At 44.5% G+C, this 60,948-nt stretch overlaps 1 protein-coding gene and 1 long non-coding RNA gene across 9 annotated transcripts; one reads left to right on the forward strand and one right to left on the reverse strand.

The window, feature by feature from the left end:
- The first annotated feature begins 20,349 nt into the window (after positions 1–20,349).
- On the forward strand, positions 20,350–55,030 carry LOC128932397 (uncharacterized). 8 transcript variants are annotated; one of them, XM_054257732.2, is made up of 17 exons: positions 20,350–20,538; positions 24,460–24,566; positions 26,330–26,450; positions 31,946–32,154; positions 40,673–40,747; positions 42,153–42,217; positions 42,941–42,968; positions 43,482–43,546; positions 44,287–44,314; positions 44,820–44,887; positions 45,646–45,673; positions 46,184–46,251; positions 46,694–46,721; positions 47,306–47,410; positions 48,940–48,977; positions 49,817–49,851; positions 51,338–51,475. In XM_054257732.2, the coding sequence occupies exons 4-14, from the start codon at positions 32,091–32,093 to the stop codon at positions 47,329–47,331; spliced, it is 543 nt and encodes a 180-aa protein (XP_054113707.1). In that variant the 5' UTR covers positions 20,350–20,538; positions 24,460–24,566; positions 26,330–26,450; positions 31,946–32,090; the 3' UTR covers positions 47,332–47,410; positions 48,940–48,977; positions 49,817–49,851; positions 51,338–51,475. The 8 variants fall into 8 exon arrangements, with proteins under 8 accessions (XP_054113707.1, XP_054113706.1, XP_078184157.1 ...); XM_054257731.2 differs by lacking the exon at positions 48,940–48,977; XM_078328031.1 differs by having other exon boundaries at positions 47,306–49,851; positions 51,338–55,030.
- Positions 39,238–59,266, reverse strand: LOC118154627 (uncharacterized). Its single transcript, XR_008482200.2, has 4 exons — positions 59,035–59,266; positions 55,378–55,526; positions 54,858–54,906; positions 39,238–39,630 (listed from the first exon to the last, which is right to left on the reverse strand). It is a non-coding gene; the product is annotated as an uncharacterized LOC118154627 (long non-coding RNA).
- Positions 59,267–60,948: the final 1,682 nt, after the last annotated feature.

Below are 60,948 nucleotides of genomic sequence, written 5' to 3' on the forward strand. Positions count from 1 at the left end.
TCCATGTGTTCTCATTTTTCATCACCCGCCTATGAGTGAGAATATGCGGTGTTTCATTTTCTGTTCTTGTGTCAGTTTGCTGAGAATGATGTTCTCCAGATTCATCCATGTCCCTATAAATGACACGAACTCATCATTTCTGATTGCTGCATAATATTCCATGGTGTATATGTGCCATATTTTCCCAATCCAGTCTATCATCAATGGGTATTTGGGTTGATTCCAGGTCTTTGCTATTGCAAACAGTGCTGCAATGAACATTCATGTGCATGTGTCCTTGTAGTAGAATGATTTATAGTCCTTTGGATATATACCCAGTAATGGGATTGCTGGGTCAAATGGGATTTCTATTTCTAAGGCCTTGAGGAATCGCCACACCGTCTTCCACAATGGTTGGACTAATTTACACTCCCACCAACAGTGTAAAAGTGTTCCTTTTTCTCCACATCCTCTCCAGCATCTGTTGTCTCCAGATTTTTTAATGATCGCCATTCTAACTGGCATGAGATGGTATCTCAATGTGGTTTTGATTTGCATCTCTCTGATGACCAGTGACGATGAGCATTTTTTCATATGATTGTTGGCCTCATATATGTCTTCTTTTGTAAAGTGTCTGTTCATATCCTTTGCCCACTTTTGAATGGGCTTGTTTGTTTTTTTCCTGTAAATCTGTTTGAGTTCTTTGTAAATTCTGGATAGCAGCCCTTTGTCAGATGGGTAGACTGTGAAAATTTTTTCCCATTCTGTTGGTTGCCGATTCACACTAGAGACTGTTTCTTTTGCCGTGCAGAAGCTGTGGAGTTTGATTAGGTCCCATTTGTCTATTTTGGCTTTTGTTGCCAATGCTTTTGGTGTTTTGTTCATGAAGTCCTTGCCTACTCCTATGTCCCGGATGGTTTTGCCTAGATTTCCTTCTAGGGTTTTTATGGTGCCGGGTCTTATGTTTAAGTCTTTAATCCATCTGGAGTTAATTTTGGTGTAAGGTGTCACGAAGGGGTCCAGTTTCTGCTTTCTACACATGGCTAGCCAGTTTTCCCAACACCATTTGTTGAACAGGGAGTCCTTTCCCCATTGCTTGTTTTTGTCAGGTTTATCAAAGATTGTATGGTTGTATCTATGTTGTGTTGTCTCCGATGCCTCTGTTCTGTTCCATTGATCTATATCTCTGTTTTGGTACCAGTACCATGCTGTTTTGATTACTGTAGCCTTATAGTATAGTTTGAAATCCGGTAGTGTGATGCCCCCCGCTGTGTTCTTTTTGCTTAGAATTGACTTGGCTATGCGGGCTCTCTTTTGGTTCCATATGAAGTTCAAGGTGGTTTTTTCCAGTTCTGTGAAGAAAGTCAATGGTAGCTTCATGGGTATAGCGTTGATTCTGTAAATTACTTTGGGCAGTATAGCCATTTTCACGATATTAATTCTTCCTAACCATGAACATGGAATGTTTCTCCATCTGTTTGTGTCCTCTCTGATTTCGTTGAGCAGTGGTCTGTAGTTTTCCCTGAAGAGGTCCCTTACGTTCCTTGTGAGTTGTATTCCAAGGTATTTTATTCTTTTTGTAGCAATTGTGAATGGCAGTTCTTTCTTGATTTGGCTCTCTTTAAGTCTGTTACTGGTGTAGAGGAAGGCTTGTGATTTTTGCACATTGATTTTATATCCTGAGACTTTGCTGAAGTTGCTTATCAGTTTCAGGAGTTTTTGGGCTGAGGCGATGGGGTCTTCTAGGTATATTATCATGTCGTCTGCAAATAGAGACAATTTGGCTTCCACCTTTCCTATTTGAATACCCTTTATTTCTTTTTCTTGCCTGATTGCTGTGGCTAGAACTTCCAGTACTATATTGAATAGGAGTGGTGACAGAGGGCATCCTTGTCTAGTGCCGGATTTCAAAGGGAATGCTTCCAGTTTTTGCCCATTCAGTATGATATTGGCTGTTGGTTTGTCATAAATAGCTTTTATTACTTTGAGATACGTTCCATTGATACCGAGTTTATTGAGGGTTTAGCATAAAGGGCTGTTGAATTTTGTCAAATGCCTTCTCTGCATCAATTGAGATAATCATGTGGTTTTTGTTTTTGGTTCTGTTTATGTGGTGAATTACGTTGATAGACTTGCGTATGTTGAACCAGCCTTGCGTCCCCGGGATGAATCCTACTTGATCATGATGAATAAGTTTTTTGATTTGCTGTTGCAATCGGCTTGCCAATATTTTATTGAAGATTTTTGCATCTATGTTCATCATGGATATTGGCCTGAAGTTTTCTTTTCTTGTTGGGTCTCTGCCGGGTTTTGGTATCAGGATGATATTGGTCTCGTAGAATGATTTGGGTAGGATTCCTTCTTTTTGGATTATTTGGAATAGTTTCAGAAGAAATGGTACCAGCTCCTCTTTGTGTGTCTGGTAGAATTCGGCTGTGAACCCATCTGGACCTGGGCTTTTTTTGTGTGGTAGGCTCTTAATTGCTGCCTCGACTTCTGACCTTGTTATTGGTCTATTCATAGTTTCAGCTTCCTCCTCGTTTAGGCTTGGGAGGACACAGGAGTCCAGGAATTTATCCATTTCTTCCAGGTTTACTAGTTTATGTGCATAGGGTTGTTTGTAATGTTCTCTGATGATGGTTTGAATATCTGTGGAGTCTGTGGTGATTTCCCCTTTATCATTTTTTATTGCATCTATTTGGTTGTTCTCTCTTTTTTTTTTAATCAATCTGGCTAGCGGTCTGTCTATTTTGTTGATCTTTTCAAAAAACCAGCTCTTGGATTTATTGATTTTTTTGGAGGGTTTTTCGCGTCTCAATCTCCTTCAGTTCAGCTCTGATGTTAGTTATTTCTTGTCTTCTGCTGGGTTTTGAGTTTTTTTGATCTTGCTCCTCTAGCTCTTTCAATTTTGATGATAGGGTGTCAATTTTGGATCTCTCCATTCTTCTCATATGGGCACTTATTGCTATATACTTTCCTCTAGAGACTGCTTTAAATGTGTCCCAGAGATTCTGGCATGTTGTGTCTTCGTTCTCATTGGTTTCAAAGAACTTCTTTATTTCTGCCTTCATTTCGTTGTTTATCCAGTCAACATTCAGGAGCCAGTTGTTCAGTTTCCATGAAGCTGTGCGGTTCTGGGTTGGTTTCTGAATTCTGAGTTCTAACTTGATTGCACTATGGTCTGAGAGGCTGTTTGTTATGATTTCAGTTGTTTTGCATTTGTTGAGCAGTGCTTTACTTCCAATTTTGTGGTCAATTTTTGAGTAGGTGTGATGTGGTGCTGAGAAGAATGTATATTCTGTGGATTTGGGGTGGAGAGTTCTGTAAATGTCTATCAGGTTTGCTTGCTCCAGGTCTGAGTTCAAGCCCTGGATATCCTTGTTGATTTTCTGTCTGGTTGATCTGTCTAATACTGACAGTGGAGTGTTAAAGTCTCCCACTATTATTGTGTGGGAGTCTAAGTCTCTTTGTAAGTCGTTAAGAACTTGCCTTATGTATCTGGGTGCTCCTGTATTGGGTCCATATATGTTTAGGATCGTTAGCTCTTCTTGTTGTATCGATCCTTTTACCATTATGTAATGGCCTTCTTTGTCTCTTTTGATCTTTGTTGCTTTAAAGTCTATTTTATCAGAGATGAGGATTGCAACTCCTGCTTTCTTTTGCTCTCCATTTGCTTGGTAAATCTTCCTCCATCCCTTTATTTTGAGCCTTTGTGTATCCTTGCATGTGAGATGGGTTTCCTGGATACAGCACACTGCTGGGTTTTGGCTTTTTATCCAATTTGCCAGTCTGTGTCTTTTGATTGGTGCATTTAGTCCATTTACATTTAGGGTTAATATTGTTATGTGTGAGTTTGACACTGCCATTTTGATGCTAGCTGGCTGTTTTGGCCGTTAGTTGTTGTAGATTGTTCATTATGTTGATGCTCTTTAGCATTTAGTGTGATTTTGGAATGGCTGGTACTGGTTGTTCCTTTCTATGTGTAGTGCCTCTTTTAGGAGCTCTTGTAAAGCAGGCCTGGTGGTGACAAAATCTCTGAGTGCTTGCTTGTTCGCAAAGGATTTTATTTTTCCTTCACTTCTGAAGCTCAGTTTGGCTGGATATGAAATTCTGGGTTGAAAGTTCTTTTCTTTAAGGATGTTGAATGTTGGCCCCCACTCTCTTCTGGCTTGTAGAGTTTCTGCCGAGAGATCTGCTGTGAGTCTGATGGCTTCCCTTTGTGGGTGACCCGAACTTTCTCTCTGGCTGCCCTTAGTATTTTCTCCTTTATTTCAACCTTGTGGAATCTGACGATTATGTGCCTTGGGGTTGCTCTTCTTGCGGAATATCTCTGTGGTGTTCTCTGTATTTCCTGCATTTGAGTGTTGGCCTGTCTTGCTAGGTGGGGGAAATTTTCCTGGATAATGTCCTGCAGAGTATTTTCCAGCTTGGATTCATTCTCTTCATCACATTCTGGTACGCCTATCAAACGTAGGTTAGGTCTCTTCACATAGTCCCACATTTCTTGGAGACTTTATTCATTCCTTTTTGCGCTTTTTTCTCTGATCTTGGTTTCTCGTTTTATTTCATTGAGTTGATCCTCGACTTCTGATATTCTTTCTTCTGCTTGGTCAATTCGGCTATTGAAACTTGTGCATGTTTCATGAAGTTCTCGTATTGTGTTTTTCAGCTCCTTTAATTCATTCATATTCCTCTCTAAGGTATCCATTCTTGTTATCATTTCCTCAAATCTTTTTTCAAGGTTCTTAGTTTCTTTACGTTGATTTAAAACATGTTCTTTTAGCTCACAAAAGTTTCTCATTATCCACCTTCTGAAGTCTAATTCCGTCATTTCATCACAGTCATTCTCCATCCAGCTTTGTTCCCTTGCTGGTGAGGAGTTTTGGTCCTTCCTAGGTGGCGAGGTGTTCTGGTTTCGGGTGTTTTCCTCCTTTTTGCGCTGGTTTCTTCCCATCTTTGTGGATTTATCCACCTGTCGTCTGTGTAGTTGCTGACTTTTTGATTGGATCTCTGAGTAGACACCCAGATTGTTGATGATGGAGTATTTCTGTTACTTGGTTTTCCTTCTACCAGTCTAGCCCCTTCACTGTACGACCGCTGAGGTCCACTCCAGGCCCTGCTTGTCTGGGGTGCACCTGTAGCGGCTGCGGAACAGCGAGGGATGCTACCAGTTTCTTTTTCTGCTATCTTTGTCCCAGGATGATGTCTGCCAAATGTCAGTCTTATGGATATAGAGGGGTCAGGGAATTGCTTGAGGAGACAGTCTGTAGGAGCTCAAGTGCTGAGCTGTGAGCTCTGTTGTTCATTCAGGGCTGCTAGGCTGCTATGTTTAGTTCTGCTGCAACCTAACTCGTAAGAAAACCCCCTTTTTTCCCTCAGATGCTCTGTCTGGGGGGGGGGGGTTGGGGCTTTCCTTGTGAGTGTCCGCCTCACTGTCCTGCCCAGCTAGGAGGCAGTCTAGTCACTGTTTGCCTGCCGAGGCTCCGCCCTGCTGGTGTGAGGTTCGCCCTTTTCCTGCAGGCTCCGCCCTTCTGCTATGGTCTCCGCCCTGTTGCCTCGGGCTACGCCCTGCGGAGTCTCTCTGTTGTACCGGGTTGCCTAGGCAGCGGCAGGCTGCGTCAGCAATGGGCGTGTACCTCAGTAGGGGCTGATTGCCTCGGTAATGGCTGACGCCCCTCCCCCGCGGAGCTGCACTTTAAAAAAAAACCTATTCACCAGGAGCATTTGGAATCGCTGTTTTGTTTGTCACACTGTGCTCTCCAAAACGCTGAGTCCCTGGGATTTCCTGGGCTGGGTCACAGTTCAAGACCCGTTCAGTCTCAAGTTCAGCCCTCTTGGGTCTTAGTTTGCCGGTTCAACAGGGCACCCGTAACAGTGCGCTTTTGTATGGAGCGCTGTGGAGCGCCTCTGCGCTCCGGTGCGGGCCGGAGCCACACCGGCTGCCGGCTACACCAGCGGAGACCTCTGCCTGGCGTCCCGCGTCTCTTTTATACCTGGGAATTTCCCCATTCTGTGGGCAACTAAGATCTGTCTGGAAATGCTTCCCCGACTCACCCTCTCCGTGCGTCCAGCGAGAGCTTCAATCCTGGGTTGTTCTCCTATACCCGGTCTTTTCTAGCAGCATGAGAAAAGCGAAGTTCAGAGAACCTGGGGGCCATTGGAGCCAGGCCCCTGCCCCAGGGTTGAAGGAAGGAAGCCCCTCCTCTATGCCAGACATTGTACACAGGACCCCTTTCATCCTCTCAGACTTAATGAGATGGTACTATTATCAGCCCCATTTCACAGAGGGAGTGACAAGGCTCAGAGAGGGAGAGTCGGTGCCTGAGATAACACAGCATCAAGGGACAAAGTTAGATTTCAGCCTGACTTCAAGCTGGCAGCAAAATTTCCCCACTGAAGCCTAAATCTTATCTAAGCCCCATTCTTTTCAGCTAGAAAAAGTGTGATTCTCTGGGGTCATTTCCAGGAAGCCTGATCTATGCCCAGCTCAGCTGGGTGGCAGGGCCACAAGAGTGTGTGCTCCAGGTTCAGGAAGGCCTCTAGCCACCTTACCTCCCAGCTGGGAGGCCGAATAAGGGCTCTCCAAGAGAGAAGGAGGATTTAATGAGGTCCCAGCCCAACCATCTATAAATCTCAGCTGGCTTCTAAAATCAGGAGACAAAACCCCCATAAGAAGAAAACCCAGATAAACAGAATGGAAAATCCCTCCAGGAACAGAGAAGACTGGCTGCATCCAGGGTCCTCTCCTCCCCAGGGAGGCACCCAATGGGTCTCTTTGTTTCTTTCTGGGCAGCCAGGGGTCCCTGACAGGTGCCTGCAGCAGGACGGATGGAGGTGTGAGTTGATGAAGGTTGTTTCACCTTGCAACAGGCAAGCCAATGTGTATGGACTTTCTTCCCAAGAAGTGGAGGAGAAGGCATTTTGTAAGAAAGCTTAGGGAACTGCAGCCTTGGTGGGTGATGTCTGCCTGGGCATGCAGTAGGAGCTGAAGTCCTCCCTCAGAAGGAATAGGAGAGATCAGCCTTGATGGACCCCCTACCCTAAACCAGGCCCTGTGCCAGCCTTCCCAGGATGCCACAGATCAAGCCCCTGCCCTCAGGGAGCCTGCAGTCCCCAGGAGACACACACATGCCAGAGACTGTTACAGGAACATTGGTTGGGATTGAAACTGGACTGCCACGTACAGTTCTTCAGAATGTGCGCTGCTCGTATGGCTATGAATCATAGTGCTGCCCAGGGTTATGCAGAGCAAACTGTATGTTGGAGCTATGGAAGGAGGTACAGGTTCTGGAAGATCCTGGGAGAAAAATAGGCTCATGTCTGCCTGGAGAGTCAGGGAAGGCTACCAGGAGGAGGGGACATGCTTGGACCTGACGGCTGACTAAGGTTTGCACAGGCAGGGAGGGACTCAAAACGAGAAAGGGCATACCAGAGAGAGGCCTTCCAAGTCCAGCCTTTTAGCCGCCATCACCATTTCTACAGGATCCGTGTACCACATGCACCGTTATTTACTTAATATTTATTTTCAACGCATCTTTCCCTTTTTACTTAAATAAATTCAGGTTAAAAGAAGACTTTTATGGGGGAGGACTCAAGATGGCACTGTGAGAACAACCCAGGATTGGAGCTCTTCTCGTTGAATCCGCAAACGGTGAGTCAGAGCGGCATTTCCAGACTGATCTTTGTTGCCCACAGAACGGGGAAACTCCCAAGTATAAAAAAGACATGGGACACCAGGCAGTAGGTCTGCCTGGTGAAGCCGGCAGCCAGGGCGGCGGTGGCCGGCCCTACCCAGCAATCCCCACAGGGCGCGCTTGTCCGGGTGCCCTGTTGAACCGGCAACCTGAGACTTGAGAGGGCTGGACTTGAGACTGAACGAGACTTGGACACTAGGCCAGCCCAGGGGATTGCAGGGATTGGGATACCCAGTGGGACGAACAAAACCGCGATTTCAAACTATCCCGAGCAGACGGTCCGAGACGCTCTGTGGGGGAGGGGCGTCCACCACTACCGAGGCAACCCGCCCCAACTGAGATACACGCCCACTGCTGACGCAGCCAGCCGATGCCGAGGCAACCCGCCCCAACTGAGATACACGCCCACTGCTGACGCAGCCAGCCGTTGCCGAGGCAACCCGCCCCAACTGAGATACACGCCCACTGCTGACGCAGCCAGCCGATGCCGAGGCAACCCGTCCCTACTGAGATACATGCCCACTGCTGACGCAGCCTGTCGTTGCTGAGGCAACATGCTACAACGAAGAGACTCCGCCGCAGGGCATGGCGGAGACCACAGCAGAGCGGGCAGGAACAGCGCGAATCACACAACAGCAGGGCGGAGCCTCGGCAGCCAAACAGTGGCTAGTCTGCCTTCTAGCTGGGCAGGACACCTGATCGGACATCCAAAAATAAAGCCCAAACCCCTCAACACAGAGCATTTGAGAAAAAAAAAAAAAAAAGGGGTTTTTTAATGAGCTCTGTTGCAGCAGAATAAAACATAGCAGCCTAACAGCCCTGAATGAACAACAGAGTGCACAGCTCAGCAATTAAACCCCTATAGAGTACAAACTGTCTCCTCAAGCAGCTCCCTGACCCCTCTATATCCAAAAGACTGACATTAGGCAGGCATCATCCTGGGACAAAGATAGCAGAAAAAGAAACTGGTAGCATCCCTCGCTGTGCCACAGCTACTAGAGGTGCAGCCCAGACAAGCAGGGTCTGGAGCGGACCTCAGCAGTCGTACAGCGAAGGGGCTAGACTGGTAGAAGGAAAACCAAGCAACAGAAATACTTCATCATCAACATTGGGTGTCCACTCAGAGACCCAAACGAAAAGTCAGCAACTACGCAGACGACCAGCGGACAAATCCACAAAGATGGGAAGAAACCAGTGCAAAAAGGAGGAAAACACCCGAAACCAGAACACCTCGCCTCCTAGAAAGGACAAAAACTCCTCACCAGCAAGGGAACAAAGCTGGATGGAGAATGACTGTGACGAAATGACGGAATTAGACTTCAGAAGATGGATAATGAGAAACTTTTGTGAGCTAAAAGATCATGTATTAAATCAATGCAAAGAAACTAAGAACCTTGAAAAAAGATTTGAAAAAAGATTCGAGGAAATGATAACAAGAATGGATACCTTAGAGAGGAATATGAATGAATTAAAGGAGCTGAAAAACACAATACGAGAACTTCGCGAAGCAAACACAAGTTTCAATAGCCGAATTGACCAAGCAGAAGAAAGAATATCTGAAGTCGAAGACCAACTCAATGAAATAAAACGAGAAACCAAGATCAGAGAAAAAAGCGCAAAAAGGAATGAACAAAGTCTCCAAGAAATGTGGGACTATGTGAAAAGACCTAACCTACGTTTGATAGGTGTACCAGAAGGGGACGAAGAGAATGAATCCAAGCTAGAAAATACTCTTCAGGACATCATCCAGGAAAATTTCCCCCACCTAGCAAGACAAGCCAACACTCAATTGCAGGAAATACAGAGAACACCACAAAGATATTCCGCAAGAAGAGCAACCCCAAGGCACATAATCGTCAGATTAAACAGGGTTGAAATAAAGGAGAGAATACTAAGGGCAGCCAGGGAGAAAGGTCGGGTCACCCACAAAGGGAAGCCCATCAGACTCACAGCAGATCTCTCGGCAGAAACACTACAAGCCAGAAGAGAGTGGGGGCCAATATTCAACATCCTTACAGAAAAGAACTTTCAACCCAGAATTTCATATCCAGCCAAACTGAGCTTCAGAAGTGAAGGAAGAATAAAATCCTTTGCGAACAAGCAAGCACTCAGAGATTTTGTCACCACCAGGCCTGCTTTACAAGAGCTCCTAAAAGAGGCACTACACATAGAAAGGATCAATCAGTACCAGCCATTCCAAAATCACACTGAAAGCTAAAGAGCTTCAACATAATGAAGAATCTACAACAACTAACAGGCAAAACAGCCACTTAGCATCAAAATGGCAGTATCAAATTCACACATAACAATATTAACCCTAAATGTAAATGGACTAAATGCACCAATCAAAAGACACAGACTGGCAAATTGGATAAAAATCCAAAACCCATCAGTGTGCTGTATCCAGGAAACCCATCTCACATGCAAGGATACACAAAGGCTCAAAATAAAGGAATGGAGGAAGATTTACCAAGCTAATGGAAAGCAAAAAAAAGCAGGAGTTGCAATTCTCATCTTTGATAAAATAGACTTTAAAGCAACAAAGATCAAAAGAGACAAAGAAGGCCATTACATAATGGTAAAAGGATTGATACAACAAGAAGAGCTAACGATCCTAAACATATATGGACCCAACACAGGAGCACCCAGATACATAAGGCAAGTTCTTAATGACTTACAAAAGGACTTAGACTCCCACACAATAATAGTGGGAGACTTTAACACTCCACTGTCAATACTAGACAGATCAACCAGACAGAAAATCAACAAGGATATCCAGGGCTTGAACTCAGACCTGGAGCAAGCAAACCTGGTGGACATTTACAGAACTCTCCACCCCAAATCCACAGAATATACATTCTTCTCAGCACCACATCACACCTACTCAAAAATTGACCACATAATTGGAAGTAAAGCACTGCTCAACAAATGCAAAAAAACTGAAATCATAACAAACAGCCTCTCAGACCATAGTGCAATCAAGTTAGAACTCAGAATTCAGAAATCGACCCAGAACCGCACAGCTTCATGGAAACTGAACAACTGGCTCTTGAATGTTGACTGGGTAAACAACGAAATGAAGGCAGAAATAAAGAAGTTCTTTGAAACCAATGAGAATGAAGACACAACGTGCCAGAACCTCTGGGACACATTTAAAGCAGTCTCTAGAGGAAAGTATATAGCAATAAGTGCCCATATGAGGAGAATGGAGAGATCCAAAATTGACACCCTATCATCAAAATTGAAAGAGCTAGAGGAGCAAGATCAAAAAAACTCAAAACCCAGCAGAAGACAAGAAATAACTAAGATCAGAGCTGAGCTGAAGGAGATTGAGACACGAAAAACCCTTCAAAAAATCAATAAATCCAAGAGCTGGTTTTTTGAAAAGATCAACAAAATAGACAGACCACTAGCCAGATTGATTAAAAAGAAAAGAGAGAACAACTAAATAGATGCAATAAAAAATGATAAAGGGGAAATCACCACAGATTCCACAGAAATTCAAACCATCATCAGAGAATATTACAAACAACTCTATGCGCATAAACTAGTAAACCTGGAAGAAATGGATAAATTCCTGGACTCCTGTGTCCTCCCAAGCCTAAACCAGGAGGAAGCTGAAACTATGAATAGACCAATAACAAGGTCTGAAGTTGAGGCAGCAATTAAGAGCCTACCACACAAAAAAAGCCCAGGTCCAGACGGGTTCACAGCCGAATTCTACCAGACACACAAGGGGGAGCTGGTACCATTCCTTCTAAAACTATTTCAAACAATCCAAAAAGAGGGAATCCTACCCAAATCATTTTATGAGACCCACATCATCCTGATACCAAAACCCGGCAGAGACCCAACGAGAAAAGAAAACTTCAGGCCAATATCCATGATGAACATAGATGCAAAAATCTTCAATAAAATATTGGCAAGCCGATTGCAACAGCAAATCAAAAAACTTATTCATCATGATCAAGTAGGATTCATCCCGGGGACGCAAGGCTGGTTCAACATACGCAAGTCTATCAACGTAATTCACCACATAAACAGAACCAAAAACAAAAACCACATGATTATCTCAATTGACGCAGAGAAGGCATTTGACAAAATTCAACAGCCCTTTATGCTAAAAACCCTCAATAAACTCGGTATCGATGGAACGTATCTCAAAGTAATAAAAGCTATTTATGACAAACCAACAGCCAATATCATACTGAATGGGCAAAAACTGGAAGCATTCCCTTTGAAATCTGGCACTAGACAAGGATGCCCTCTCTCACCACTCCTATTCAATATAGTACTGGAAGTTCTAGCCAGAGCAATCGGGCAAGAAAAAGAAATGAAGGGTATTCAAATAGGAAAGGTGGAAGCCCAATTGTCTCTATTTGCAGACGACATGATAGTATACCTAGAAGACCCCATTGCCTCAGCCCAAAAACTCCTGAAACTGATAAACAACTTCAGCAAAGTCTCAGGATATAAAATCAATGTGCAAAAATCACAAGCATTCGTCTACACCAATAACAGACTTAAAGAAAGCCAAATCAAGAATGAACTGCCATTCGCAATTGCTACAAAAAGAATAAAATACCTTGGAATACAACTCACAAGGAACGTAAGGGACCTCTTCAAGGAGAACTACAAACCACTGCTCAACGAAATCAGAGAGGACACAAACAGATGGAGAAACATTCCATGTTTATGGTTAGGAAGAATTAATATCATGAAAATGGCTATACTGCCCAAAGTAATTTACAGAATCAACGCTATCCCCATCAAGCTACCATTGACTTTCTTCACAGAACTGGAAAAAACCACCATGAACTTCATATGGAACCAAAAGAGAGCCCGCATAGCCAAGTCAATTCTAAGCAAGAAGAACACAGCGGGGGGCATCACACTACCGGATTTCAAACTATACTACAAGGCTACAGTAATCAAAACAGCATGGTACTGGTACCAAAACAGAGATATAGACCAATGGAACAAAACAGAGGCACCGGAGGCAACACAACATACATACAACTATACAATCTTTGATAAACCTGACAAAAACAAGCAATGGGGGAAGGATTCCATGTTTAACAAATGGTGTTGGGAAAACTGGCAAGCCATGTGCAGAAAGCAGAAACTGGACCCCTTCCTGACACCTTACACTAAAATTAACTCCAGATGGATGAAAGACTTAAACATAAGACCTGGCACCATAAAAACCCTAGAAGGAAATCTAGGCAAAACTATCCAGGACATAGGAGTAGGAAAGGACTTCATGAACAAAACACCAAAAGCATTGGCAACAAAAGCCAAAATAGACAAATGGGACCTAATGAAACTCCACACCTTCTGCACGGCAAAAGAAACAGTCACTAGAGTGGATCGGCAACCAACAGAATGGGAAAAAATTTTCACAGTCTACCCATCTGACAAAGGGCTGATATCCAGAATTTACAAAGAACTCAAGCAGATTTACAGGAAAAAAACAAACAAGCCCATTCAAAAGTGGGCAAAGGATATGAACAGATACTTTACGAAAGAAGACATATATGAGGCCAACAATCATATGAAAAAATGCTCATCGTCACTGGTCATCAGAGAGATGCAAATCAAAACCACATTGAGATACCATCTCACGCCAGTTAGAATGGCAATCATTAAAAAATCTGGAGACAACAGATGCTGGAGAGGATGTGGAGAAAAAGGAACACTTTTACACTGTTGGTGGGAGTGTAAATTAGTTCAACCATTGTGGAAGACAGTGTGGCGATTCCTCAAGGCCTTAGAAATAGAAATTCCATTTGACCCAGCAATCCCATTACTGGGTATATATCCAAAAGGCTATAAATCGTTCTACTATAAGGACACATGTACACGAATGTTCATTGCAGCACTGTTTACAATAGCAAAGACCTGGAATCAACCCAAATGCCCATTGATAATAGACTGGATTGGAAAAATGTGGCACATATACACCATGGAATATTATGCAGCAATCAGAAATGATGAGTTCGTGTCGTTTGTAGGGACATGGATGAATGTGGAGAACATCATCCTCAGCAAACTGACACAAGAACAGAAAATGAAACACCGCATATTCTCACTCATAGGTGGGTGATGAAAAATGAGAACACATGGACACAGAAAGGGGAGTACTAAACACTGGGGTCTATTGGGGGGAGAAGGGGAAAGGGGGGGGCCAGTGGGAGGGGGAGGTGGGGAGGGATAGCCTGGGGAGAAATGCCAAATGTGGGTGAAGGGGAGAAGAAAAGCAAAGCACACTGCCATGTGTGTACCTACGCAACTGTCTTGCATGCTCTGCTCATGTACCCCAAAACCTATAATCCAATAAAAAATTAAAAAAAAAAAAAGAAGACTTTTATTACTGCCATAAATGAAAAATCAGCATCACTTGCCATAAATAGAAGATAACTGTAAAAAAAAATGCTATGAAAACCAAACAGCATTCATAAATTCTAGCCAAAGAAGCCTGCCTGCTGAAGGCTATGAGCCTCAACCTCCGTTTTTTCTGTCATGCTTTTATCCCTCCCCAATGATCGCCTCTTTAATTTTGTTTTCCAGTATTTCCTGCCGTAAAACTCTGGATAAAGTCAACCACGCAGTACTGGCTGTTGGGTATGGAGAAGAAAATGGGATTCCTTATTGGATCATGAAAAACTCTTGGGGTCCCCATTGGGGAATGAACAGGTAAGCAGCTCCCAGGTCCCATTGCAGGGAGGGGTATGCTGCTGAGACCTGGAGGCCCGTCTCTTCCACCTCAGAGTTACAGCTTCCACAGACAAGCTGCTCAGCTGAGCGCAGCCCAGGCCATGGGGAAAGGGAGCGTGAGAACGGAGCCTCTGCATCTCCAAGCCCCCATTCGCAGCTGTCACAGGGCCCCAGGTCTTCAGGACATCTGCAGGGAGGGCAGGAGGCCGGCTGCCTCAGAAGGATCTATAATCACTGCTGGGAAAACAGCTGAGAACTCGGAATTGCTAGCATGAAGTCAGTGTCTGGGAGGGGCCGTCTTTGAGAAATCAAGGCAACAAATGTACTCCTGACCAGGGACAGCCCCTTCTCCAAGGCGAAAAGGCTGGCATGTGCACCTGGGTGTCTATGCGGCCATGCCGTTGTCCTGTCCTCCCGGACTCCTCATCTGAAAAGGAGAGCTTTTGTGTTCCCTCAGGGTCCTGATGGTTAAATAGCTGTGTGAGGGCCCAGCCAGGCTAAGAAGGGGCCCTCCATAAATTTTCGGGAAAAGTGGGATATGGGTCATTCATTTAGCAGCCAAGGAGAGGGAAGAATGAATTATTCACAAAGGTCAGCGATCTACTGCTGGTCAAATAAGCTGAATGCTGCTGTTTTATGAATAAATTCAGAGGATTTCATCCCTGGAGTCAGCTCTTGGTGAGCAGCAGAAAATTCTAGAAAGGCCTGTGGTGAGGAGACCACTGGCCGGGCCTCAGCTCCTCTCTCTGCCCAGGTACTTCCTCATCGAGCGTGGAAAGAACATGTGTGGCCTGGCTGCCTGTGCCTCCTACCCCATCTTTCTGGTGTGAGCTGTGGCAGCCGAGCGGTGGATTGGCAGAGATGGAGAGGAACGGGCAGCCTGGGACTGGGTGGAGATTTCGCCCTGGAGGAAGCTTTGGGGAGATGGACCGGGCTACCCAACTTTCTGCCCTCACCTCCATGTGCAGCCTGGAAACCTACAGAGAAGAAGGAGTTCCACCATGAGCTCACCGACATCTGTGACCCAAAGGTCACCAGCTGTGTGCCTTAGTGTCGTTCTTAACAGACTCAAACCACATGGATCATGAATACTCTTTCTTTCCAGAAGGGCTGCTTTGCACACACAGAGAGAGCTCCATGGACTCTTTTCTGTATTCATTGTTCAATAAACATTGAATGATCACCTCCCTGACAGAGAAGGCTGGTCACGAACTGTGACACAGATGGGGTCCGTCCTGGACGCTCAGTCTCCCAGGAGGGAGGCATCACGGGGTGCCCAGGCTCTGGCTGGGAGGCTGGTGGAGGTGCTGGTGGTATTGTCCACCAGATGGGGTCTCCAGGAGGAAGAGAAGCTTTAATTTGATATCTTGACTATTTGCCCCCAAGCTGAGTGGGGAAGTGGAGAGGATAAAAACTGGCCATGCTGCAGCAGAGGCAGGATTGAAACCCACATGGTCAGCCCAGAAGCCTGCATTTCTCTGTGTGGCCTCCCCAGTCTCAGCTGCCTACCCCTACTCAGACTCTGCCCCCCACACCCACATGGGGTGGCCCAGCCCTTCCTCACCAACTCCTTATTTCAAATGTGCCCAGATGCTCTGATCATTTCCACGCCATCGTTTCCCTTGCCTTTTTTGAGAAATCTCTATCTCTGTTTAGAGAGCAGCCATGAAGTTGCTGCTGCTTCCTGAAGCTTCTGGGCTCTGGGCTGTCTGTAGAACAAGCTGGAGCCCACCAGCTCCTTGTCCTGTGGTTCACAGGCTTCCTTTTCTTTTTTTCTTTTTTTTTGGAGACAGAGTCTTGCTCTGTCAAGCAGGCTGGAGAGCAGTACCGTGACGCGATCTTGGCTCACTGCAACCTCTAACTCCTGGGTTCAAGCAATTCTCCTGCCTCAGCCTCCTGAGTAGCTGGGATTACAGGTGTCTGGCATCATGCCCAGCTAATGTTTTGTATTTTAGTAGAGATGAGGTTTCACTGTGTTGCCCAGGCTGGTCTCAAACTCCTGACCTCATGATCTGCCTGCACTGGCCTCCCAAAGTGCTGGGATTACAGGCATGAGCCACCTCGCCTGGCCTAGACTTTCGTAATGATAAAAGCTGTTAAGTTATTTGGGCCTCCAGAAGAGCTAAAGACTTATATATTTGAAAAATATATATGTTCATGACAAGCTTATTTAGATAATGGAAGTATGGTTTAATTTATTAGAAAATTATTTTAACATAAGACCACAACTGTGTAAGACAAAAGCAATCATCTTGCTGGACATGGCTCATACCTATAATCCCAGCACTTTGGTAGGCCAAGGCAGGTGGATCACCTGAGATCAGGAGTTCAAGACCAGCTTGACCAACATGGTAAAACCCTGTCTCCTCTAAAAATATTGTAAAAAAGAAAGAAAGAAAAAAATTAGCCACAGTGCCATTGAGTGCCTGTAGTCCCAGCTACTCAGGAGGCTGAGGCAAGAGAATTAAACCCAGGAGGTAGAGGATGCAGTGAGCTGAGATCGCATCATTGCACTCCAGACTGGGTGACAAAGTGAGACTCCGTTTGAAAAAAAAAATCATCTTAGGCCGGGCACGGTGGCAAACACCTATAATCCCAGCACTTTGGGAGGCTGAGGCGGGTGGATCACGAGGTCAAGAGATCGAGACCATCCTGGTCATCATGGTGAAACCCCCTCTCTACTAAAAATACAAAAAATTGCCTGGGCACGTGCGTGCCTGCACTCCCAGCTACTCAGGAGGCTGAGGTGGGAGGACTGCTTGAGCCCAGGAGTTTGAGGCCTGCAGTGAGCCGTGATTGCACAAATGCACTCCAGCCTGGGTGACAGAGTGAGACCAGTCTTTCAAAAACCAAACTAATCCCAGAACTTTGGGAGGCCAAGGTGGGTGGACCATGAGGTCAAGAGATGGAGACCATCCAGGTCAACATGGTGAAACCCCATCTCTACTAATAATACAAAAAAATTAGTTATGCATACTGGTACATTCCTGTAGTCCCAGCTACTCGGGAGGCTGAGGCGGGAGAATTGCTTGAACCCAGGAGGCGGAGGTTGTGGTGAGCCGAGATCGCGCCATTGCACTCCAGCCTGGGTAACAGGAGCGAAACTCCGTCTCAAAAAAAAAAAAAATTAGCTGGGCATGGTGGTGCACGCCTGTAGTCCCAGATGGTTGGGAGGATGAGGTGGGAGGATCGCCTGAGCCCAGGAGTTCTGGGCTGTGTAGTGCGCTATTCCAATAGGGTGTCCGCATTAAGTTCAGCATCAATATGGTGACTTCCTGAAAGCGGGGGACCACCAGGTTGTTTAAGGAGGGTTGAACCGGCCCAGGTCGGACTCGAAGCAGGTCAAAATTCCACTGCTGATCAGTAGTGGAATCATGCCTGTGAATAAGCATTGCACTCCAACCTGGGCAACATAGACAGACCCCCTCTGTTTTTTTTTTTTTTGAGGCAAAGTTTTCCTTTTGTTGCCCAGGCTGGAGTGCAATGGCACGATCTTGGCTCACTGCCATGTCTGCCTCCCAGATTCAAGCAATTCTCCTGCCTCAACCTCCTGAGTAGCTGGGATTACAGGCATGTGCCAGCATGCCCTGGCTAATTTTTTATTTTTAGTAGAGACAGGGTTTCTCCATCTTGGTCAGGCTGGTCTCAAACTCCAGACCTCATGTGATCTGCCCGCCTTGGCCTCCAAAGTGCTTGGATTACAGGCGTGAGCCACCACGCCTGGCCCAGATAACTAATTTTTAAGACCTTTGTCCTATTCACGAGATTGTCTCTGGCCAGGTGTGGTGACTCACGCCCAGACAGCACTTTGGGAGGCCAAGGCGGGTGGATCACTGGAGGTCAGGAGTTCAAGACCAGCCTGGCCAACATGGTGAAACTCTATCTCTACTAAAAATACAAAAAGTATATGGGCATGGTGGTACACCGCTGTAGTCCCAACTCCTCAGGAGGCTAAGGCAGGAGAATTGCTTGGATCCTGGAGGTGGCAGTTGCAGTGAGCTGAGAAAAGACAGAGCATGATGGCTCATGTTTGTCATGCCAGCACTTTGGGAGGATGAGGTGGGTGAGTCAGAAGGTCAGGAGTTCAAGGCCGACCCGGCCAACATGGTGAAACCCTGTCTCTACTAAAAATACAAAAAAACTAGGCTGGGTGGGGTGGCTTACACCTGTAGTCCCAGATGCTTGGGAGGTTGAGGTGAGAGAATTGCTTGAACCTGGGAGGCCCAGGTTGTGGTGAGCTGAGACCATGCTGTAAGCTGAGACCATGCCGTTGCAATCCAGCCTGGGTGACACAGTGAAATTCTGTCTTTAAAAAAAAAATTGCCAGGCACGTAGTCCCAGCTGCTTGGGAGGCTGAGGTGGGAGGATCGCCTTAGACCAAGAGTTCTGGGCTGTGTAGTGCGCTATTCCGATCGGGTGTCTGCACTAAGTTTGGCATCAATATGGTGGCCTCCTGAAAGCGGGGGACCACCTGGTTGTCTAAGGAGGGTTGAACCGGCCCTGGTTGGACATGAAGCAGGCCAAAATTCCACTGCTGATCAGCAGTGGGATCGTGCCTGTGAATAAGCATTGCACTCCAACCTGGGCAATATAGCCAGACCGTCCTGGTTTTTTTTTTTTTTTTTTGAGGCAAAGTTTTGCTCTTGTTGCCCAGGCTGGAGTGCAATGGCTTGATCTTGGCTCACTGCCATGTCTGTCTCCCAGACTCAAGCAATTCTCCTGCCTCAACCTCCTGAGTAGCTGGGATTACAGGCATGTGCCATCACGCCCAGCTAATTTGTGTATTTTTAGTAGAGACGTGGTTTCTGCATGTTGGTCAGGCTGGTTTGGAATTCCTGACCCGGCCAGGCAAGGTGGCTCACACCTGTAATCCCAGCACTTTGGGAAGCTGAGGTGGCAGATCACAAGTTCAGGAGTTTGAGACCAGCCTGGACAACATGGTAAAACCCTGTCTTTACTAAGAATACAAACATTAGCCGCGCATTGTGGCGGGTGCCTGTAATCCCAGCTACTCGGGAAGCTGAGGCAGGAGAATTGCTTGAGCCTGGGAGGCGGAGACTACAGTGACCCCAGATCTGTAATCTCCTCCTCGGGTTCAAGTGGTTCTCCTGCCTCAGCCCCTCCAGTAGCTGAGATTACAGGCGGGCGCCACCACGCCCGGTTAATTTTTGTATTTTAGTAGAGATGTGGTTTCAGCATGATGGCCAGGTGGCTGGGATTTCCCCCGCCTCGCCCCAGATCCCCGGGAGAGGCCAGTACGGCCCTCCCATTGGTGGCACAGAGACAGATGCAATGAGGGTCCCTCTCCCTGGGAAGGGGCTGGCTGGGTCCAGTCCACAGGGCCCCTCCGGGTGCTGACCTAGGTGGAGTTGAGGTGCGGCAGCACTGGACTCCAGGGCCCCTGCCTGCCTCCTGGGGAGCCGGGTGACCCAGACAGCCCTGGTGAGGCCACAGGTGTCTGGGCCCTAGGAGGCCCCCAGGCTCCCACAGGACGGATGCGAACAGGGAGGCTGGGGAGGCCCTGCTGCCCTCGGGACTGTCCCTCCAGCCCCCAGCTTTCCATGGTTTTAAGGGCCCCCTCTGCAGAGGGACAAGGGAGCCTGGCCTGCATCTTGAGGCGCCGCACTTGAGGGACCCTAGAGCTCCGGCCAGGCCACTTCCTTTGCGGATTGCGAAGCTGAGGTCCAGTGGAGGGCAGGGGCAGGTCCTGGAAGCTCCCGAGGCAGAGAGAGCTGATCTCAGGGCTGGGGTCACAGGGCTCCACTCCTGTGATCTCTAGGGCCCCAGAGCCGGGAGGAGAGACTGTGTGCCTTTCGTCCACCTCTGGGGCTGGGCAGAGGCTCAGCCTGTGCGGCAAGGCGAAGCTGCTTCTGTGCAGTCCGAGCTGCGGCCCCTTTAAGTGAAGGTGGTGCTTCAGCCAATCGCTAGGGACGCTGCCGGCGTGAAGCAAGCAGACGCCGTGGCGGTGTTGTCGGAGAGAGCGAAAGCGGCGGCCAGAGGTGGCGGCGCGGTCCCATGGAGCAGAAGAGGAGTCGTGTCCCAGGGAGCAGAAGCTGCGGCGTCCAGAAGTGGTGGTGCGGTCCCAGCGAGCTTCGGAGAAGCCGTGGTGGCTTCCACGTAATGGGGGAGCAGGAGGCAGGTCTCCGCGGTAAGTGGCGGGGCATGAACCCCACCGGGAACCCTCTGGGCCTCCCTGCTCCTTCCCCGCCGCTCGCTTTTGGGCCCTGACTCCTTGTGGGCATCTGAGCCCCAGTAGTCTGCGTGGTGGCAGTTGTGGGGTCCTGGCCGCCCCAGTGTCCGCATCCTGGCCGGGAATGGTGTGCCACCCGCGTCCAGCATATAGGAGGGCCTGGCCCAGAGGCCGCGGTGAAGCGCGGGACCTGGGACCCTCCGAGCCCCACGGGCCTCTGAACTGAGGTCCAGGGTTATTTTTATGTCTCAGGACCTTTAGAAAGAGACCTCGCTAGAGCACAGTAGAGCAGGGGACGTCTGTAGTGTCAGTTCTTTGAGGAGTCTCCAGGTATTTAGCTGTTTTCCGTGGTGTGTATTCTGACTTTTCGTTTCCATCTACAGTGTATGAGTAGATGGAAAACTCATACACTGTAGATGGAAACTTTTCTCGAAAACCATACCCGCGTTTCTTTCCTTTTTTTTCTTTGGAGACAATCTTGCTCTGTCCAGGCTGGAGTGCAGTGGTGCCATCTGGCCTCACTGCAACCTGCACTCCCGGGTTCAGGTGATTCTCATGCCACAGACTCCCAAGTAACTGGGATTACAGGCATGTGCCATCATGCCCAGCTAATTTTTGTATTTTTAGTAGAGACGTGGTTTCTGCATGTTGGTCAGGCTGGTTTGGAACTCCTGACCTGGCCAGGCAAGGTGGCTCACACCTGTAATCCCAGCACTTTGGGATGCTGAGGTGGCAGATCACAAGTTCAGGAGTTTGAGACCAGCCTGGACAACATGGTAAAACCCTGTCTTTACTAAGAATACAAACGTTAGCCGCGCATTGTGGCGGGTGCCTGTAATCCCAGCTACTCGGGAAGCTGAGGCAGGAGAATTGCTTGAGCCTGGGAGGCGGAGACTACAGTGACCCCAGATCTGTAACCTCCTCCTCGGGTTCAAGTGGTTCTCCTGCCTCAGCCCCTCCAGTAGTAGAGATTACAGGCGGGTGCCACCACGCCCGGTTAATTTTTGTATTTTTAGTAGAGATGTGGTTTCAGCATGATGGCCAGATGGCTGGGATTTCCCCCGGCTTGCCCCAGATTCCCAGGAGAGGCCAGCTGAGGCAAGAGAATTGCTTGAGCCTGGGAGCCGGAGACTGCAGTGACCCCAGATCTGCAACCTTCTCCTTGGGTTCAAGTAGTTCTCCTGCCTCAGCCCTTCCAGTAGTTGAGATTACAGGCGGGTGCCACCACGCCTGGTTAATTTTTGTATCAGTAGTAAAGACAGGGTTTCTCTGTATTGATCAGGCTGGTCTCAAACTTTTGACCTCAGGTGATTTGCTGCCTCAGACTCCCAAAGTTCTGGGATTACTTTTTTTTTTTTCTTCCTATTCTACTCTGTTTTATTTTTTTATTTTTTATTTTTAATTTTTGATTGCATTTTAGGTTTTGGGGTACATGTGCAGAACATGCAAGACAGTTGCAAAAGTACACACATGGCAGTGTGTTTTGCTTCCTTTCTCCCCTTCACCCACATTTGGCATTGCTCCCCAGGCTATCCCTTCCCAGCTCCCCCCCCCCACCCCACTGGCCCTCCCCTGTTCCCCCCAATAGACCCCAGTGTTTAGTACTCCTCTCCTTGTGTCCATGTGTTCTCATTTTTCATCACCCGCCTATGAGTGAGAATATGCGGTATTTCATTTTCTGTTCTTGTGTCAGTTTGCCGAGAATGATGTTCTCCAGATTCATCCATGTCCCTACAAACAACACAAACTCATCATTTCTGATTGCTGCATAATATTCCATGGTGTATATGTGCCACATTTTCCCAGTCCAGTCTGTCATCAATGGGCATTTGGGTTGGTTCCAGGTCTTTGCTATTGTAAACAGTGCTGCAATGAACATTTGTGTGCATGTGTCCTTATAGTAGAACAATTTAGTCCTTTGGATATATACCCAGTAATGGGATTGCTGGGTCAAATGGAATTTCTGTTTCTAAGGCCTTGAGGAATCGCCATACTGTCTTCCACAATGGTTGAACTAATTTACACTCCCACCAACAGTGTAAAAGTGTTCCTATTTCTCCACATCCTCTCCAGCATCTGTTGTCTCCAGATTTTTTAATGATCGCCATTCTAACTGGCATGAGATGGTATCTCAATGTGGTTTTGATTTGCATCTCTCTGATGACCAGTGATGATGAGCATTTTTTCATATGATTGTTGGCCTCATATATGTCTTCTTTTGTAAAGTGTCTGTTCATATCCTTTGCCCACTTTTGAATGGGCTTGTTTGTTTTTTTCCTGTAAATCTGTTTGAGTTCTTTGTAAATTCTGGATATCAGCCCTTTGTCAGATGGGTAAACTGCAAAAATTTTTTCCCATTCTGTTGGTTGCCGATTCTCTAGTGACTGTTTCTTTTGCCGTGCAGAAGGTGTGGAGTTTCATTAGGTCCCCTTTGTCTATTTTGGCTTTTGTTTCCAATGCTTTTGGTGTTTTGTTCATGAAGTCCTTGCCTACTCCTATGTAGTTCTGGGATTACTGGTGTGAGCCACCGAGCCTGGCCTCTCCTATTTTTTAAAAAATTTTCTAGGAACGTTCAGTAAGTGTGAGTTTATCTGTGTGGTTTTTAATTAAACCACACACAGTTAGTTAACTTTGTTGGATAGTTAATTTTGAGGACCTTCTATCTGTGGTTCGGTTTTATGTCGCAGAATTGCCTGTTCAGGTCCTTTGTGAAATATTAGATTGTTTTGTTACTTTGTAGTGTTTTTTGTGTACAACTTAGATGACAACACATGAATTACATGATTACCTGAAAGTTTTGCCTAATATACAGGGTGCTTTTTTTATTTGGAAAGTAGTTTCTTTGCCATGCAGAAACTTTTCTGGTTGATGTAGTCCATGTTTATTTTCGCCTTTTATGCATGTAATTTTGGTCATCCATATAAGGAAATAGGTATCAGTTATAAAGCATTTTATTGTCAATGAGGTTTTTCTTCCACGGTGTTTCTTTTTCTCTTTTCAAAGGTGAGCAGAGATTCAAGTGACCCAGAATATATGCTCAACCTGTGTTTTAGTTAAAAACATTTTGTGGTTTATGGTCTTTTGTTCTGGTGTTCAGGGGATTGTGTGTGTGTTTGTTTTTTTTGGGGGATTTGGGGGTGCAGGGGTTGATTTTCATATATCATGTAAAATCAGGGTCCTGTTTCTCTCTTCTGCATCCAGATAACATTTTTCTCAAAGGCATTCGTTGAGCCTTCCACATTGTGGTGGTCTTTATCAAAGTGAGTTGACTATGTCCATGTTTGCATTGATCTTGTTTTGTTCTCCCTGTTTTTGTCCACAGTTCTAGGTATTGTTTTTATCCAAGTACTATCTATCTGCAGCATAACTGCAGCTTGGCAGTATGATTTAATATCGAAGATTGTGGGTCCTCACTTTGATTGTATTTCTCAGGATTCTGTTAGATATGAAGTGTTTTTATGGTTCCCTGTGATTTTTAGCAATATGTATTTATTTCTGTTAACTTTTTTTCGCAACATAAAGGTGCATAATTAGGGGTACATTTTCACACATATAGATTGAGTAATGATCAAATCAGGGTACTTAGGATCTCTATTCCCTCATAAGGTATTATTTTTGTGTGGAGAGAACACTCAAAATTCTCCTTTCTTCTTTGGAAAAATATAGTATTGTTAACTCCAGTCATCAGGCTGAGGAGGAGAACACTCAGATTGATTCCTTTAAGGTTAAGATAACTATGCTTCCATAACCAATTCCTACTCCCCCTCTATCTCCCAGACCCTGGTAACCAATATTGTGCTTTCTACCTCTTTAAGATAGACATCTTAAGATTCAGTGTTTGTCTTTCTTGGCCCAGCTCATATTTAACATGTTTTCTAGGTTCATCTCGGTTGCTCCGCATGACACTGTTTCATCATTTTGGTGGCTGAAGAATATTCCCTAGTGTATGCATACGAGAGTTTCTTGATCCCTCTGTGGATGGACAGGTAAGTAGAATGTATACCCAGTAGGGGGAATGCTAGATGGTATGGCATTTTTCTTTTCTATTCTTTGCAGGACCCCCAACTGTGATTTATAGTGTTAATACTTAATTTACGTTTCCACAAAGTTCCCCTTTGTGGAAATTCATACTAGAAGTTGTCTGTTTAAATATTTTAATCTGTTTATAATATTCATTGTAGTTGGGAGTGAGATAAGATCTGAGTGTGGTTTTGATCTTCATTTTTCTCATGCGTGGTAATGGTAACCACATTTTTGCAAATGTTGCATCAGTTTCTTGTCTGCACAAATATCTCTTCAGGTTATTTGGTTTGGTTATTTTTCTGCATTTTTTTTTGCAAGCTGGTAGTGTTACTGGCTTGTACCTTTAAAAAAAAATAACTTCTTATTCAACTGAATGTTTGCCCAATCTTTTCTTACAATTTTTAGCATGCTTTTTCAATTTGTTCATTGTTTGTTAGGCACAAACTCTTCAGTTTGACATAGCCCCGAATGTGTATGGTTTCTTGGTTAGCTGTGCTGTTGGTTACTAATGAAGAAAAAACAAAATCACTACCAAAGCAGTCCATTATCCAGGAGCCACTAAGCGGGGCTATTTATTCATTGATTTATTGATCTATCTATTAATCGATTTATTTAGAGGCAAACTTGCATTTATTTATTTACTGATGTACTTACGGAGAAGCAGGTCGCATTTAATTATGTATTTTGAGGCAGACTTGGATTTATGTGTTTATCTACCTATCTATTTAAAGACAGGCTTACATTTACTTATTTATCCATTTAGACACAGGCTGACATTTATTTATGTACTTATGTATTTGTGTGCAGGCTTGCATTTATTCATTTTGTTAACTATGTAATGATTTAGAGGCTGACTTGTGTTTCTTGATTGATTGATTGGATCATTGATTCATTGATTTTAGATGAATTCTAGCTGTCTCACCAGGCAGGATTGCAACCTCCCCCTCTTTGGTTCAAGTGATTCTTCTGTCTCAGCCTCCCTTGTAGCTGGGACCCCAGGAGTGTGCCACCATGCCTGGCTAATGTTTTTGTATTTTTAGTAGAGACTGGGTTTCTCCATGTTGGCCAGGGTGGTCTCGATCTCTTGAGCTCGTGTTCCACCTGTCTTGGCCCTCCAAAGTGCTAGGATTACTGGACTGAGCCATGTCGCCCAGCCTTTATTTATTTATTTACATAATTACTGATATATTTACTTAGAGGCAGGAAGCCTGGATTGCATTTATATATTTATATTTTTACTTATTTATTTAATTATTTTCATCTTAGTATTTTTAAAAATAGAGACAGGGATTCTTTCACCATCTTGGCCAGTCTGGTCTCGATGTCCTGATCTCAGGTGATATGGCCAGCTCAGGCTCCCAATGGGTGGGGGATTAAAAACATTAGCCACCAAAGTGGGGCTGCTTATTTATTGATTTATTTAGAGACAGACTTGCATTTATTTATTTACTTATTTATTTGCTGATGTACTTTTGGAGAAGCAGGTCGAATTCACTTTATTTATTTGGAGGCAGACTTCTATTTATGTATTTATCTAGCTATCTAATTATTTAGAGGCAGGCTCACATTTACTCATTTGTTTTATTGAGACCCAGGCTCATGACATTTTTTTAATACTTATGTATATGTGTGCAGGCTTGCATTTATCAGTTTTCTTAACTGTCTGTATAATGATTTAGAGGCAGTCTTGCATTTATTTATTTATTTATTTGCTTATTTATTTTAGAGGGAGTCTTGCTCTGTCACCAGGCTGGAGTGCACTGGCCCATTTTTGGCTTCCTGCAACCTCCGCTTCCTGGATTCAAGCAATTCTTCCTCCTATGCCTCTGGAGGATCTGGGACCACAGGTGAGTGCCATTGAGCCTCACTAATATTTTTGTATTTTTAGAAGAGATGGCGTTTCACCATGTCGGCCAGGATGGTCTTTGTCTCTTGACCTCGTGATCTGCTGGTTTTGGCCTCCCAAGGCACTGGGATTGCAGGCTTTAGCCATGGCCCCCAGCCTGCCTTTGTTTATTTATTTACTTAACTACTTATTTATTTACTTAGTAGTAAGCAGACCATCCTGCATTCATTTATTTTTTTAAGTCTATATTTATTTGTTTATTTATTTTCATCTTATTATTTTTTTAAATAGAGACAGGGTTTTTTTCCACCATCTTGGCCAGGCTGGTCTCGATGTCATGATCTTGAGTGATATACTGGGCTCAGGCTCCAAATGGGTGGGGAATTAAAAGCATGAGCTACTAAGTGAGGTTATTTATTTATTGATTTATTTATGTATCTATTAATCAATGTATTTAGAGGCAAACCTGCATTCATTCATTGATTTACTGACATACTTACGGAAAAACAGGTTGCATTTAATTATATATATTGAGGCAACCTTGGATTTATGTATATCTATCTACCAATCTAATTATTTAGAGGCAGGCTTACATTTACTTATTTATTCATTTAGACACAGGCTGACAATTATCTACTTATGTATTTGTGTGGAGGCTTGCATTTATACATTTTCTTAACTATCTAATGATTTAGAGGCTGGCTTGCATTTCTTGATTGACTGATTGATTGATTGATTCATTGATTTTAGATGGATTCTTGTTATCTCACCAGGCTGGAGTGCAGTGGCGCAGTCTTGGCCCACTGTAACCTCCCCCTCTTTAGTTCAAGTGATTCTTCCACCTCAGCCTCCCTTGTAGCTGGGACCCCAGGAGCATGCCACCATGCCTGGCTAATATTTTTGTATTTTTAGTAGAGACCAGGTTTCTCCATGTTGGCCAGGATGGTCGATCTGTTGAGCTCATGTTCCACCTGTCTTTGCCTCCCAAAGTGCTGGGATTACAGGACTGAGCCATCTCCTCCAGCCATTATTTATTTACATAATTACTGATTTATTTACTTACAGGCAGGAAGCCCGGCTTGCATTTATTTATTTATATTTTTACTTATTTATTTAATTATTTTCATCTTAGTATGTTTTTAAATAGAGACAGGGATTCTTTCACCATCTTGGCCAGGCTGGTCTTGATGTCCTGATCTCAGGTGATATAGCTGGCTCAGGCTTGCAGTGGGTAGGGGCTTAAAAGCATGAGCCACCAAGTGGAGCTGCTTATTTGTTGATTTATTTATCTGTCTATTAGTTGATTTATTTAGAGGTGGACTTGCATTTATTTATTTGCTGACATTTATGGAGAAGGAGGTCGAATTTACTTATTTATTTATTTATATATTTGGAGACGGGCTTGGATTTATGTATTTATCTATCTAGGTATCTAATTATTTATTGGCAGACTCACATTTACTCGTTTATTTTATTTAGACCCAGGCTCATAACATTATTTTTATACTTATGTATTTGTGTGCAGGCTTGCTTTTATTCATTTTCTTAACTGTGTTTCTCCTGCCTCAGCCTCCTAAGTAGCTGGGATTACAGGCTCCTGCCATGATCCCTAGCTAATTTTTTGTATTTTTAGTACAGATGGGGTTTCACCATGTTGTCCAGGCTGGTCTGAAAGTCGTGACCTGAGGTGATCCACCCGTCTCGGCCTCCCAAAGTGCTAGGATTACAGGCATGAGCCAGGCAGCTTTCTACATTTTAAAATTATACTATTTACCCGTAGCACCAAGATTTTGGCTCAATATAGTCTCAAAATACCATTGCCCAGTGAAAGAAAACAAGCCTTCCTGGGAAAGTGCTGATTCCAGGTCTAGGCCAGAAATGTGTAGGGAGCCTGGAACATATTGTCACTCTGGATAGCAAAGAATCCATCAAAGATTATTAGGATGATTTCAACATGTCTGAAGGGCCAATCTGAAGGGACTCCTTCTAACCAAAGATAGGACATTTTGTACATTAATAAGGATAATAGTTGCAGTGAATTGAGATATATCAGATATGTTTGAATATCTGCATTCATAATGATCCTTTTGAAAAAATAAAAGTGGGCTGGCACAGTTCCTCATGCCTGTAATTTCAACACTCTGGGAGGCTGAGTTAGGAGGATCACTTCGTCCAGGAGTTCAAGACCAGCCTGTGCAACATAGGGAGACTTTGTCTCATCAAAATATTTTAAAATTACTCAGGTATGAGGGTCCGTGTCTTTGGTTTCAGCTACTTAGGAAGCTGAGATGGGAGGGTCACCTGAGCCTAGAAGTTTGAGGCTATAGTGGCATGACTGCTTCTCTGCATACCAGCCTGGGCAACAGAGCTAGACCCTCCTTGTCTAAATAAATTAATTAATAGAAGTGGTCACCATTGAAGGATATAAATGAAACAGCCCATCATTTAAAAAATGGTAAACAGAAGAAATCAAGCCTTGAACTGGTGTTTTCTATATAAGTTGTAGAAGTGAGTAACACAGTTTATAAGAAGCAGCATCTCTTTTTTGTATTTGCTTCATTTTTTTCTTCATGCAAGGCCCTTCTTCGGGTAGCAGTATCTCTTTCTGGAAGTATGGCAGCTCATAAACGAAGAAGGAATGATACAACAATACCTTCATTGTTCAATCCACAATTGATCAATGGCCATTAACATCACCAATTAAAAAAAAAGATGTCCAGAAAGTACACACCTCCTTCCAGAAGAAACTAGCACAGTCTTTGCCCTGACCCTCAAGTCCAACCTGAATCTCACCAAGTCTTGAGATCAAACTACTAATTTATCAAAACCAGAACAAAGTGAAGAGCAAGTTCACCAACATCACAAGATACAATTAGCAAAATTCACAGTATGAGAAACAGCATAATAAGAACACACTTAGCGTAATCCAAACTATGGGGAAATGGCCTGATTTATTCTATAAATGGACTGCAAGGGACAGCACAGAGATCAAAGTGGGAAGTTGTTAGGATAAAAAAAACCCTAAGAGGTGAATCAAACAATCCCAAGGAGAGACTTTATTTGGATCCTGATTCACACAGTAAATACATGAAATGACTGGAAATTTGGATCTAGAAGGAGAGTTGACAGTGATAAAGAGCAATGGTGTGAGATGGTTGGTTGATGATGGTATTGGGATTATGATATTTTTTAAAGAGTTCTTGTCTCCGGGCATGGTGGTTTACACCTATAATCTCAGTAATGTGGGAGGTCAAGGTGGGAAGATCCTTTGAATCCAGGAATTCTAGACCAGCCTGGGCAACATAGCAAGACCCTGTCTCTACTAAAATACAAATCAAAAAATTATCTTGGCATGGTGGTGTGAGTCTGTAGTTGCAGGAAGCTGAGGCAGGAGAGGCCACAGTGAACCAAGATCATGCCACTAAACTCCAGCCTGGTTGACAGAGACCTTGTCTTGAAAGAACAAACAAGAATCATATCTTTTACAGACATATACCACGATAGTCAGGGAGGAAATTATATGATGTGTGGGATTTGCTATAAAATCATGAGAGGGAGAGGAGAAGCATGTAGGAGTATACATGTAATGAGATTGGCTATCAGATAACAAGTATCTGAATCTGCTGCTGAGTAGGTGAAAGTCACTACACTAGCCTCTTGTTCCAAAAAGCTTGAATAGAAAGTTTGTGTAAAAATCCACTTCATGGATTTGTAACAAGCATTGAATAAGATCATGTATACAGAGTGTTTTATCATCATGGCTTGCAGGTAGTCAGCACACAAACATTGTTTTTAGTTTTGTATAGTCCCTGTCCATTAATCACACCCAAAAAAGGTATGTTGTTCACACCAAGAGCTCTGGCCCATAGACCTTTGTCCACTTGATGGTAATTTATTGGAATTTGAGGTTTAGAATGAGGAAATACCAGCCTTCAAAGCCCCAGGCCTATTATGAAATAGCAAAGCCAATGGTCCCAGATGCCTTCGTAGCATACCTAGTAAGTAGGACCATTTTTCTCTCACCTTGTAGGCACACTTGAGTTCATTCACTCATTTTTCTTTCTTTCTTTCTTTTTTTTTTTTTTTGGAGACAGAGTTTTGCTCTTGTTACCCAGGCTGGAGTGCAATGGCATGATCTTGGCTCACCGCAACCTCTGCCTCCTGGGTTCAGGCAATTCTCCTGCCTCAGCCTCCTGAGTAGCTGGGATTACAGGCATGTGCCACCATGCCCAGCTAATTTTTTGTATTTTTAGTAGAGACGGGGTTTCACCATGTTGACCAGGATGGTCTCAATCTCTTGACCTTGTGATCCACCCGCCTCGGCCTCCCAAAGTGCTGGGATTATAGGCGTGAGCCACCGCATTCACTCATTTTTCATTCATTTCTTATTTGCCATGTATTGGGTACTAGGGATCCATAATACAGTTGGCCCCTAATTGAATGGAAGCATCAATTTCAAAGCATCATTTCAGGATGAGTATTTTGTGTCAAGTGGATTCAAGGAACAGTGAGAAGGATTCATGGCCTCAGTCATGAAGACCCTCCCAAGAGCCAACCATCCTGGGCACATATAAATGAGTGGAGACATGGAGCTCACCCTTACAAGGCCTAGAACCTGACAGAGCATACAAGACAGAAGCCCAAATAACTAAGAACAGATATCTGAAGATGAGAAGTGAGCCCCAAAGGATCCTGTGAAAATGCTTTGTGTTTGTGGATTTATCACGCAGAACGAAACCTTTGTTTTTATTCACAGGTTAGACACACTCTATATATAGAATCTATGAAGGGACATTTCTGGGTTTTTTGAGGCCTGTGGTGAAAAATGGAATATCTCAGGCTGCTCAGGATGAATAATGCAGTCACCAAGAGGGACAGGGTGGCCACAGGTGGCCAGCAGCAGGGATGGGCATTGTGAGCCTTTGGATGGGGTTGTGGGAAGTGGCATTGTGAGCCACTGGCCTGACTTTGTTGTTTCAGGTGACATAGGAGGCTTTGTGGGTAACAGGCATCAGCCAGGGCCAGCAGCCTTCAGTCAGAAGCTGGTAGTGGGAGGAGGAGGAGCTCCGACTACTCACAGAAGTGTTTGTGCCCTTGGTGCTTGCTCTGTTGCTTTGCTTTTTCTTCCTTTTTTATTTTTATTTTGTGTGTTGCTTTGTTTTTTTTTCTCTTTTTTGTCGTTTTTTTTTTGATGTTTGTTGCTTTGTTTTGCTTTTTTCTTTTTTAAATTTCATTTTAGGTTTGGGGGTACATGTGGAGAACATGCAAGATTGTTGCATAGGTACACACATGGCAGTGATTTACTGTCTTCCTCCCCATCACCTATATCTGGCATTTCTCCCCATGCTATCTTTCCCCAACTCCCCACCCCCTGCTGTCCCTCCCCTATTTCCCCACAACAGACCCCAATGTGTAGTGCTCCCCTCCCTGTGTCCACGTGTTCTCATTGTTCTTTTTTGTTTTTTTCTGATTTTGTGCATTGCTTTGTTTTGAAAGTCCCCTTGTAGGTCACCCATGGGGAATTGCCTAGGCCCCAGGGCTGGCCTCATTTGTGCCTGGTGCCAGGAGGCAGTGGCGTCATGTTGTGAGACTCAGTCTGTGGCAGCTGCAAACACCAGCATCCACTACTGCAGAGCCTGCCATGTTACATCCAGGAGTGGTGGAGGTCCAGGACGTGCAGACCATCAAGTCAAAGCAGCACAAAGGTAAAGAAGCCACTGGTGCCATTTTCTCTCTGGCCACCACCTCCCCCACCTCCTTCCCATCCCCTCACCCCAGAGTCATCTTCAGCTTTCAGCTCCCTTCTGCCTATAGCCAGCTTTCCCAGGGCTGCACATGGGGGACAAAGGCTAGTCCTGCCTCTTGTCTTTGTTCTTGAGCCTTCTTGCTTGAGGCATTTTTGGTCTAGTCTTTCCCTTTCCCTGGTGAAAATTCAGATACTCCAGTTTTAGAGTCTCCATCCCATTCTTTAGCCTTACCTATCTTTAGCTACTATGGTACCTCAGTGAAGGAGTTGGTTAAAGCCCAATCATTTCTTTTCTCCTATTTGATAAGGAAGCTAATAATTGGGAAAATTCAGACTCAAATATTTGGAGACTTCTTAAATTTAAAATAGAGCTATGGAAGAGATTATATGGTTTTCTTAATAGATGGTTTGAAGTCACCTTGATAGAAGCAGCTTTATTTCTTCCAATTGTAATTTGAAAACTGAAGGAAAAATTGAGGGACATGCTTAAAAGGACTGCAAAAGGTATGAAATGTTACTGCCAGAGCTGTAAAAAAGTTGTTTTTGTTGTGGTTTTACCCAAAAGTTTAGCCCTGGAGCTCTGATTACTTTAAAATTCCCACTTTGACATGGATGTCTCTTCAGACCTACTCCAGTAACTTCACAGGCTTTGTTTACCTTCTTGTTCTGAAAGACAGGTAGAGCTAGCTCATGGTTACAGGTTCCAAAAGAGATGAAATGACTTTAGACTTGAATTTGTAAGGTAAAGACTTGAGAGTTAGAAGGCCAGACCCTGCCTGTGGAAAAGAGTTTGTTTTCATGGCTTCCCTTCCTACAGGATGGGAAAGGGGAGGAGAGAGGAAGCATTTCATTTATTTGCTATGGTCAAATTGAAGACAAAAACTAACACTTGTAAGACAGGAGTGGAGCATTTAGTTACAAAATCAGTCAAACATTTGTGTATCACTACATTTGTTGAGCAAATGAAAGCTACCAGACTGAGAAAACCAGAGATGCTAATGGAACTGACATTAGTAACCAGGATTTTCTACTGAGTTCAGCGCCCAGGGTGACTTTCAATAACCACCCTTCCCTCCACACACTTTTCTCATGATTGGAAAGCTCAGGCAACCCAGGATGAATAATCCAGTCACATGGGGGGAATGGTGACCATAGGTGGGCAGAAGCAGGGATGGGCATTGTGAGCCATTGGGTGGGGCTGTGGGGCAGGGCATTGTGAGCCATTGGGTGGGGCTCTGGTGCAGGGCATTGTGAGCCAGTAGCCTGACTTGGTTGTTTCCTGGTAACCAGGTGACATAGGCTTTTTGGGTGACAGGCATCAACCAGGGCCAGCAGCCTTCAGTCTAAAATCCTAAAGGATTTTAGAAATAGATGAATCTAGCAACAGATAATTCTGGGTAACCAGTTCCTTGAACAAAAACTAAGTCCACTGAAATAGAAAACATTATATCATAAAGACATAGAAATATGATCAGCTCATTTCTTTCATTTTAATGGCAGAGAATTTATTAGTATGGAGAAAATGTCTTACAGGTCTTGTGTTTAAACTTCAGTTTGGCTCTTACCTTCTTTCACAGAATAATTAAACCTCATGATGGGTGTGCCTTTGTAACAAGGAAGTGCTGTACTCCCTTTTCAGAATATTGAAAAATTGTGAAAGAATAAACAAATAATTATGAGACTTAATAGATTGTACCTTATACACAAAGCATGCAAGTGGGAACTCCTTGCTTGGTGGTGTATGGCAAGCCTCTGTGATATTTTGTCTGATTTGGTAGATGAGGTAGTGAGAGAACAAAGTGAGCCTTTTTCTTATTCTTTAGGATGTGAAACATGTTTTCATGTACATCTTATTGGAAGCTTCCAAATACAAATAAGGCTTGTGTATATTCTCCCTATGTTGCTGATGCAGAAAGGAAGGTTTAGAGATCTGAAGGGACTGTGTGAGACAGCTGCTGAACAGCATTGAGGTTCTACGTCATCAAAGTAGACATTGGAGGTCATAGTGATGCCAAACTCAGTTCTTAAAGAACTTGATGGACTCCAGAATGTCTTATATTTTAAGGTCTACCCATAATATAGACCTCTCTTGGAACTTACTTTCATCTTGATTAGTTCCTTTTGCATTTTATTTTACACATTTACCTCTCCGTTTTTCCTCCTAGAGAGATGGGTCCTCACTGTGTGGCACAGGCCGGCTTCTGAATCCTGGCCTGGGCTCAAGCACTCTTGCTGCCTCAGCCTGTAGGAAAGCTGACAATATAGGCATGTGCCGTCTCTCCTGGCTCTACCTTCTGTCTATACATTTATTGAAATAGATAAAGATAAAAGTAGGGGTAACAAAGTGGCCTACATTTACCAGTCAAATCAACAGTTTAATAAATGTGGAAGAGTTTCTTCTGCTAACTGATTTGAAGCTGAGAATGCCCTGGTCGGGAGAAGCTGGCAAGAGGGCAGGCAAGGCCCATACATTAAAGCACAGGCTGCGAGTAAGAAGTGTTGTCAGAACAGTTGAAGAAAAAATAGTTTGTGAGCACAGAATTTACCATTTTTTGTGTATGTGCATGACAGTAAGTTTCTATATGTCTCTTCAAATGTATTTTTGTGATATTCAGTAAAAAATAACAGAAACCTCAATTTCAGTGTTTATTCTTTGGCCAGGCATGGTGGCTCTTGCCTGTAATCCCAGCATTTTGGGAGGCTGAGGTGGGCGGATTACCTGAGGTCAGGAGTTTGGGACCAGCCTGGCCAACGTGGTGAAACCCCTTCTCTACTAAGTATACAAAAATTTAGCCAGGCGTGGTGGCACATACCTGTAATCCCAGCTACCTGGGAGGCTGAGGCAGGAGAATCACTTGAATCCAGGAGTTGCAGGTTGCAGTGAGCTGAGATCACGCCAGTACACTCCAGCCTGGCTGGGCAAATAAAACAAGAAAGAAACATGTCCAGAACACTCAATATAAAGTACAGACAAATTCAAAGTTTGTTGTTAATATCTTTTTTTTGATAACGAGAAAAATCTCTTTAATATCGTGTAGCTTTAAGACTGATACAACTGAAAACCCTATGTTGTTAATATCTTTATTTCAGAAAATTGTGTATCACTTTTCTTGAAAAATGATAAATCCCTACTTAGATGTGAACCATTTTAGCCTTTCTATAATAATGAATTGAATTCTTTTGGTAACTTAGACAAATATCACAACAACCAGTGCTCCAACCATTCTGTAGCACACTAAACAGTCATTTAAAGCCATCAGGCAGATCAGGGCGCACTGCTGTGGAAAGACATCCTGGAGTGCTCTCTAGGTGGCAAGTCCTGTTTCAGGAACTTATGCCATAAATGATGCTCTGCTTCATTGTTCTCTTCTGAAATATTTCAAAAGAACATTGTGTCTTGAAGCCATTTCAAAGAGAAGTTCTAAGAACCCAGTTTAGATCTCAGACTCAAAAAACATATTTTGTCCTATCATGTCTTTATTTAGCAGTATATCTAATATGATGGGGGGTAATATAAGTAACACAGATTAAGATAGTAGGAGCTCATTATCCAATTTTATCACTACCCATCGACTTTTCATGCAGCCTTTTGTGTTCTTACCATAGGAACGCTGCTAGTTTGTTGGCTCTGTCAAGTGAGGGGTCAGGGAAGGGAAAGAATGGGCATATGATGTAGAGACCTCTGAGCAGCAGGTCTTTCAGCTTTCTAGTAGCTATTTTGAACCCTTCTTTTAAAATAACTATTAGTATGTTTCATGTAAAAGATGTGAAAATAAATAAAAGTTATTTATTACACTCAGAATACCCAGAGCTCACTCGTGTTACTGTTTGAGTACTGTTTTTCTGGAAATGGTTTGAATATAATATTTTATTTTACAAACTTTTTTGTAAAATAAAACTTTCTGATTATTTTATATGTGCTGCCTTGTAACTTTTACTTAAAGCAGTGAAATAATGGCGTAAGTTTCTCAAACAGTACTTGACACCTAGAGAGCACTCTAGGATGTCTTTGCCTGCCAGGGCACCCTGCTGTACCTGATGACTTTGAATAACTGCTTAGTATACTACGGACTGGTTAAAGCACTATTTATTTACCTACCCTTTGCAATTGGCCATCTTTTTTCATAAAGTCAGAAACAATCCTGTCATGTTTGATTCAGAACACACATAAAGCACATTTTGATAACAGATGCGTGATATCTCGTTAATATATTTTGTTTAGTGACATAATTAAACCGATGAAATGAGTCACTTTGTATTTAAGGTATTTTAGTATTAAATATACTTGTGTCAAACTGCAGTTACCGTTGACTTTTAAATAGACATTAACATTCTTCATTTATATTTTTGTGGATCTTGATAGCTTGTGTCTTTAATTCTAAATAGCTACCAGTTTAAAAAATCTGATGCTGTCTTAGGTGATAAAAAAAAAGACAACTTTAGCAGATCTGGGAGAATTGGGAGAAACTTAACTAGTTTGGGGTAAAATGAAATATATGTATTGGGCAGTTTTAAATGGCCTGGCAGTGTTGCAGATGCAGGGTGAACAGTGGAACACAACAGAGAGCCCCATTCTAAGACTGACCCTTACATTCGATAGGGAAGTAAGGGCAGCCAGCACATGAATAGTCAAGAATGGCAGGTGGTGATGTGCTGGGAAGAAAGTAAAGCAGGGTAATGAATTAAAGAGGAGGGCAGTTTTATGGAGAGTTGGCGCTAAGAGCTGGATGTTCTCTTTAAGTGACATGTGAACAGTCTTAAAAGTGAAATGGACTGGGTATAGTGGCTCCCACCTTTAATCCCAGCACTTTGGAAAGCTAGGATGAGGGGATTCCTTGAGGCTGGAAGTTTAAGACCAGCCTGGCCAACACAGAGACACCCCATCTTATTTATTTTTAAAAATAAAAAAGTGAGGGGAACCCTGTGAGGATGATGGGAGAAGGCTTCCAGAGAGGGATATCCGCTTTAGAATTCCTGAAATTGAAACAAAGTTTCAATTTGAAACTTGGAAACAAAGTTTTAGGCAAAGGACAGAAAGGCACAAGGGTGGCTGCAGCAGAGTAAAAGGATGCTGGGATGAATAAGGTGGGTGAAGGCCTTGTACACGTAGTGAGCACTCACAGAGAAGATGGACTTCAGTTGAGATGGAAAACCACTGGAGGATTATAGCCCAGGATTACTGTTAATTCTCTAAGAAAAAGACTGAGTAGCAGCTCTGTGTGAATATACTGTAATACAGGCAAGGGTGAAAGCAGGAAGAGCAACTAGGAGACTGGTGGAGTAGTTCAGGTAAGAGACGACAGTAAAGAGAAAAACAACAATGACCTGAAAGAGGCTGACTTGAGAAAAATCAAGTGAAACTAAACGTAGATAATAAAGTGGTAAATAGACAAGTCACAGAAAAAGAAATGCAGGTGATTTTTAAACACATCTTTACTCATAAAAGAAAGGCAAATGACAGCTCTACTGCAGGGTCTCTTCCATTGAGGGAAATCCCAAAACCATGGCAAAATGTTCTTTGGTGTGGCTGTAAGGAAAGTTGCATTCATATATTGCTGGTGGAAATGCAAAAAGGCTCAACTCCATGAAGGGGAATTTGGCACAATCTCACAACTGCATTTGAACCAGACATCCTACTTTGAGGAATTTTATCCTGAAGGTATGCTCCATAAATATAAAACAAACTATGTGCAAAGTTCTTGTTGCATTATTTTCAATAGTTAAATATTGGAAATAACTGACATGCCTAGTAAGGGACTAGTAAAATAAGCTGGGGCCGGGCGTGGTGGCTCACGCCTGTAATCCCAGCACTTAGGGAGGCTGAGGCGGGTGGATCACGAGGTCAAGAGATCAAGAGCATCCTGGTCAACATGGTGAAACCCCGTCTCTACTAAAAATCAAAAAATTAGCTGGGCATGGTAGCACGTGCCTGTAATCCCAGCTACTCAGGAGGCTGAGGCAGGAGAATTGCCTAAACTCAGGAGGCAGAGGTTGTGGTGAGCTGAGATCGTGCCATTGCACTCCAGCCTGGGTAACAAGAGTGAAACTTCGTCTCCAAAAAAAAAAAAAAAAAAAGCTGGTACTTCTACAGAAAGGAGAAGTATGGAGCTGTGAAAACGAGTAAGATGTCTTTTTATTGACTCCCAAGATAGGGTATGCAGAAAAGCCAAAAGGAGAACATGCGGTAATATACATGAAAGAAAGCATGGGAAATAATGTGTATTTCATTATTTAAAAATAAAAGACAACGTTGGGGAAGTCTTGATGATGACCTGTGACAGCTTTCTCCTAACTTCACTGGGTAGCCAAAGTGCATATTTTCTCAAAATATTATTTTGCTATGGGTTCTGCAAAGGATGTTAACTGTGCATTTTTCGCCTTTGAGTTAGAGAAAGCTTTGGTTTGTAATCTATTGTGCCTTGTGTAGTATACAGACTGCTGTTTGATTTTATTCTATCCTCTCAATGTTTTGAGTTAGGTGTAATATGGGAATTATACTTGTGTTACATATGAGGAGGCTGGTTCTAAGAAGAAGACTGAGTAGATCAAGAATGTAAATTCTAGATATATGGCATATAAAACTAGAATTTATAAAAAGGCGTGCATATGGCCTGCTTTAAATACTACCTTGTCTAAAAAACTTTTTTTTAGTTTACTAAAGCAATTAAGCCTCAGGATGAACACAGCAATATTAGATAATGAGAAATAAAATGGGGATACTTGTAACACAGTAATGCTTTTTATTTTGAAGAGACAGGGTCTTGCTATGTCACCCAGGCTGGAGTACAGTGGCGTGATCATAGCTCACTGCAGCCTCACTTTTCTAGGCTCAAATGATCTTCCCACAACAGGCTTCCATGTAGCTAGGGATACCAGGGCTCACCACCACATCTGGTGACATTTAGAAGATTTTTTGTAGAGACGAGGTCTCACTGTGTTGCCCAGGTTGATCTTAAACTTCTGACCTTAAGCAATCCTCCTGCCTTAGCCTCTAAAAATATCAGGATTATAGCTGTGGGCCAGCACATTTAGCCCAGAAATGTTCCTAAAAGTCTGAAAAAAATAAGTTAAATTTTATCAAGAAATATATAAAAAGATAAACATATACTATGGTATATGAAATGTCACAGTTCAGTCATGGTCATTACAACAGTGATTAAAATATCCAACATTTGAGAACTGAGAGGGATGTACAGGATTGGTTTGGAAGCCAGAATTAGGATTGTCAGAGCTGGGAAAGCAGAAGCAAGGCAAGAATGTGCCCAGGAGTGGGGTATGCAGCAGCTCCGTGGTATGCCATGTGCACAGGAGTATGGCACACAGCAGCTCCGTGGTATGCCATGTTGACAGGAGTGGGGCACGCAGCAGCTGTGTGTGGTATGCTGTGTGTCCTCTTTTATGTCAGGCCAGCTCCAGCCCAGCAGATGAGAGTCACCTGATGGGTAGAAAGAGTGGACTCAGGTAAAATCTCTGATCATGCATCATGACTAAGAGACTTAAAATGTTTGCCTTATGGGTCATAAAACTAGTAAAAGTGACAACATAGGGATAATAGAGTAGGTCAGTAAATGCGGTAAGCCACCTGCCGCCTCTCCAGAGCTTCAACCATCCCACAGAAATGTTGGGGCAGCAGGATTCGACAAAGCTTGTGAGAAGAGCTCTCAGTCCAGGGTCCAGGGCATGATCTAGAGGACTCAGGTGTTCCAGGATCTCTATCCCTGGGGAACCAACTACATTATTACCTCAGATCTTTCACTCCTCACTGTGGTGACTCTGGGCAAGTCACTCAAAATGTCTGAGTTTTAATTCACTGAATTGGAAAATATGGGTTGTAGCCCCTTTTCTGCCTGTCCCTTAGGGCTGATGTGGGGATCAGGGAAATCACAGATCTCTGTCATGAGCTGGAAATCATGTGGCCATGGAAACTGTGAAGTCACTTTCCATCCTACCCTGCACAGGAGACATGCAAGCTCCCTCTCTGTATTCAACCACTACCAAGTATCTGGATTATCCTTCTCGACATTGAATGATTGAACATTTTAGGGGATTTACCAAAAAAAAAAAAAAAGTCTTTTTAAGTCTTTATCTGCATTTTATCCTTTTAGGCATTATAGCCCTTAGTAGGTCTATAGCATAGATCTACTAATGTTTCTACATCTCAGAATAGGGAAGAGAGGCACAGATGGGTTCATATCCCTCTCCCAGGTATGTGTAGAGTCTAAGTAGGATTTGAACCCAGCCTATTCTTGGTAACTTGGATCTTCTGCTTTTCTATATTGTCCCATGTGAATAAAGGTATCTGCCTGGACAAACAAATCTTCCTAGAACGCAGATTTAATTCAGGTAGTATTGAAAAGCAGTTGGTGAAAACTAGGATCAAAAGTTTAAACTGAATAAGTTTTTACTAATTTCTCTGTGGTCTTCTGCCAGCAAGATGTTAAGCATTGTCTTTATTATAATACATTTCTACCTTGCAGGTTTGGCTGGTCGTGTCAGGAGCTGGGTACAAAAAAAACGGAGGCGTAAGAAAATTTGCCCCAATGAAAATGAAGGTAGGGTGGAAATTATATCATTAAGTTGATTGAAGCAAATAATTCCAGTTTACTCATTCAGTGTCCTAGAGAAACTCTGTAAATGCTACGTCATGTTCTTCATTTATTTCATTTGTGTCCCTTTAAATGCATTAAATCAATGGGCGATGAAACAGCACAAGTAAAGTTACATTGACAACTTAGAGTTTGGTTCTTTTTGTTTCTTTGTTTTTGTGAAAAGGTCTCATTTTGTCACCCAGGAGTGCATTGGTGCAATCACAGCTCATTGCAATCTTGACCTCCCCATGTTCAGGTGATCCTTCTACCTCAGCCCTTCTTGTGTCTTGTTTGGAAACATAATTTTTAAAATGTAAGGAAATACTAAAATTATCATTACTTGCTCGTACGGTAAGACTACATTTCTTTGTAAGAATTTTGGTAGAATTTACCGGTGAAATCATCTGAAGGTAGTGTTTTTGTTCTTTTGAGAAGATACTAATTATTGATTCAATTTATAATATAAATATACGCCTAGATGATTCATTTATCATGAGAAGACTTTTAACCTTCTGAAACAGATCCAAAAAGTTATCTCATTTCATATAATGTTTCCAAGTGTGAGCACAGATGTGTTCACAATATTCCTTTATTATTTTTTGATTCAACTCGTCTTGAACTGATATTAGTACATCGTGACTTCCTTCTTTTCCTTTGGGGTTAGACAAGGTAGAGGTTTATCAGTGTTATTGATCTTTTCAAAGAACTGGTTTTTGGTTTTGTTGATTTTCTCTGATGATTTCCTGTTTTTTATTCCATTAATTTCTGGAATCGTTATTTATTTTTTCTCTATTTGACGTTATACTGCTGTTTTCATTGCCCAAGGTGGAAGCTAGATTATGAATTTGGATTTTTCTCATTATTGACACAGCATCATGAATGTTAGTCACTAAATATAATATTGAAATGCACACTTAATAATTAAAATAATAAATATGTAAGTGTTTAAAATTTAAAAAATACAACAGGATAGATGATAAATGTAGTGGCAGGATATGTAGATCCACAGAAGTTAAATAATCCTGTAATGTTTTATAAAATGTTGGGATTTGCCTAGACCTTCACATGGGCAGCAGGTGTGATGAGATGCTCTCACTGAGCCACAGAGTGCCTTTCTGTATTAACCAGTTCTCAGACTATTTCACACTGATGAGGTTGCCCTAGCTAGAAAGCCAAGGCTCTTTCATTTCTTTCTTTCCCTCTTCTTTGCCTTCCTTCAGCACCAAGGAGAGTGGCCCAGCAGCAGCTCAGTTCATGCTTGTCAACAGCCCACCTCCATACACTGTAGCTTCGGTCCACATCCCCCAAGCCTCTTTGTGGGATTCCTCAGCATCACCAGTGCACTGACTGTCTCTCTGTGTTCTCCTAGCTCCTGGTCAAGATGCAAAGGAGTGTACAACTGAAAAGCTTCAGGAGGAGACGTCACCTGACATAGTAAGATGCATTTCTTTGTCTTGAAGAGAAATGTCTTTTTCTGGGGCTTCTAGAATATCAAGTGAGTATCATTTTTGATTGCCATTGTGAATCAGACCTCAGCTGTCATGGACTCTAGCTACCAGTCACTGGAATGTATGATCAACTGAAGCCTGATTGATGATGTCAGTCAAAAGATGACATCACTGACAAACTAGTAGTGAGCATATTTCTCAGTAGCAACATTTTCTTCCTGAAAAATAATTTTGTATTTGGCAGCCAACATGGACTTGCTAAATATTCCATGAAAACCCACTGCCTTGGTGGCTCACACATGGAATCCCAGCACTTTGGGAGGCTGAGGCAGACAGGGCCAATATAATGAAACCCCATCTCTACTATAAATACAAGCATTAGCCGGGCATGGTGGTAGGCACCTGTGGTTACAGCTAGTTGGAAGGCTGAGGCAGGAGAATTGCTTGAACCCAGGAAGCTGAGGTGGCAGTGAGCCGAGATCATGTCACTGCACTCCAGCCTGGGTGAAAGAGCAAGAATCTGTCCAAAACCAAAGACAAAAACCCACTGTCCTTTCTCCAAGCATCCTCTATGCTTTATTTGGGGGTCAGTGACTTGATCACTGTTTGATACCTGGTTTTCTAACACCACCAAGTGAATAAAAGACTGTGCAGTCAGGACCCGGTATGATCTGATCCTAATGATGGATTTTTTTCCCTCTTACTGCAGGAAAATGCTACAGGTGAATATCACCACAGTATGTATTCCTTTTTTAACATAGATTCATTAGGATGTAGGTGACATGCAACCCAATTCACCCATTTAAAGTGGGTGATTGGGTGTTTTACTATATCTATGGGCTATGCACCCATGTTACAATCTAATTTCAAAACCTTTTCATTCCTCCTCAAAGGAACCTCATTAGTAGACACCCCTCTGTTTTTCTTAACCTTGCACCCCTGGTTCTAAGCAGCCCTAATATACTTCTTGTTTCTATATACAGTCCCTTTCTGTATTAACTGGTTCTTAGGGTGACTGTTTCACATTGATGAAGTTGCCCTAGCTAGAAGGCCAAGGCTCTTTCATTTCTTTCTGCCCCTCTCCTTTTCCTTCATTCAACACCAGGAGAATGGTCCAGCAGCAGCTCAGTCCATGCTTGTGAACCACCCAGCTCCATCACTCCAGCCCCTCCATACACACATTCCCCAAAGTTCCTTGTGAGATTCCTCAGCAGCACCAATGCACTGACTGTCACTCTGTGTTCTCCTAGCTCCTGCTGATGACTCAGAAGAGTGTACACTTGGCAATGAGGAGGAGGTGGTGGCCTCTGACACGGTAACATACATTTTTTTGTCTGGATTTTTTTTTCTGGGGCTTCTAGACTATGAAGGGAATATGATTTTTGACTGCCATCCTAAATTAGGCCTCGGGGGTGTTGGACTCTAGCGACTGGTCACTGGAGTTTATCACCAAATGAGGCCTGACGGATGATGTCCATCAAAAGAGGACATCACCTACAAACTGGTCGTGAGCACATTTCTCAGTAGCAGTGTTTTCTTCTTCAAAAAATAATTTTGTATTTCCTAGAGAACATAGACACCTGCTAAATTTTCCAGACTACTGCATTTTCTGCAAGCATCGTGTATGTGTCATCTGGGTCCAGTGATTTGATCACTATTCGACATCTGGTTTTCTCGTTGTTGTTGTTTTGAGACAGAGACTTTCTCTGTCACCCAGCTACAGTGCAGTGATGTGATCTCAGATCACTCTAACCTCCGCATACTGGGTTCAAGCAATTCTCCTGCCTCAGTCTCCTGAAGGACTGATGCAGGCTCACCCCACCACCATGCCGAGTTTCTTCTAGTTTTTAGTAGAGATGGGGTTTCACCATGTTGGACAGAATGGTCTCAATCTCCTGACCTCATGATCTGCTCGCCTCGGCCTCCCAACATGTGTGAGCCACAATGCCCAGCCTGCCATCTGGTTTTCTAATGTCACCAAGTGAATACAAGACCTGTGTCAACAGGACCCAGCATGAAATAATCCTCATGGTGTTTCTTTTTCTCTTATTGCAGGAGAAGCCTGCGGCCCAGCATGACCGCCGTACGTATTCTTTTTCTATTAAACAGTTACCGAGACGTAGTTGATATGCAAACCAATTTACCCATTTAAAGTAGGTGATTCAGTGTTTTTACTAAATTTACAGGGTCATGCAACCATATTTAGAATCTAATTTTAGAAGCATTTGGTTCCCTCTCAGAAAAGCCCCTTAGTCGTGACTCCTCTTTTTTCCCAACCCCCCACACCACTGGTTCTAGGCAGTCCTAATCTACTTCCTGTGTCTATAGTACACTGCCTTTTTGTATTAACCGGTTCTTCAAATGATGATTTCACATTGATGAGGCGGCCCTAGCTAGGAAGCCAAGGCTCTTTTTTTAATTTCTCCTTTTCCTTCCTTCAGCACCGAGGAGAATGGTCCAGCAGCAGCTCAGTCCATGTTTATCAAAAGCCCAGCTCCATCACTATAGCTCAGCCCACATTTGCCAAAGCTCCTTCTGAGATTCCTCAGCAGCAACAATGCACTGACTGTCACTCTGCATTCTCTTAGGTCCTGTTGAGGTCCTACAGGGCCTCATTTTAGAAGGCATTGAAGAAGATGAGATGCCCCACGACCTGGTAAGATGAATTTCCTTGTCTCAGAGAAATTTTTATTTCTGGGGCCTCTGGAATGTCAAGGGAATATCATTTTTGAGTGCCATTGTCAATCAGACTTCAGTCGTCATGGACTCTAGCGACCAGTCAGTGGAGTCTCTGACCAACTGAGTCCTGATTGCCGACGTCAGTCAATGGACGGCATAACGTACAATCTGGTCATGGGTATATTTCTCAGTAGCAACGTTTTCTTCTTGAAAAATAATGTTGTATTTTTCAGCCAGGATAGATACTTGCTAAGGATTCCAAACTCACTGCATTTTGCAAGGATCCCCTGTGCTCCATTTGGGGCCTGTGACTTCATCACTGTTTGACATCTGGTTTTTTGTTTAGTTTAGTTTTTGAGACAGAGTCTCTCTGTCACCAGGCTACAGTGCAGTGGTGTGATCTCTGATCGCTGCAGCGTCCTTCTGCTGCATTCAAGCAATTCTCCTGCGTCAGCCTCCCGGGTAGCTGGGACTGAAGGCTCTCGCCGTCATCATGTTGGGTTTCTTGTAGTTTTTAGTATAGACGGGGTTTCACCATGTTGGCAAGGATGGTCTCGATCTCTTGCCCTCATGATCTGCCCGCCTCAGCCTCCCAAAGTGCTGGGATTACATGCGTGAGCCACCGCGCCCAGCCTGCCATCTGGTTTTCTCATGTCACCAAGTGAATACAAGACCTGTGCCAACAGGACCCAGCATGATATAATCCTCATGGTGTTTCTCTTTCTCTTATTGCAGGAGAAGCCTGCGGCCCAGCATGACCGCCGTACGTATTCTTTATCTATTAAACAGTTACCGAGATGTAGTTGACATGCAAACCAATTTACCCATTTAAAGTTGGTGATTCAGTGTTTTTACTATATTCACAGGGTCGTTCAACCATTGTTGGAATCTAATTTTAGAAGCTCTTGGTTTCATTTTCGAAAAGTTTCTTAGTAGTGACTCCTTTTGTTTTTAACCCCTTACAGTACTGGTTTTAGGCAGCCGTAACCTATCTGTTACTCTAGTATACTGCATTTCTGTGTTAACCGGTTCTTCAAATGACGATTTTAGATTGATGAGGTTGTTTTAGCTAGGAAGCCAAGGCTCTTTCATTTATTTCTGCCTTTCTTCTTTTCATTTCTTTGGCACCAAGGAGAATGGTCCAGCAGCAGCTCTGTTCATGCTTGTCAAATGCCCAGCTCCATACACTCCAGCCTCGTCCACATTTGCCAAAGCTCTTTGTGAGATTCCTCAGCAGCACCAGTGCACTGACTTTCACTCTGTGTTCGCTTAGGTTTTGTTGAGGTCATACAGGACCTTATCTTAGAAGACGTTGAAGATGTTGAGATGCCCCTTGATGTGGTAAGATGTATTTTTTTGTCTCGAAGAGAAATTTTTATTTCTGGGGCCTCTGGCATATCAAGTGAATGTCATTTCTGCGTGCCATTGTGAATCAGACTTTAGTTATCTTGGACTCTAGTGACCAGTCAGTGGAGTTTCTGACCAAATGAGGCCTGATTGATGATGTCAGTCAATAGATGACATAACTTACAATATGGTCCTGGGCATATTTCTTAGTAGCAACATATTCTTCTTGAAAAATTATTTGGTATTTGCCAGCTAACATGGTCAGTTGGTAAATTTTTAGAACACCCCAGTGTCTTTTCCAGAAGCAACTTCTATGCTTCATTTGGGGACCAGTGACATGTTGTTTGCTGATGTCACCATGTGAAAAGACCTGCACCAACGGCACCCAGCATGATATGATGCTTACGATGTTTTGTGTGTTTTTCTCTTGTTGCAGGACACAGTGACGGCCTCAGTTGTCTGCCGTAAGTATTCTTTTTTTAAACTGCTTTATTTTCACACAGTTGACATTCAAAACAATTCACTTATTTAAAGTGGGTGATGTAGTGTTCTTAGTATATTTACCAAGTTTTGCAGCCATTGTCACCATTTAAGTGTAGAATCTTTTCATTCCTTCTCAGAGAAACCCTATAGCCATTAGTCACTTCTCTTTTTTCCTATGGCCCACACCTCTGGCCCTAGGCAGCTGCTAAGCTACTTTCTGTTTTTCTAGATTTGCCTTCTCTGGCAATTTCTCTTTTAATTTAAATTTGATTTTAATTTTTGGGATACATGTGCAGGATGTGCAGGTTAGTTACATAGCTAAAAGTGTGGCATGGTGTGCTGCACCTGTTAACCCTTCACCTAGGTATTAAGCCCCACATACATTAGCTCTTTAATCTGATGCTCTCCTGTCCACTTCCTCCACAGTGTGTGTTGTTCCCCTCTCTAACGTTGTACACATTCTAATATCACTTTCTTTCTAATGGCAAATCTAAGTGATAAGTCAGGGGGGATTTTCTTGCTTGCTTTTGTCTGGAGAACCTCATTAGCCCCAGGTTCCTGATAGGTCGGTGGATCTGGGACGTGCTGTGAGAAACATGTCTCCATGAAGAGCTCAGCTGTGAGACAGGAGAATCTCCATCATGCACTATGGATGCTACTGTTGAAATAGGTATTTGTTATTTTCTGAAAACCTTCACACACACAGAGCCAAGGTAGGTGCTTTAAGTCATGATGAATGTCAAGTGGACCACATGATGGTTTGAGGGTTTTTTTTGGAGCATTCATTTTTTGGAGATGCATTGCTTTTCAGTAAAATTTGATTGTCCTGTATGTGTCAGTATTTTCCCAATGGAACAAAAAAATGAAACTGATTGTGCAACATCGCTTGTTCACCCCAGAAGTGATTTTCTCATGACCAGATTGTCTTAGACATATTTAATCTCTATACGAAGCTTCCCATTGGTGCTGCAGGGGCGCTGCTGTGTGTGAGTCAAGGAAAATATCAGTGTTACCAACAATGAGGTTCTCAGAATTCTTGGACACCTGCTTAGTGGGCTCCATGGGAGAGAGCAAGGGAGAGCCTCGTGCTAGACCTGAAGGGGAACATGATTTAGAGGATCAGAGGGGAAACAATGAGGACATTTGGGACATTGTTAAAAGAGAATGTCAAGGTTGCAATGTTAGGGGCATCAGTTCAGCGTTATCACCAGGGCCCAGGCAAGGATATGAGACCCCTTCTGGGGAGGAGTGAGTAGGACATGGCCTTCCTCTTTGTGAAAAGCTTGGTGTGAACATCACCCTAAATACCTTGAGAAAGGAGCTTCCTTCCTGACCCATGTCTTCTCCATCTCTTTGTGCAATGATGGCAATGATACCAGCAGAGTGTCATTGCGGAGAGGGGCAGAACAGGAATCAGGTCCTCTTATTCACAGATTGCTAAAAGTTGTGCGGGAAACTCCATAGGATAAAATGTGCTGATCCCACATAATTTTGTCCATGCCGTGCTATGGATGACATTTTTATCTTTGGAGGATCCTCATTTTACATAATAAGATGTAAAACTTAGTGGGCATCCTCTATCCAGTCTGGGGCCCTTCATTAAAGAACTGAGTTTGCTGCTGTCTGTCATTTGCTTTTCTTCATGAGACCTTTGAACCACCTAAATATTGCCAGCACCCTCTTTTGGGACCCTGACATCTTAGAGGGTGAGATGGCACAAGTGCAGACATCCCTGGTTCCTCCCTGAAGTTTCCCTCCTCCTTTAATCACCTTCTTCCTTAAGGGACCTGCTCTGACTGCTGATGACTTGTTTAGACCTCTTCAGGTTTGGACTGTCGTACATAGAATAAGTCAATATGTGATTCTCGATGTCTGGCTTTTTCGCTCACATTATGATTTTTTATTCATTCATGTTTGTAAGTGTAACTGGTTTTGGAATAATACTGTCACTCATTTCTGTGAAGTAGACTGTTAGAAGGGAACAAATGTTTTATTGTCATGAATAGTGCCAAATACTTTTCAAAATGGTGATGCTAATTCATGTTCCTATAGCAGCATATGTGAGGAGACATTTCTCCAAATCCTTGTGTACTTTTAGTTTTATCTCTCCCTAAAAATTCCATCACTGTGGTTAGTCTTTCAATTGTATAGCATCTTAAAATTTTTAACCAAAAATTTTGTTTTAATCTAATAATGCAGGCCAGTAGGTTTGTGTATGCCCGTCTGACCCCAGCCATGTAAGTAATCATTGATCAAAATGTCACATGACTGTACTTGATAACAGCTGCTTAAGTTATTAAAATGTAAAGGATAACTGATATACATTTGAGTCAGGGATACTATGTGGTCACTTCTCTATGTTGCCTCTTTGAAGCATCACAATCACTTTGAGGCATAGTTTGGTTCTGTTCATCATACAGATGAGGAATGTGAGTCAGTTAAGTAAATTATCACAAGACATGCCCACAGCTGGATCTCTCTAACACCAAAGCCTAATCTATAAACTAATATGCTGCACTGCCTGTAGTGGCGAAGTAGACTTGCCCTAAAGTGAAGTTTCCTTCCACAGCTGGGCGTGTGAGCTTAGCGGGGTTGCTGTGACCCATTGCTTTATGGGTTTGAGATTGGTGTTGCAGAAACCCAGATGGAGAAGCTTTTGGCTGAGGGAGTGAAAAATGACTGAAAGGATAGATGAGTGCGTTTGAAGGATCATGCTTCCATAGAGCATGTTGTTGAGCCTCTTGGAATAAAAACAGATACAATCAAACAGAATCACCCAGTCCTCAGTTGTACCATTCGGTAAGCATCAGCACGCCATGAAGTGTGCTCACTGCTGTGTTGTGGGGACATAAAATCTATCCCAGGCTTCTGTGGCCACCCATTCTGTTCTGTCCAGTGAACCTCTTTTCTGTTCCGTTGGTCTACATCTCTGTTTTGGTACCAGTACCATGCTGTTTTGATTACTGGAGCAGCTGACTAAGTTTGTGATCAGGTTTTCAGTTGAGAGAAACAGAACCTTTTGCAAACAATCCACAGCACGACATACCCCTCATAAAGCTTTGTTTCTGTGTTGCAGGTAGTGCCGGTGTTCCATCTGAAGGTGTGACTCTGGTAAGTATTCTGGAATTATTGTCAAGAAAAAAAGCTGGTTTCAATGTGCAGTGCCACCCTGATTCTGGGATTGTGATAGGAATAAGCATAGTGAACGTGTTTCTTAGAAACCTGAGTTCCCCGGGGAAAAATCATGGCCAAATTTTGAGGCAGCAGCTGTGCTCCCTTTTGGCTGGTACTGAGTTGGGTACTTGAGGATTGGTGGTGTCTTGTGTGAGGCTGCATCATGTGATGTGAATGTGTGTGCTTCTGTGCAGGTGAGGCCGTGTGTTTTCTCAGGAGAGATTTCCCATTTACCCAGCCCATTCTCCAGTCTCCACTTTTAAAGAATAAAATCCAGCCCCACTCTACTCTGTCTGTACAATGACTCCTCCACTCTCACCAGAGCCATCCCTGGGTCTGGTTTATTATCCTCACAGCTCAGGTGGAGAACCTGAAGGGCCAGGGGGTGGCCCCAGCTCCTGAGTTCCTGAATGAAAAAGTGAAAACACAAATCCAGGAGTATGGGCCAGTGCTGACACTGGCAACTACTGGCATGCTTTCAGTCATGGGGTGTTCGCCACCATGCAGGGAGTACAGCATTCGTGTATAAGCCCTAAGGAAGTCCCAGACACTGCCCGTCGTTATAAAGTGGCCTCCATGGTCACACAACCCAGGGCAGTTACAGGTACATCTCCCCACAGACCAGCATAATCATCAGTGTGAAAAGCACAAAGATCCCCAGGTGTTTGGGTCGGCTCACAGATCCTTTTTTGCTTCGTTTTTAAGTTCAGGGGAACCTGTGCAGGATGAGCAGGTTTGGTACATACATAAGCGTGTGTCATGAGGGTGTGTTGTACAGGTTATTTTATCATCCACATGTTAAGCCTAATATCAGTTATTTTCCTGACCTTTTCCCTCCTCCCACCGTTCACCCTCCAGCAGGCCCCAAGCTTACAAATTCTAAGAGGAATGGGGGACCACACTGGCCAATGCAGCCCACTTCAGTTGTGAAGTTAATTTGCTCAACAATTGGCCAAAGCATATAAGGATCGGTGATGTCTTTTAGTAGATTTAGTAATATCTTCCCAAGCCCTAAAATGCTCAAACCCTGCCAGCTGAAAATGATGAGGAGAGGGACAGGTACGAACTCTGTGCAGCACTTGGTTGGTAGCCTGGTTTCCATCCCCTTGTGGCAACTCTCTTGTGCATGCATGTTAAAGACCCTCAGCCTCAACCCAAGCCTCCTCCATGAGGAGCCCTCTCACTATTGGCTGGCTACTGAAGCATATGGACACCAGCCAAAGTGAAACAAAACGTTGCTTTAAAACAAGTTATGTATTCATAATGTCCAATCATTGTTTTGTAATCTCTGCTCTCTCTGTGGTTATGTCTTCCTATTAATTTCTGATATTAATTTTGTGATTTTCCTTTTTTCTTGATAAATCTCACTAATGACTTATGTACTAGATTTTTCTTGAAAACAACTGTTGGCTCTGATCCACAGCTGAATCATCATCCATGGCTGGGACATCCGGGGCATCATCCACAGATGGGCATCTTCCACAGCTGGGGCATCATCCATGCCTGGGGCATCATCTACTGCTGGGGTATCCACGCCTGGGGCATCATCCACTCCTGGGGCATTATCCACTGCTGTGGCATCCACAGATGGGCATCATCCACACCTGGAGCATCATCCACTGCTGTGGCATCCACAGCTGGTGCATCATCCACTGCTGTGGCATCATCCACAGATGGGCATCATCCACTGCTGGGGCATCATCCACTGCTGCAGCATCATCCATACCTGGGGCATCATCCTCGCCTGGGGCATCATCCACGCCTGGAGCATCGTCCGCTGCTGGGACATTATCCATGCCTGGGGCATCATCCACTGCTGTGGCATCATCCACAGATGGGCATCATCCACTCCTGGGGCATCATCCACTGCTGTGGCATCATCCACAGATGGGCATCATCCACAGATGGGCATCATCCACACCTGCAGCATCATCCACTGCTGTGGCATTATCCACAGCTGGGGCATCCACTGCTGGGGCATCATCCACTCCTGGGGCATCATCCACTCCTGGGGCATCATCCACTGCTGTGGCATCATCCACAGCTGGGGCATCACCCACGCCTGGGGCATTCACTGCTGGGGCATCATCCATGCCTGGGGCATCATCCATTGCTGTGGCATCATCCACCCCTGGGACATCATCCACTGCTGGGGCATCACCCACTTCTGGGGCATTATCCACTGCTGGGACATCATGCCTGGGGCATCCACTGCTGGGGCATCCACTGCTGCAGCATCATCCACAGATGGGCATCATCCATGATTGGAGCATCATCCACTGCTGGGGCATCATCCATGCCTGGGGCATCATCCACTGCTGTGGCATCCACAGATGGGCATCATCCACTACTGGGGCATCATTCACTGCTGTGGCATCATCCACAGATGGGCATCATCCATGCCTGGAGCATCATCCACTGCTGGGACATCATCCACACCTGGGGCATCCACTGCTGGGACATCATCCATGCCTGGGGCATCATCCACTGCTGTGGCATCATCCACAGATGGTCATCATCCACTGCTGTGGCATCATCCACACCTGGAGTGTCATCCACTGCTGTGGGATCATCCACAGCTGGGGCATCATTTACTGCTGGGGCATCATCCACTGCTGTGGCATCATCCACAGATGGTCATCATCCACTGCTGTGGCATCCACAGATGGGCATCATCCACACCTGGAGCATCATCCACTGCTGCGGCATCATCCATACCTGGGGCATCATCCACTGATGGGGCATCACCCACTGCTGGGGCATCATTCACTGCTGGGACATCATCCACGCCTGGGGCATCATCCATGCCTGGGGCATTATCCACTGCTGTGCCATCATCCACAGATGGGCATCGTCCACTACTGGGGCATCATTTACTGTTGTGGTATCATCCACAGATGGGCATCATCCATGCCTGGAGCATCATCCACAGATGGGCATCATCCATGCCTGGAGCATCATCCACTGCTGGGACATCATCCACGCCTGGGGCATCCACTGCTGGGTCATCATCCATGCCTGGGGCATCATCCATTGCTGTGGCATTCACAGATGGGCCTCATCCACTCCTGGGGCATCATCCACTGCTGTGGTATCATCCACAGATGGGCATCATCCATGCCTGGAGCATCATCTACTGCTGGGACATCATCCACTGCTGGGACATCATCCACGCCTGGGGCATCCACTGCTGGGGCATCATCCACTGCTGTGGCATCATCGACAGATGGGCATCATCCATGCCTGGGGCATCATCCACTGCTGGGACATCATCCACAGATGGGCATCATCCATGCCTGGAGCATCATCCACTGCTGGGATGTCATCCACTGCTGGGACATCATCCATGCCTGGGGCAGCAATCTACTGCTGGGACATCCTCCATGCCTGGGGCATCATCCACTGCTGCGGCATCATCGACAGATGGGCATCATCCATGCCTGGAGCATTATCCACTGCTGGAGCATTATCCACTGCTGGGACATCATCCATGCCTGGGGCATCATCCACTGCTGTGCCATCATCCACAGATGGGCATCCACTACTGGGGCATCATTTACTGCAGTGGCATCATCCACAGATGGGCATCATCCACGCCTGGAGCATCCACTGCTGCGGCATCATCCACTGCTGGGACACCATCCACGCCTGGGGCATCCACTGCTGGGACATCATCCACGCCTGGGGCATCATCTGCTGTGGCATCATCCACAGATGGGCATCATCCACGCCTGGAGCATCCACTGCTGTGGCATCATCCACTGCTGGGACATCATCCATGCCTGGGGCATCCACTGCTGGGACATCATCCATGCCTGGGGCATCATCCACTGCTGTGGCATCATCCACAGATGGGCATCATCCACGCCTGGGACATCATCCACTGCTGTGGCATCATCCACAGCTGGGGCATCATTCACTTGGGCATCATCCACTGCTGTGGCGTCATCCATACCTGGGGCATCATCCACTGCTGGGGCGTCATCCATACCTGGGGCATCATCCACTGCTGGGGCATCTTCCACTGTTGCGGCATCATCCACAGCTGGGGCATCATCCACTGCTGGGACACCATCCACGCCTGGGGCATCCACTGCTGGGACACCATCCACGCCTGGGGCATCCACTGCTGGGGCATCATCCATGACTGGGGCATCATTCATTGTTGTGGCATCATCCACCCTTGGGACATCATCCACTGCTGGGGCATCATCCATGCCTGGGGCATCATCCACTGCTGGGACAGCATCCACGCCTGGGGCATCCACTGCTGGGCCATCATCCACTGCTGCGGCATCATGCACAGATGGGCATCATCCACACCTGGAGCATCATCCACTGCTGCAGCATCGTCCACAGATGGGCATCATCCATGCCTGGGGCATCCACAGATGGGGCATCTTCCATGCCTGGGGCATCATCCATGCCTGGAGCATCATCCATTGCTGCATCACTGCTGGGGCATCATCCATGCCTGGGGAATCATTCACTGCTGTGGCATCATCCATGCCTGGGGAATCATCCACTGCTGGGGCATCATCCACACCTGGGCATCCACTGCTGGGGCATCTTCCACACCTGGGGCATCATCCACACCTGGGGTATCCATTTCTGTGGCATCTTTCACGCCTGGGACATCATCCACCGCTGGGGCATCACCCACTGCTGGGGCATCATCCTCTCCTGGGGCATCCACAGCTGGGGCATCATCCACGCCTGGAGCATCATCCACTGCTGTGGCATCACTGCTGGGGCATCATCCACGCCTGGGGCATCATCCACTGCTGTGGCATCATCCATAGCTGGGGCATCATCCATGCCTCTGGTAGCTCTGCAGGAAGGTTGCCCACCTCATCCTTGCTTTCTCCAGGTTCCAGAGGCTCCCATTTAAAGAGCATCTCTCCCCACTCTGCCTCACCCAACACCAGCTCTCCTGTACCTACCGGGTTTCTAAATGCTTTCTTCCACCTTCACCTCATTGGATTCACGACTCTGGAAAATAGTAAAAAATTATAAAAAGGTGGGAGTGGTGGTGATCTGGAAATCCCTGCTATAATATTTTTAAAGGAATCTACTGGAAACTATTTATGTTTTAAATAAAGCCATCCCTTACTTAGCACTAGAATATCAAGCCATTCATGTTTTTAACAAACTTTGAGATATAATTCAAATGTTTTTTATATGAACATATGTGTGTATGTGTATATATACAACTATGTACATATGTGTGTATGTATGTATACACAGTTGTATATATATGCAGATACACGTGTATACAGTTACGTATATAGTTGTATATATATATATACACATATGTATATATGTATAGTTGTTATAGGACACAAAAATACTGATCTTGAGAAAAAAGCATTGGTCTACATTAAATATTGAAAATATCTGGCATAACAAAAGTCCCCTTTAAGAACATGACTTACAAAGCGCAGAGTGACAGAAAATACTCACAGCGTGTACATGTGAATAATGTGTCGTATTGGCCTTGGCTGTCAACGTTGTCAGTGTTGCTGCTGTCCTCAGTGCAGACAGCTGTGGCGTTTGTTCAGAACCTTCAGATGCTGAGGGTGGCTGAGTCGGCCCTGCCTGGGCCACAGACCCTAAATTGGACAGAAGGGAGGGACTGTGGTTCAGAATCAGCATAGTGAGGAGGGCGGGTGTGTGGAGAAGAGCTGAGTATGGATCCCTGTCCCCAGGTAAGATGCCCCCTCTTCTGTGCAGTGAGTGAGGAGGGTAAAGACAGGAGCCCTGGGTATGGTTCAGATGTGATTCTGCTTCGTGACACTGCTGTGGAGCCTGAGCTTTCCAAAGCCACCTTACATCTTCCAAAACCTTCACGGGAGCAGAGCCACTGCATTTAAATAAGAGCTGTGACCCACCTGTTCTGGGCCCCTCTGCCCTGAGTTCTCACAGCTGACCTGGTGGGGTGAAGGTGTGCCCTAGCAGGTCAGTGTTGCCACCCAAATCTACCCAGTGGGCTCCCTGATGACCAAACTCCCATGGAGGCTCTGAGTCATTTTCCAGCTGGGAGAGGCCATGTCTGGAGTGTCCTTCACTGTCCCACACTGCCCTCAGACCCCAAAGCCTTTCTGCCTCTGACACACCAGGGCATCTCAGGTGGAGAGCCTTGGCTGTCCTGATCCTCCTTCTAAAGCTGCTCACGATGTCAGAGAGGGGCCAGGGCAGCTGGGAATCCTAAATAAAGGGGACATGGGTTGAAGGGAGATCACCTGTTCCTGCCAGCTGTGCCAGCAGAGCATGGGTGGCACTTTCTATCTGTCGGTGTTTCCTGGGACCTAGAATCAGAATTTACTCACACTATTAACACTCTCATCAGCCACCTAAAGGCCTCTCTTTCATATTTTGCCTTATCACCATTTCAACTCATGTTTTCCTCCATCTCTGAGTCACCAACTCAAGTGTAAATCATGTGGTTCCACTTCGACTTCCAAATCATCTCTACAGATACTTAAAGAATTCATAGTGTGTTTCCATTTCTTAAGCAAATAAGTTTTTCTCTTTAGAACTCATCTGGTTTATTTTTTATTTTTCTGAGATTTAAACTCAGACTTATTTAGTTTCATCCATGCGTGCATATGAACAATTTCTGTTACTTCCAACGGGTCAGCATTGTGTAAACTATATTTTAATTTAAACCCTGCGCTGAGCAGCCAGGTTGCTGCCAATACCACATGTCCAGTGAGGACTTCCTTCTGCGCATTTCACTCCATCTCTGAACTACAGTGGGCTAGCTGCATGGAGGGTGCACACTTATGTTACTATGTGCTGAGGGACATCCTGCCGGATGGCTGACCTTATAAATAGACCAGTTGTGAGTAAGAGCTTCTGAAGCTCCACAGCCTGACTGGAAGTTTGTTTTATTTTTATTTTTTAAATTGCAACAGTTATCTGCTCAACACTCACTGGTTTCATGCCTCACTCAGAAGTTGCTGCACAATTCTAGGGCATCCACAGGAACCTATAGGTTTTGCCTGCCCCTGACCCTGGCTGGCTGATCTCCCAAGCCCTCTTTCTGGCTTCCTGCTGAGGGGGTTCTGGCAGCTCCTGTCACTCCCATTTTGCTCCCCCCAAACCCTTTTGCTTTGCTCTCTGCTGTTGCAGGCAGCTCCTCCCACACAGACATGCTGGAGGGGTTTTTTTCACCTCGGGTGGATCAGAACGTGTTCATGTGACTTTTATTCATCCACATTTTGCCTTCTCTAAATTGCTTTGTTGTGATATTTGTCCAAAATGGAAATGACATTTCCATTTTATCTGTCTTTTCTATTTTTTTTCTGAAATCTAGATTGTCCTGGCTAATATCTTTCCATTGTTCCATATCCCTCTGCAATTTTGCCTGTTGGATCCTTCTAACAAAGCACCTTAAATAGCCATTCAGGAACTCATAAGGTTATGTGACTTATCAGAATCCTAGAAACCTCAGCAAGTTCAGCACATGAAAATACACTCAATCTCAAGTCATTAGCAGAGTACACATTGGAATTAGTTTCTGACTCTTACACCCACCAGAATGGGCACGTTATCAGAGACAAAAATGCAAAGGGTGGTGAGGATGTGGAGGAACTTGAACTGTCATGTTACTCTGGGAACATACTTAGATTCAACCATTTTGATAAACGGCTTTCTAGTGTGTACCACAGTCATCAGCACCTGTGACCCTACAGTCCCACTCCTCCACCTATGTTCAAGAGACATGAGCCAAGGATGTTGTTGTCCACCTGGGGGACTTTGCAGAAGCCTTGTTTCAAGCAACCATCATGAGCAACAGCAGAGTGAATGTAAAAAACACGGAGTTGTAAGCTAGTTGTGCCAACTTTCTACAGTGCTATATACTGACCCAGCAGTACAAAATGACAAATGTTTCATCACATGGAACATGGGTGAAATTCACATATTCACATATAATTTTCAACCAGAAACAAAAGAGTACATGCTGTAGGTTTGCATTCTTATGATGTTTAAAAATAAATTTAAAATATATTCATCATGATCAGAGTAGGTATCTCCTGGGGTTACTGCCTGGAAATTAGCTGAGGAGGGACTGCCAGGAGATTTACATCTGGGTGGTGTAACACAGTGTTTGTAAGAAGGCAGCAGTCTGCCTGTGTCATATGTGTGCACTGTGCCACAGGTAAAACAATTATCACCTAAAAACTAATGCAAATTATATCTTTCCATCGTGCAAACGTCCATTTTTATTGTCTCCATGGGAGTCTATATTTTAAATAGAAGTAATTTCAATTTTGTATATACAAGAACACACACTGCTCTCTTTTAACTGGGAAAATCATGACAGCAAATTCTGTAAAAGACATGACAAGAAAGATGAATTAAAAGTCAAACTCTTTTGAATACTGTTGCCAAAATCCAACACAATATGTTAGCAATCTTGATTCCGAGGTTTGTCTTTTTAATTTTCCCTTGAGTTTGGGATCCATGTGCAGAATGTGCAGGTTAGTTACACAGGTATACATGTGCCATGGTGGTTTGCTGCACCTATTAACCTGTCATCTAGATTTTAAGCCCAACATGCATTAAGTATTTGTCCTAATGCTCTCTCTCCCCTTGCCCCCTACCCCTGACAGGCCCCAGTGTGTGATGTTCCGCTCCCTTTGTCCAGGTGTTTTTACTGTTCAACTCCCAGTTATGAGTGAGAACATGTGGTGTTTGGTTTTCTGTTCCTGTGTTAGTCTGTTGAGGATGATGGCTTCCAGCTTTATCTATGTCCCCGCAAAGGACAAGAACTCACTCTTTTTTATGGATGAACAGTATTCCATGGTGTATGTGTGCCACATTTTGGTTTTGTAAAGGAAAGGCTGGGGTTTTGATATGGATATAAATGTGGTGGGATGAGGACAGGATCCCTACTGTTTAGGGTGCTGCTGGGGAGAGTAGTGAGAAGAGACAGAGCCCTCAGGTTAGAGGAATGGACATTTGGTTAGAAATAGGACCTGGGTGGTCCTCAGGAACAGCCCTGGGGTGGGGTCTCCAGGCTGTAGCTGTGGAGGGTTTCCTCTAAGAGGAGAAGGGACTCTGTGCATTGTCCCTGCAGGGCTTGGGATGAAATAGGAATCTGAAGATGCTGACCTTTGGTTTGGAAGAAATGAACAGGAAGAAATGTCCACTCTGTGCTGGTGCAGCCACTGCTCATCCTCAGCCAGGCCTTAGCCCAGCTGCACAGACAGTGGCTCAGACAAATAGTAAGTCAGGTGGGAAGCTTTATAAACAGTTCATCAAGCCACTGACACTCCAGCCCAGGTGCCCCTTATCAGATAAGGGCATTAGCTGCTCACCCAGAGTTGGTCAAGTGGAGGGAAGTGAAGCGGTCATGTGACAGTTTAGAATGTTGCTTTCTAATACAGTTGGGGGTCAGTTGGCTGCAGGGTTCCAATGCAGTTGATCATTGGAAATGTGTAGCTGTGGCAGCTGACTGTGATGCTGCTATGAAAGTATTGCCCTGTTTTGAATCACCCTTGTCTTTCCAAGGGGCTTCATTTGAGATAAACCACATCCTGTTTGGAGTCTGGGATGGAAAGGAAGAGACAGAGGCCGGGTCTTGTGTCCAAGCTCTTATCTGGGCTCAGGGATCTATTCCAGGACATCAGCCCTCCCACAGATACCTTGGGTCAGGACATCTTGAGAGTCAGGGGAGTTCATGTTTTGGGGGGGTCTAGGGCACAATCTGGAGGTCTGGAGTGTGAAGACATCTCTGACCCCAAGGCCTCAGGTACGTTTCTGCCCCAGGTGCATCACACAGCAGTGTGGTGACTGGAAAGTCACATGCCTTTAAGAGAATTTCTTCCAACTTTAAAGTGCAGGCCACAGCTCCTGCTATGCCCACCCTCAGGGCTGACATGGGCATCACAGGAGATGATCGCATGTACTGTCCATGCGCTGTAAAGCCTTCCACACAGGCAAATGAAGAAAAGCCAACCTTCACCCTCCCCTGCCCTGGAGCATTCATGTCCCCTCTCTGGTCACCTACTGTCAAGTGTGTAGCTTCTTCTCCCAGGCATTTAATGATGGAGGAATCATGGAGCACTGAAGCATCAGCCACTTTTTCTAAAGCTTTAACTCTGTTCAATGATCTTCGGCCTCATCATGCTAACCAGTCAGCCCTATTAAAGTGTTTAGACAGCAGTGCAGAGAACTGGAGGCTGAGGGGTTGCAGAATGTTCCCCAGTTCTCATGGCTCTAAGTGGGATTGAGCCCAGGCCCTCAGGCCCCAACCCCCATGCTCAGTCACTCTGCTCAGCTGCCTTTCTGGACCATCTCATCATAAAGGCACTTTCCACACAACCTTTCCCTTAGGTGTTTCAAGTGCACGTGAGAACCCAAGATCGTCCAAAAGCCCAGGTTTGGCTCAGAGGCTGTGCTGGGGAGTCAGTGCAGTGGGATCCACCATTTGAGCTCTGCATCAATTATGGTCTGTTTTCTCTGGTCTTCTGCCAACAAATTGTCAGTAGTTCTCTTTACTGTGAGTGCATTTTCCAGGTTCTTAGCTAATGAATTTGAGGAGAAATCTATATACAGCCTAGACCAGCAGCAAGTCAAAAAAGGGCCCCCGACCAAGCACAGGTGCACCTGCAGATGGTAAGCTGATGGCATTGTGGATACCCAGCCTTATGTTGATTCAAGAATAATGATTGCATTTGTTCCAAAGTTGCATATTTAAAATAAATCAATAAAAATGCTAAACCATATTGTTATTCATGTGAGAAAACTTTAATTTAGTATTCAATCAGTAATGTTTCAACCACATAAAGATACATTTACAGCTCAGCTTTGGTTCACATTTAATAGCAAAACACATCTGAAGCTCCTGTTTAGACATTAACTGATTGTTAAACATTTGCTGCAATAGGTCTGCCCTTAAAATAGTGTTGCCAAATGACTCTTTAATTAGTAGACACTATTATTTGGATAAGTTTTACATTAGCAAAAAAATAGAGCAGATACTGAAGTTATCACTTGCCCCTTTCCTCCATTTCCCCTGTAATT

The sequence above is a fragment of the Callithrix jacchus genome, chromosome 6 (assembly GCF_049354715.1).
Source record: "Callithrix jacchus isolate 240 chromosome 6, calJac240_pri, whole genome shotgun sequence".
Classification (NCBI taxonomy): domain Eukaryota; kingdom Metazoa; phylum Chordata; class Mammalia; order Primates; family Cebidae; genus Callithrix; species Callithrix jacchus.

Bases quoted from the DNA above. Each gene is read 5' to 3' on its own strand.
- LOC128932397 (XM_054257728.2), top strand. From the start codon at position 32,091: ATGTTACATCCAGGAGTGGTGGAGGTCCAGGACGTGCAGACCATCAAG. The intron at 43,547-44,286 runs GTAACATACATT...CTCTTATTGCAG, and splicing joins AGGTGGTGGCCTCTGACACG to GAGAAGCCTGCGGCCCAGCA. The intron at 44,888-45,645 runs GTAAGATGAATT...CTCTTATTGCAG, and splicing joins ATGAGATGCCCCACGACCTG to GAGAAGCCTGCGGCCCAGCA.